The 60,948-nt window shown below is 42.6% G+C and overlaps 3 protein-coding genes and 9 non-coding genes across 12 annotated transcripts; 4 read left to right on the top strand and 8 right to left on the bottom strand.

Annotated features, from left to right (window-relative positions):
• Positions 1-3,251: 3,251 nt before the first annotated feature.
• On the top strand, positions 3,252-11,680 carry LOC118845372 (low affinity immunoglobulin gamma Fc region receptor III-like). The gene is made up of 5 exons (XM_036753274.1): positions 3,252-3,340; positions 4,314-4,334; positions 4,624-4,881; positions 9,276-9,530; positions 10,757-11,680. Exons 1-5 carry the CDS (start codon positions 3,304-3,306, stop codon positions 10,936-10,938), a joined length of 753 nt encoding a protein of 250 aa, XP_036609169.1. The 5' UTR covers positions 3,252-3,303; the 3' UTR covers positions 10,939-11,680.
• Positions 11,681-20,578: 8,898 nt separating this feature from the next.
• TRNAN-GUU lies at positions 20,579-20,652 on the bottom strand. Its single transcript has one exon. It is a non-coding gene; the product is annotated as a tRNA-Asn (tRNA).
• A 5,742-nt stretch (positions 20,653-26,394) lies between these two features.
• On the top strand, positions 26,395-26,468 carry TRNAI-AAU. The gene has a single exon. It is a non-coding gene; the product is annotated as a tRNA-Ile (tRNA).
• A 6,934-nt stretch (positions 26,469-33,402) lies between these two features.
• Positions 33,403-33,474, bottom strand: TRNAD-GUC. Its single transcript has one exon. It is a non-coding gene; the product is annotated as a tRNA-Asp (tRNA).
• Positions 33,475-34,079: 605 nt separating this feature from the next.
• TRNAG-UCC lies at positions 34,080-34,151 on the bottom strand. Its single transcript has one exon. It is a non-coding gene; the product is annotated as a tRNA-Gly (tRNA).
• Positions 34,152-36,553: 2,402 nt separating this feature from the next.
• On the top strand, positions 36,554-36,636 carry TRNAL-CAG. The gene has a single exon. It is a non-coding gene; the product is annotated as a tRNA-Leu (tRNA).
• A 5,897-nt stretch (positions 36,637-42,533) lies between these two features.
• Positions 42,534-44,990, bottom strand: LOC118846126 (heat shock 70 kDa protein 1B-like). The gene has a single exon (XM_036754358.1). The coding sequence runs from the start codon at positions 44,797-44,799 to the stop codon at positions 42,868-42,870; it is 1,932 nt and encodes a 643-aa protein (XP_036610253.1). The 5' UTR covers positions 44,800-44,990; the 3' UTR covers positions 42,534-42,867.
• Positions 44,991-48,996: 4,006 nt separating this feature from the next.
• Positions 48,997-51,566, bottom strand: LOC118846127 (heat shock 70 kDa protein 1B-like). Its single transcript, XM_036754360.1, has one exon. It carries the CDS (start codon positions 51,261-51,263, stop codon positions 49,332-49,334), a length of 1,932 nt encoding a protein of 643 aa, XP_036610255.1. The 5' UTR covers positions 51,264-51,566; the 3' UTR covers positions 48,997-49,331.
• Positions 51,567-56,855: 5,289 nt separating this feature from the next.
• TRNAG-GCC lies at positions 56,856-56,926 on the top strand. Its single transcript has one exon. It is a non-coding gene; the product is annotated as a tRNA-Gly (tRNA).
• A 795-nt stretch (positions 56,927-57,721) lies between these two features.
• Positions 57,722-57,793, bottom strand: TRNAD-GUC. The gene has a single exon. It is a non-coding gene; the product is annotated as a tRNA-Asp (tRNA).
• Positions 57,794-58,358: 565 nt separating this feature from the next.
• TRNAE-CUC lies at positions 58,359-58,430 on the bottom strand. Its single transcript has one exon. It is a non-coding gene; the product is annotated as a tRNA-Glu (tRNA).
• A 479-nt stretch (positions 58,431-58,909) lies between these two features.
• On the bottom strand, positions 58,910-58,981 carry TRNAG-UCC. Its single transcript has one exon. It is a non-coding gene; the product is annotated as a tRNA-Gly (tRNA).
• Positions 58,982-60,948: the final 1,967 nt, after the last annotated feature.

The following is a 60,948-nucleotide window of genomic DNA, read 5'->3' as shown; positions in this document are numbered from 1 at the left end:
ATATGGACTTCATAAAAACCTGGAAAAATCTACATGATATAATGCTGAATGAGCAGAGCAGAACCAGGAGAACACTGTACACAACCATGGATATATTGATTCTGTGATGACTAACCTTGACAGACTTGGCTTTTCTCAGCAATACAATGTTCAAAGACAACTTCAAAGGACTCATGATGAAGAGAGCTCTCTACATCCAGAGAAAGAACTATGGAGTCTGAATGCAGATTGAGGCAACCTATTTGCTCTCCTTTTTTTTCTCTTTTATTTCTTTTTTTGGTTGTGTTTCTTCTTTCTCATGATTCATTCCATTGGTCATAATTCTTCTTTACAACTTGACTATTGTGTAAATAAGTTTAATGTGAAGTTATATGTAGAAGATATACTGGATTCCATGCTGTCTTGGGAAGGAGGGGAGGAGGAAGAAGAAAATCTGGAACTCAAAATCATGTGGAACTGAGTATTGTAAACTAAAAATAAAAGATCTTAATTTAAAAAAAAATAAATGAGTATTATACTTCCTGAAATGATTTTTCTGCATTTATTGATATTATCATGTGATTTTTGTTACTTTTATTATTGATCATTATATTAATAGTTTTCCTTATGTTAAACCATCCTTGAATTGCTGGTATGAATACCACTTGGTCATAATGTGTAATGTTGGCAACATATTATTGTAATATTTTAGCTAGTATTTTATTTTAGGATTTTTGCATCCATATTCATTAATGAAATTGGTCTATTATTTTCTTTCTCTGTTTTTACTTTTCTTGATTTAAGTGTCAGTATCATATTTGTTTCATAAAGGGAGTTTGGTAAGATCCCTTCTTTGCCTTTTATTCTGAATAATTTCTTTAATATTGGAATTAGTTGGTCTTTGAAGGCTTGATAAAATTCACTTGCAAATCTGTCTGGTCCTGGTGCTTTTTTCTTAGGAAACTCATTTATGGTCTGCTCAATTTCTTTTTCTAAAATAGTTCTGTTAAGGTATTCTGTTTCCTCTTTGGCTAATCTGGGTAGTTTGTATTTTTGTAAATATTCTTCCATTTCTCTTAAGTTGTTCAATTTATTGGCCTATAATTGGTCAAAATAACTCTTTATAATTGCTTTAATTTCATCTTCTTTAGAGGTACTTTCAGCCTTTTCGTTTTTGCTATTACTAATTTGGTTTTCTCCTTTTAAAAATCGTATTAACCAATAGTTTACCTATTTTATTAATTTTTCGTAATACTGACTCCTAGTTTTATTTATTAATTCAATGATTTTACACTCAATTTTATTAATTTCACCTTTAATATTTAGGACTGCCTTTATTTGTGGCACAGAGGGAGTTGTTTTCATTGTTGTATTGAGGTCTCTCTTTAGGCTATAGAGGAAGGAAGGCTTGCTAGTGTCCTAGACTGAAGAGAGCAATCTGGAGAATACAGAGATGGAGTATACTATACCAAGAGTTATGAGGAAGGCAGAGAAAGAAGAGGGAATTCAAAACCAAGCTAACATAGGGGCAGCTAAATGGCACAGTGGATAGAGCATGGGCTCTGGAATCAGGACAACCTAAGTTCTAATATGGTTTCAAATACTCACTAGCTGTGTGATCCTGGGCAAGTCACTTAACCCCAAGTGCTTTTTCAAAAGAAATAGCTAGTATAAAGGCCACCATTTAATAAGATGAAATTTGATAGAGTTAAAAAGTAAAGCACTTCATTTAGGGTTAAAAACCCAACTTCACATGTAGAGGATGAGAGAATCATGCCTAGAAGTGTGGTTTTTAGTGGACAGCAAGTCTGGCATGATTAAATCCTGTAGTATGGGTCCTGGGTCTAGACTTGAAAGGGAACTTAGAGGGCCTCTAGTCCAAATCCCTCATTTTACAGATAAGGAAATATTAGGCTGTGATTCCAGAAACGATGTCTTACAATCTTAGGTCTCATTTAAAAAATGAAAATGTCTATAATGAAAAAGGTAATCATTCCACTGCCCTGGGTAGGCTACATTTGAAGTATTAAGTTCTGCTCTGCATACCACATTGAAAAGCTGAGCAACAAGTGAATTAGACATTTTCTCTGCTCCCCATGACCTCTCAAACATCTCCAAAATATGAATTATGCACCAATATTACTTGTTCAGAGTGAATAGTTTCTTGGACAAATCACTGTAGTCTGTCTGACAAGATTTTGTTAAAATATTTTTGAGCCCAAGTTCATTAATTATATTGGTATATGGTTTCCTTTCTGTGGTTTATCTTTCCTTCATTAAGATACTAGGACTATATTTGTCTTAAAAAAGAATTCTGGTAGAGCGTTTTCTTTCTCTATTTTTGAGAATAATTTGTGGAGTTTGAGCCCTGATTATTCTCTAAAAGTTCAATAGAATTCTCCTGTGAATCCACGGGGACTAGGAAATTTTTTTCTTCTGTGGCCCCTTTACGGCTAGATTAATTTCCTTTTCTGAGATCGTGTTACTTAAGATCTCTATTTGGCCTTCTGATAGTTTGGACGTCTTATAGTTTCGAAGGTATTCCTCTTTTTTATGTTCTCAGTTTTGTTAGCATGTAACTTTGTAGTATGTTCTGATTGTTCTTTTTTTGTTTCTTCTGATTTAGTTGTGATTTTGCCTTGCTCACATATTTTGTCCATTTAATCTTCTGCTCTCTTTTTTTAAAAATCAGATTAGTTAATTGTCAGTCTTATTGGTCTTTTCAAGAACTGGCTTCGAGCCATACAACACAAGATGGCCCTTGTGACACGTGAGGCCTCACCACATATAAAATCTTCTATTTGTTTTACAAAGCCCTTCATAATTTGGCAACCTCCCCTCTTTCCTGTCTTCTCTCTGTTGTTCCTTGCACAGGACACTCCATTTTCTGACTGGGGATTTTCATTGTTTGTCCCCTGTGCCTGAAATTCTCTCCCTCCTCAATTCTACCTTCTGACCTCCCTGGCTTCCTTCAAGTCCCAGCCAAAATCCCACCCAACTCCTTTTTACATGTAGGATAAATCCAGTATTCCCCAAAGTACTCCTCAGGCTGGAGACCAGACTCTGAGGAGCAGGACAGCAGCTTTCCTATTGAAGTCTTACTTCCCAGAGGTCAGGTTTAGAGGGCTCAGCCTACTAGGCTTTCTTTTATAAAAACCAGGGTTGGTTCCGGGAAAAGCAACCTGATGATAGGAGTGGGGGGAGGAGGAAATGTTGGTTTCCTTCCTGTTTTCTAATTCATTCTAAAAGCCTCAGTTAGGTCACATCCGGTCTTAGGGCAGCAGTGGATAATTCAGTTCGTCTGGTCTGTTTCATCCCAGCAGAATGCAGCTGTCAGTACTGCCATTTTTGCTGCTTCTGGGTGAGTTATGGTTCCCCTGAGTAGGAGAGGTGAAAGGCATCCTTGGTCCCTGGAACTAGCAGAGACCTTTCCAAGTCCAGATAAGAACACTGGTCTCTTTGGGGTGGGGGGTTGGGAGGATGGGAAGAAGGACATCATCTTTGGCTGGACATAGCTAGGGAAGGGAGGGTACACTGTATGTCCTTGGGTCATAATGGCTCCCATTTAAATGAGACTAAGGTTTGCCAAGTATTATACATACATTATCTCATATGATGCTCACAATAACCCTGTGAGTTTGGTGCTTTTATCATCCCCTTTTTTAAAATGAAGAAAATGAACCTCAGAGAGGTTAAATGATATGCCTAGAGTCACACAGCTTTTCTTGGCAGAATTTGAATCTGACTTCCTAAATCCAAGTCCAGGACTCTATCTATTATGTCTCTGTAAAATAAGGCAGTTGGAGTAAAAAAATAACTAATATCTCATAGAATTCTAAAATTGTATGATTTCTTCCTATAAATTTCTAACCTTCTGGATTGGAATTCAATGGTGGTGTTGTTTTCTGTGCTTCCAGGATCATAGCAGATAGGCATCATCAAGGCAGATAGGTGGTGCTGTGGAAATAGGGCTGGTCCTGGCATCAGGAAGGCCTGAGTTCAAATCCAGCCTCAGACATTTACTAGCTGTGTGACTCACTTGACCTCTATTTGCCTCAGTTTCCTCATCTGTATAATGGGGATAATGACTTGCACAATTGTTGTGAGGAGCTAATGAGCTTATAATTTTCTAGCACTCGGCACAGTGCCTGGCACATAGTAAGCACTACATCAATGTTGTTATCAGCAAGGTGGACAGAGGAGTTGAGGACAATGGGACAAGATACTAAAGGGAGGCAGGTCCTCTCATTTCTCTATAAAACAGAATTCTTAAAACACGGTGCTCTGTGCCTCCCCTTGCCCTTTGCTGATTTCTCCTCTCTTTTCTCTTGTAGTTCTGGCTGGCAGGAAAGCAGGTGAGTTTGCTCCTCTGTTTCTCAAAATAACAGAATTCTCAGAGCCTAGCAACTATAGGATGTTGGGAATTTCCTATTAAATAAAGAACAGGATGAGCAATTTCTGCTTTCAATAGGGTTTCACTTTCTGTTTTTCTGACCAGACTCCCATGGGAGTCAACCCAGAAGAACGGTGCCCAAAGCCCCTTTTCCCACATTTGTCCAAGTCTGGGTGTAAGTTATAAGTGGGAGCTCACTTATATTCCAGAGCTGACCGAGGACCCTTTCCTTCTCTTCTCTCCACCACCAGCAAGTCTCTCCAAGTCAGTAGTGACCCTGTACCCACCATGGTTCAGCGTGCTCAAGAATGACCCTGTAACTCTGAGGTGTGAAGGGTCTGGCATCCCTGAAAACAGCTCCACCCTTTGGCTCCACAATGACACAATTATTCCAGTCCAGATCCAAGACTACAACATCATAGCCAACAATGTCACGTACAGCGGGAAGTACCAGTGCCAGAGAGGCCAGTCTGCTCTCAGTGATCCTGTGAAGCTAGAAGTCTTCCCAGGTGAGTGCAGGGGCCCTGCAGTTAACCGGCCCATTCACCACCAAGCTTCAAGCCTGAATTACACTCACCATACAGGGACTCCACTCCTACTTAAATGCTGATGAACAGAGTTGAAAAAAAAATTTACACAAATGAACTTCCCTGATTTCCCCATCCTCATCCCAGCTACTAGTGTTCTCATCTGTTTAAAAAAAAGTAATTTTATTTATATATAAGAATGTATAATATAAAATATGATAAATAAAATAATGATTTTATTTATATATAATATGGGTATAAGCACCCCTTCCCCAACCCTAGTCACAAAAAAATTAAGTTGTGCAGGTTTCCTACTTAACCTCAAAGTAGTCATAGGTAAACAAGGTGTTGGAAAACAAGACACTGTAGCCATTTTTGTCTTCAATAAAGTACATTTCTCTGATCTCTCTTAGGTCTTCTCAAAACTGTCCATCTTCCTCCTTTTCACAAATAAAATTGTCCAAATCCGAAAGGGGGAGCATACCTTGCCTATATCTATTTGTATGTGCAAAATTTCTCCTCTATAGACAGTAAGCCCTTTAAAGGCGAGTCTTTCATTTTTATCTCTGTTTACTCCAGTGCCTAATACAGTGTCTGACCCATAGCAGGCATTCAATAGATGCCTGCTGAGTGATCAAGCAAATGACCCTGCCTTGCCAACTTCACAGAAAAAGCAGATGCAGGCCATCAGATGGGGGACACCTGAGCTTCCCTCCTACCTCCCTCATCACTCAAACCATCCTTTTTACCTGACTCAGAGAAAACGATCCAGCACCTCCTTTCCAAAGTTAACTCCATCACCTGTTCTCTTAATCACTTCCCCTTGAGATATTACTCCTCATTTCTCTTGTATCTTTAATGTCTCTTTCTATCAGATCTTTCTCCTCAGTCTACAAACAAGCTAGTCCTGCCTGCCTTAAAATATCGTTCCCTAGAGTCTGCTACTCACTCACCACAATCCTATCACTTTCCTTCCCCCCCCAAACTTCTCAGAAAAGTGATCTATACTCCCTGTATTTTTTTTCCTTGCAGCACATAGTACATCGTACCTCAACTCTCTCCCATCTGACGTCTGCCCATAACAATCCAGTGAAATTGCTTTTTTTAAAAAAAATGCTTCCTTAAAGTTCTCCAGTGACTCTCATGAGTTAAATCCAGTCCCCTTTGCAGTTGGAAATGTTGACCATCCCTCCTCTTGCTTGAAACTTTCCTTACTTTTAACTTCCATGAGATGCCATGATTATGGTTCTGCTCCTGCTTCTGATCCTTTTGTCTCTGCCTCTTTCCTTTGGCCTGCTTCCTCTTTCCAGTCCCTAAATGTAGATAATCCCCCTAGGATTTTTTTTCTTTCTTCTCTTCTTTCATTCTCAATGAATGGGAACTTATCCATTCTCAAGATTTCAATTAAAATCTCTATGTAGGTGACAATGCAGTTCAATGGAGAGAACACTGGAAAGGGTCCAACCACTCTGTGTCCTTGATCCCATCACCTCCTGTCTCTTATGGGAGCTTATCCTTTGACCATCCCTTCTATGTCTCTCCCTACTTTTTTTAACACTTCCTTAGCCATCAGCTCCCTCTCTGCTGATGTCTCTTCAACCTTAACAATTCCCTTAACTCTACCATCCCTAACAAGCTATTCCACATCTCTCTGCTCTTTCACAGCCAAAATCTTAGAAAAAAAATGTTCACCATCTCCCTCCACTTCTTTGCAGAGGTGGGAAGATCCACAGGTATGGAACATTGCATATGGTGTGAGATGTTTTTGATGTATTGGTTGCTTTTACTGAATTTTTTTCTCTTCTTTTTTTTAAATGAAAATTCTTTGTTATGAAAGATGCTTTGCAGATGTGGTGGAAGGTATACAGGCAGAAAACAAGGCAAAGTTAAAAACAAAAGAGACCAATAAAATCTTTTTTTGTTTTTTAAAGACAAAGTTGCCTACCTTTGTGCACGCTTTCTCATGTCACATTTACCTCTCAAACATTCTCAGTTTCACTTCTGCCCCATCATTTGACTGAAACTGCTCTTTCCAAAGTAACCAATGATCTAACATAATACCATGCAATGAACTAGCATGGTACCATGTGATGAACTCTGGCTTCAGAGTCATAAAAGCTGAGGTCATCCTTCCATGGAAGCCGACAATCTCTATTGCCTTGGGCAAGTGATTTAACCCCATCTGGGCCAGATTTAACTCTGGAGGTGCTGGATCAAATTTAATCCCCATTTTTTCATTTGCAAAATAGGATTGAATTAGATGGCTTCTCAGGTTCTTTTATACCTATGATCTCTCTTTTTCTAAGTCCTCATCCTTCTTGACCTCCCTATAGTACTGCACACTATTGTCCACCCCATCCTTCTGGCTACTTTCTCCCCTCTGGGTTTTTGTAACACTCTTCCTTCTTGGTGACCTTCCTCCTTGCTAACTACTCTTTTTCAGTATCCCTGTTGAGCCCCTGTTGTTTGAGTGCATCCAAGGACTCTATTTTGCACCTTCTTCTCTTCTTTCTCAGCACTCTCTGTCTCTATGATCTCATCAGCTCCCATGGTTTATTCTATGCACACATCTCTCCTAAATCTACACATTGTACCCTCAACTCTCTCCTGAGGTCTAGGTTCCACATCTCCAGCTCCCTGTTAGACATGTCTACCTGGATGTGGCATAAGCATCTCAAACTCTACTGAACTCATTGATTTTGTCCCCTAAACTCATCCCTCTTTCTAATTTCCCTACTTCCGTCAAAGGCCTTGTTTGGATTTGCAAAGTAGAAGTCATCCTAGACTCTTCACTCTTCTCTCTCACCTCCTAAATCCAACCAGTTCTCTAGTCTTACCGGTTCTAAGTCCACACTCGTTCCTTTTCCGTTCACATCACTGTGCCATCTTAGTTCAGAGGCTCCTAACTCCTCACCTAGTATACTATTGTAACAGCCTCCTAATTGGTATCCATGCCTCCAGTCTCCCTCTCTCTCCAATTCACCTTCCACGTAGAGGTCAAACTGATGTTCCTAAAACCATAGGCCTGACCATGTCAGTCCACAGCTCAAGAAGCTTCAGTGGTTCCCTGTTAACCTATAAAAATAAGGATAAAATAGAAACTTTCTTGCTTAGCATTTAAAGACCTTCATGTCTGACTTCAAACTATCTTTCTAGACTGATTTAATGTTACTTCTCTTATGGACTCTGTATTCTAGCTAAAGTGTTCTACTTGCCATTCCCTATACAGGACAGCCAGCTCTCACCTCCACGATTTTGAACCGGTTGTCCCCCATGCCTGAAATAGTCTTCCTCTTACCTTTGCCCCTTGGAATCCTCCCTCTCTTCAAGATTGGCCTCAAATGCCACCTCCTATAGGAGGACTTTTCTTATTTCCCTAATTGTTGCTGCTGCCCTCACCCCAATTACTTTGTATATAGTTTGTATTTTCTTATCTATATACATGTTGTTTTCCCCCAGTAGAATGTAAGCTCCTCGAGGGCAGGCAGGGTAGTTCCGTTTATGCTTTTGTACCCTCAGTGCCTTGCACACAGTAAGTGCTTAACTAATGTCTGTTACCTTGAATTTTAAAATTTAATTTGACATCAAAGATCCTGGGTTTTGTTCCCTAGAATGTACAGATGGATTTTATGTTTTGTTTGCATGAATGCATTTCTGTCTTTTATTTTTTAAAATTCTGAACTTAATGAACACCTACAAAATAAACATTTTCATATACAAACTAGAATAGAAAAAAGATTAAATGTGAAAACACATATCTGTTTGCTTTTTTAAAAAAGGTATTAAGAAATTCAATGCATTATTTTAAAACTAGCCTATTTCTTTGTGTTTCTTTCTGAATTTCATTCTTTTCTCTTCTGTGCATTAAAAAAATGGTCCCATAACACTTTTTCTTTCTTTTCTTCTTTTTTTTTTGGCAACACAACTGATATGTCTCTTTTCTTCCCAAATCCCACCATGAAAAATAGAAAAAAGAAAAGCACAATCCTTGCAACAAAGATAATAAATGCACACATTTGCCATGTTTGAAAATGTGTGTTTCATTCTGTATCTTGAATCCATTTCCCCTCTGTTAGGAGATAGAAAGCATCATGCATTTATTTCTGTTTCTATATACGTTTTTATATCCTACGACCTTTTCATGTGGGTGTCTATACTATGACCCTATGAAATTGGGAGGTCTCTGGGGGCAACAACATTGTTTTTATAGTCTCCTACAGCACCCAGTCAATGCTATTGACTGAGTGTACCTCACCAACTGACATTCTCCTTTGTCCTGGGAGCTTACCGTCTCTCCCCATCCCAGTCTAGAATGACTTGAGACTCTACTTCCAGTTGAGACCTGCTAGATTCTTGGTCTTTGTTTATCTTTTCAGACTGGCTGGTACTCCAAACCTTGAAATTGGTTTATATGAAAGGGGAGCCCATGGTGCTGAGGTGCCACAGCTGGGAAAACAAACACATGTCTAAAGTCACATTCTATCAAAATGGCAAAGGAAGGATGTTTCTTCAACGTGATTCCAACTTTTCCATCAGCCGAGTGAACAATGATGACAGTGGAGATTACTCCTGTGCAGCCAAAATAGGAAATAGGCAGGAGATGTCAAGAGTGGTGAGAATCATTGTCCAAGGTAAGATACACCCAACCAGGGAAGAGTGAAGGGTTTTGGGCTTTGAGGGAAGGGGACCCTGGAGAATGGATCTGGAGAGGGTTAATGATAGTTTCAGGGTACTAAATCACCAAGAATTGCCTTTCTTGCTACCAGCACAAAGGCTGAAAGTATCTAGCTGTCTTGGGTGACTATTTTATTTGTACCTAAGTTCCACAAAGGACCTCTTGGGAGATGGGGTATCATCATTCATTCAGATGGGACTGCAAAGGAACAGAAGTTATACCTCTCCCATCATTCCCCAACTCTGGATTCCTCCATTGAAAGGAATAACTTCTCCTTCCCATACAAGCCACTCCATCGTTTGGAATCCTGAGGTCCCATGCTCCCTGATTCAACCACACTGCCAATCATTTGGACCAATACAACAACTTTAGTATGAATCCTTGCAACTCACCCCCTCATTCCCAGGGGTAAATGATCAGGTGTCTGGCCCTTCTGATAAAATCATGAATTCCTTAATCCCTAGAAGGACCGATCAGAGCTCATCTTTTGAGTCTGCAGGCCCAGGCAGGCACTCTTTCAATTACATAGGGTGAAGAAGAAAATATTACATGGAGGTGGAACATCAAGGAACGTGATTCAGAAATTTTAGTAATAATAATAGTATTATTATCAATAATGGCAACAAAAATAATAAAAATGATATCAACTATTACAAAACTCAACTGTACCATGGGGTAGGTGTAGCACCTCACTCTTACTGTTTTCTCTCTCTCTCTCTCTCTGTCTCTCTGTCTCTCTCTGTCTTTCTGTCTCTGTCTCTCTCTGTCTCTCTCTGTCTCTGTCTCTCTCTCTGTCTCTCTGTCTCTCTCTGTCTTTCTGTCTCTGTCTCTCTCTGTCTCTTTCTGTCTCTGTCTCTCTCTCTGTCTCTCTGTCTCTCTCTCTGTCTCTCTGTCTCTCTCTCTGTCTCTCTCTCTCTCTCTCTCTCTGTCTTTCCCTCTCTTTCTCTCTCTCTCCCCTCTCTGGGCTAGGAGAGACCCTTATAGTACCTCTTGGCTGAGACCCTTAGCATCAGGTCACCTTAGGGATCCATCCCAAAATCCAGACCCAAGAACAAATGACTTCCTTTTCTTTCTTTCTCCTTTTGGAAGCAAGTGCTTCATAGGTATTTGTTGACTTCATTTGTTGATTCATCAGAATTCTAATGGTTCTTCCTCCTACCTCTTACTTTTGTACAAATGTAGATCCAAGTCTGCCTTCTTCACCTTCTAAAATCTGGTACTACATCCTTTTCTACCTTGTGATGGGAATTTTGTTTGCAGTGGACACTGGTCTATACTTCACAGTTAAGAGAGAGGTCAATGGCTCAAAGAAGGACACAAGATACCTTCTAACCAGATGGCATAAGGAACCTGAGGATGACTGAGTCTTCAGCCTGTGGAATGACCGGGGTCTTGGCATAGCAGTGACCCATTCATCTCTGTCTACTTCCTCCTCTCTGTCGAGCTTGGGATGAGGACTCTTCCTTACCCCTGACCTCTAGTATCACTTTGTCTTTAGTGGATAGAGGAGTCTGTGAGCTCCAGCAAAGTAGTCAGCGTCAGCTAGCACCCTTCTCATGGCTGAGTTCCTAGGAGCTCAGGGCTCCACCATTACTGACTCTCCCCTACACACAGAAGGACACTATAAATGTATGAAATAATTTTATTCACATTTTATTAAATATTATTATTTTAGCAAATAAGCAAATAAATTTCTAATATAGTAATAATTGAACACTTTGGTGGCATACGTCTGTTACATGGGTGATTTGAAGGTAGTTCTACATATCTGTCTTGGAGGTTTGTGGATACTGGGGGTTTGAAAAGAGATGAAAGATAATAAAAGAATTGTGAAAGGAAAGGCAGAACAGTTGAATAAGAGACTGGGCCAAGGGGTCCTGCAGGTTTTCTAAGAACCAGAGAAGAGGCCACCTCATTCATCTGAAAAAAGAGTATGCAGATATCCCCTCCCCCACTGTGGAGAGGAGGGGGACTACAAGGACAGAATGTTGTATACGTGGCAGATAAGATTTCCTTAGAAAATGTTTTTATTTGATTGCTTTTCTTCCTCACAAGGGAGGAAAATGACTACCGTGTTAAGACAAAATACATCAATAATAGAAAATAAAGTTTTAAAAAGCATGTAACTAAGCTGATTTCTGACTTAGTTGGACTGCCTGGCCCTACTAGAGACTGCCATGTTCCTGGCTTGACTTCAACCCCAACACCATCTCATTTCAAAGGAGACTCCCAGCATCCCCTTTCAATCCATTCATTCAACAAATATTTATTAACAATTCCTTGTGTGTAAGGTACTATAGTAATCACTGTTGGAGATACAAAAATGAGACCTCATCTCTAACCCTACAAGTTGATGATGTCACAATTTCCATAAGATACTGAGGATCACAACCAGATTTTAGGATGTTAAGGAATATGGGTGGTGGAGGAAGTAGAGTCAGTAGATTTACCCTACTCCTTAGAGAAGTTCGCCAGTGAATAGGAAAAAAATAAAAGGAGAGAATAAGCATTTATTAAGTGCCTACTATGTATCAATCCCCATCCTAAGTGTTTTACAAACATCTCATTTGATTCTCACAATAGTCTTGAAGAGGCAGGAATTATTATTATACCTCTTTTACAAATGAAGAAAGTGAGACAGACAAAAGTTCATTGATTTTTTAAGGTCAAATATGCAATCTGAAGTCAAATTTGAACTCAGTTCCCCTTCAGTCCAAGCCTATTGCTCTATCCACTGTACTACATAATTGCCTTTAGGTGAAAAGCTAGAGGTTCAAGTAGAGTTGAGCATAACATTTTTGTTTTACTTTTAATTTTAAGATGAATAAAAGCCATATGTGCTTGAAAGCAAAAGAGAAGGAGTCAGTAAAAGGGAAGGGATTAAACATGTTTGGAGTGGAGGGAATAACTGAAAGGAGCAAGATGTTGGAAAAGACAACTGAACAGGAAACTCCAGGGCAAATGTTTCAAAGAGCTTAAAAACAGAAAGAAAGGTCTTATCTATACCAAAATATTCATAGCAAGACTTTCTGTGAGAGCAAAGGCCTATTAACAAAGTAGAGGCCCATAATAAGGGAATGCTAAACTAAATGCATTTTATTTTGCCACAAAAATAATGAATATGATGAATTCAGAGAAGCATTAAGAAGACATTTCAACATATGAACTGATGCAGGATGAAATAAACAGAACGAAATATGTATGTCTAGGCGTATCTGTATGTATAGACACATCCACATGGATATACACGTATATATGTATGTGTGTATGTATATGTGTGTGTATATATATATATATACATATATATGTATATATATATATATATGAGCATGGATGGAGATGCTTTAACCGGTTCCAATTTGCCTGCCATATATTTGGGAAAAGTGAATAAACAGCCACAACCATCGGCCTTATCAAAAGGCCTGGGGCAGCTCTCATTGGCTCTGCTACATTTGTATCTGGGGGGAGCAAGGTACCTCCTTCCCTTATGGCAAAAAGAGAGATCAAGGGAAAAGAGGGAAGGCTTTTCATCCCTCTGAGAAATGGAATGTCCTTGGCCTGTTTGTTTATTCTTTTCCATTCTAGGTTCAGAGGCAAAAGTTTTCATTCTGGGTTAAGAATTTGAGTTCCACCAATCCAGGCATCAGAATCCAGTCCAAGTGTTGCAGCCAGCACACTGTCAATGAAATGAGGAACAAGGAACTTCTTTGGGAGAGACTTTCAGGGCCCTGGCCAATAGGGAGGACTCACCTGGCAGTGATTTTGGCCTTCAAATAAACTGTATGGGACTGTGAGCTCATTCAGAGTTATCAGCTACTGCCTCAGTGTGGAAAGCACGGCCTTAAATCTCTTGTCTTTTCGCATCATCTCTTTAATGCTTCCTTGTAGTGCAGAATAAAAATCCAACACATTGTGCTTTGTAAACAAGTTTGTCAGAGACAATTTTCTAATTAAACTGTTCTAAGTCTAAGCCCTGCTCAGAGGCAACTAGGTGGTGCCATAGTGCACAGAGCGCAGGCCTGGAGTCAGGAAAACCTGAGTTTGTATTGAACCTGAGAAGCTTAATAGCTGTATGTCCCTGGGCAAGTCACTTAGTCTCTGCTTCAGTTTCTTTAATGCTAAAAATGGGAATCAAATGGCACCTACCACACAGAGTTGTTGTGAACATCAAATCTTGTAATATTTGTAAAATGCTTAACACAGTGCCTGGCACATAGTAGGTACTTATTAAATGTGTGCTCCTTTCCCTTCCTTGCTGAGAGAAAGAGAAAATCAAAAGAGACAAAAAATCTTTTCTTCTGAACATCTTTCCCTGACACAGACCATTTTCACTCACAATTTAAAATATTTTCCCCCAAAGACTAAATCCCACAATAAGACAAAACATAGATGCATAAATTTCAGTGCAGGACTTAGTTTCAGAAATGAGAAAGAAACACTGATAAGGATTCCTCATTCTAGTGGAAGCAAGGACTTCAGAGTAAAGTACTATCCAAATATGATTTTGTAATATGTAGCCTAAAGAGGCAACACGTTATAGGGAAAGGGAGGAAGGGAGTCTTAGTATGTTTCCCCACAAGTTAAGTCATATGGCCTTCTGTTTTGTGACAGTCCTCTGGCATAAGGAAGTCCCTCATGAGAGGACATATGGCTCCTCTTAACCTTTGCTTTCTAAGACTAGGTTCATAGTCGTACTCCTCCAATGTAGGTTCTGTTGTCAATAGGTTAAGTTCTTGTCTGGGTACCCAGTTTATGCCTAAAGAGACGCCCGTGGGCTAGCCAGAGATATCAGGGAAAACAACCTTTTAAAGAGTTTGGACCCTGAGAATAACATGCAAAACGATGGGATTCAGTCCAATGCAAAAGGGAGAGAGAGAAAAGGACCCGATTTACAATTCGCACATGCTAACATGGGGTATAACTCACATAAGAGTGGCATTGCATCAGGGAGCGCAGAGACACGAGTCCATTCAGCAGAAAGGGAATGCTCCAGTAGAAAGGTGTTTTTCCAGTAGAGGAGAGGTTGTGCTCCAATGTACCCTGCTGAGAGTAGAATTCTTATACTCTAATTTTGGGTGGCACCCCTGGAGCTGACCTATTTGTATATCGGAGCCAGGGCAAAATATTATTTGGAGGAGGGGAGTTTACATATCAAGGAGAAAAATGAACTGGTGGTGGACAAAATATTCTTTTCAGGCACACAACTACGCTAGCCTTAGAAAAATAGTATTGTCAGTACTTTTACACAAGTATGTTATATAAGCTTACACCTTCCATTAAGGGGAGACTGTCTCAATGATCTCAAGACTATCAGGCTTAATTTTATGACAATGCTTTCCATGCATAGATTCTATAAACTATAGCATCCCTTGAGGGGGTACTGTTATGTGGTAGTCTCAAGACTACCAAGCCTTATAACACCTTCCTACACACACACATGCACACACACAGAGCCTATATCTTTCAGCATTACCTGGCTCCCCTAATTCTTCTGTGAAGTTCCTTTAGTCCCAGCAATAGACCATACAACAAGCCCCAAAATCTCTCACTTCTCATTTTCCTAATCTGTTAGATGAAGGGGCTAGATTAGATTACCTCTAAATGCTCTTTTATCTCTCAATCTATGATCTCTGGGTGATTCTATCCTCTTCAAAGGCTCCCTAATGCCCTAAAACTGTTCAGTTCATTCATGGGACTAACCCCTCAAGGTCCAGTGATGAGCAGAAAAAAAATTGAAACAGGAAAAAAAAGAGGGAGAGAAAGAAAACCAAGAAGGCAGAGAAAGAGAAGGAATGAAGAAGAGTGAGATAAGGGACAGAGATAGAGAGAGATGGAAGAGAATCAAGAACCCAGGCCCTGAGAGAGACAAACCCTGGAACTTAACTCAGCTTAACTCTTTCTATCAGAGGAGTTCCAGAATAGAAACCTTAGCCCAACACATCTGGAGAGGAAAAACACACTAGGAAGTAATTTTCTGTCATTTTCAGTTAGGAATAGATTGACTAGAGGGGTGGTGACTTGAGTCAATGTAACTCAAAGGAATGGATCAAGTGAATTAGAACACTCTAGAATAATGATAATGGCTAACATTTATGTGGCACTTGCTATGGGCCAGAACTGAGATAAGTGCTTTACAATTATTATCTCATTTGGTCCTCGCAACAAATTATCCCCATTTTACAGGTGAGGAAACAGGAGCAAACAGAGGTTAAATGACTTGTCCATGGTCATACATCTAGTAAGTGTGCAAGGCTGAATTTGAACTTCGGTCTTTTTGACTCCAGGCCCAATTTTACAAATCTTCCCTGGGCCAAGAAAAAGCCAGTTCATCCTTTAGCTGCCTAGGAGAAAAACTTTAGATTTAAATTTAAAAGAGACTTCAGTTCTCTTTTATCCAATCTGCTCACTTTACAGATGTGAAAATTGAAACCCAGAAAAGAGAAACCATTTGTCCAAGGTTACACAGGTAGCAAGCATCAGAGATAGAATCAAATAATAGCCTTCTAGCTCCAAATTTTTTTAAGAACTTGGATGGGGAAAAAAAAAATTACATTGTTTATTTTCACTAATCTCTCACTAAAATTTAGCACTTCTTTAAATTATTAATGAAAAAAAATTATTTGGAGAAGGAGTCTATAGGATTCATCACCACATTACCAAAGGGTGCCCATGACACAGAAAGGTTGAGAACTCCTATTCTGGTTTTTGGAATTGTAAGGAGACAGTTGTCCCATTTAAGTGAATTAAAACTTCCAAATCCAGGCTTGTTAACACTAAGGGTGTTATAATAAGAGCTGTCAGGTACAACAGGGGAGTGACTGTTAATAATCTCCGGAGTATTATTGCCTTGGGAATGCCACTTCTGTCAACGAGTATAGGAAATGTTTGCCTGCAGGTTTAAGGCAGAGGATTCCCAACGCTCTCTCTTTCATGATCTTAGAGAGTTCGTCCTGACCCTGTGACTTAGCAGATCAGACTTTGACTGTCAAGCTAATCTCTCCCATTCTAAGAGAGTATGGATGGTAGAAACTGCACAAGAGAGAATTCCAACCTGAGAAGTCCATGAGAAAGTGGGAGAAGGGCAGCAGCTGCCACAAGAAGCAGGGAAACTGGAGGAAGGTGAGTCCACAGAAGCAGCTCTGAGCACACTGTAGGCAGCACCAGGAGATCAGCAGGGCTTGCCTCCAGGACTGGGGCTCTGGGTCCAGATGGTACATGAAGTATGTCTAGACAGCTGCTGCATCACTGAAGTGCCCCTGGACCACAGACCCAATGTGATGATTTGTCCTTTTCCCTTCTTTCCTTTCTTTCCCTTTCTCCCAAAGGGAATGTGCCTGTTCCCAAAATTTATGGATTTCTTAAAAGTTTCTCTTTCTGCTGACTTTTCCTCTCAGTGTGGCTATTATGATAAATGTAGCTAGGCACTGCATTACATATGTGTTTGTATGTATGTGTGTGTGTGTATACATACACACATATACATATATATGTATAGACAGACAGACAGACGGACGGACGGATAGATAGATACATAGATAGATAGATAGATAGATAGATAGATAGATAGATAGATAGATAGACAGACAGATATCCTTTCTCAAATGCAGCATAAGGCCATATGGGAGCACCTGAGGGGGAGAGAAAGAGATTTACATTTTTGGTATTTTGCCAGAACAGTTCTTTTGCTGGGGGCTCAGAGTTGATTTGATGTGTCATTGTAGCTCTGACGTATTGAGTGGGGTGGGAGTGTGGAGAGGGTCATGTGTTCCCAAATCTATGTATGAGTGTTCTGAGGCTATTTAGAGGGTTAGCTGACTGGATCAGACACTTGAGTCAACAGTACCTTAGAAAGGGAGTGAGAAGTTAGCTGATGTTCCTTCTCTTTTTCCCAGACTTGGTTTGAAATGAAAACTCCTGTCAGAGGGAGCATGTGAAGAGACAGTTATGCCCCAGAGAAGAGTAGCCCTGGCCACACAGGGTGGAGGTACATAGAGTGTTCTCACCCACATGTCATAGCACCACATCCTTGCTAGAGATGTAAGCACTAGAAGACTGAAAATGAATAAATGCTATCCAGATTTTCAAAAAAGAAGAGGGAAGGTGGTCTAGTAACTCTGATATCCATTCCAAGAAAAAAAATATTCTAGAATGGATTTCCAAACACATAATTTTTGAGAACTTGGAAGAGATTAGGATGATCACAAGGAGCAAGCATAGGTTCACTAAGAATAAGCAATGCCAAATTGACTGACAGAAGGAGGCCTCTGTTTCAGGTACTACTTTCAGAGAGGAACATTTAGATGAGGATTGCTGAAGACATGTAATACACAGCTGAGTCCAAGGGCAACCTGTTTTTTTAGTGTTGCCTTCTCCAGTGCTAACATTTCCACCTTAGTGCCCCCATAACCCTGGACAAATGTGGCTAATGGTGTCTTAGAGTCTTTCTAATGTACTGTTGACCCAAATGTCTGATCAAGTCAGCTAAACCTCTAGACAGCCCCAGAACACTCATAGATGGGTTTCGGAACACACAACTTCTTACTCCCAATATGTCATGGCTATTTTGACTCACCAAATCAAAAGACTTGTCCTCAAGTCTCTCTTGTCCACAAACATCAGCATCCTCCCTGATACTGGGCCCATACTGAAATCTGGTACCTAGTTACCAACATCCTGATGTCCCACAGGCATCTCAAGTTCTCAGCATATCCAAAAATAGAGATCCCTATATTTCTCCCTCATTTGAGCTTCTCTAAGATTTTCTATTTCTATTAAAGTTATCGCCATGCTTCTAGCTATCCAAGTCTACAACCTAAGAGTCATTCTTTACTCTTCTTTTTTTCCCTCTCCTTATATTCAATATCTAACTGATTTTAATTCCATTTTTCTCCTTCTCTTCAGTTGCATGACTACTACCTTGGTTTGAGCCTTTATCACATCTCAACTGGGCTATTTTAGAATTCTTCCAATTGGTCTTTCTGTCAATCCCTCCCTCCTAATTCGCTTCTCTCCTCTCTCCTATCCATCCTCCAAATAACTGCTAAATTGATAATTCTAAAATATAAATCTGACCATCTACTTAAATCCCTCTTCAGTGATTATTAAATGCAGCTGACTATGAACTTTCTTTGCCTGATTTCAGATCTTCGAATTGCCTGAGGGCAATAGAAACCAGTTGAAAGCAGAACTCTCAAAAACAGCTAAAAAAAGAAAGGAGCCCCAATTCTGACCAGATCTTACCACTTCCCCCTTCTTCAGCCTTCTCAAGACTTTCAGTTGTTATGGAAAAAAACTTACAGAAGAGCTTCTCCATGCAGTGTTTTCTGTGGGACTCCTTCTGTGTAGTGTATTTAACCCTCTTGGGCACTGCAGTACTTTGGTGCTGAGTAGTGGCCCTGAATTGCAACTCCCTTGCCTCTATTAAAGATCCTAGTTTTTGCCAGGTTGGCATGACTCACTATTGCCTTTAGGATAAATTTTTGAAATAGATACATTTTATATGTATATATGCTTGGAAATTCTAGTTCTCAACAACCTGGCATAAGAAAGATCTACTAAGGATACCATTCACTTAGTGGAACTGGGGTACAAAATAGGGAGTTGGTCAGGAGGAAAGGGACAAGAATTTAGTTCCCAAGATGACGTCAGAATTGCACCAGAAGCAAAACAAGCATAAGAAACCACTTTTCTATGAGTCTAGAAGACCATATGTTTCTCTGCTACAATATTGTATGAGGATGTGGCTTCCACTTGTATTATGACATTGCACAGACATTGCACAAACTGATCTTATCAGTTTTCTTTACACAAATGTCCTTTCCTGCCCCCTTCAGCAGCCTCAAATATCCAAATACAAAGAGATAGTAACTTATAGGTAATAGTTAAGTTGTGAGCAGGGGTGAGTACTCAAGGTTGGACTGCTGATAGATTTGTCCAAGTTGTCTTCCAAACTATATGTTTCAGGCCTCAGAAGCAACACCTTACAAACCACCCCTGCAAGTATATTACTCCTTGTACAGCTTTGCAGCTGACCACCTACCTAGAATGCGAATAACGGGTTTGGTTTTTCTTTTTTCTTAGGGAGGAGGGCAAGATGCAGGAGAAAGAAAGTCGATTTTAGTTCATTTAAAAAATAGATTTGAAGCGTTGCATCTGTTTTACTTTGTTCCAAGAATGTAGGTAATGTAAATACATCAATAAAATTGAAAGTGACCCCCCAGAAAAGAATGTAAGTTTCTTGAGGGCAGGGGCTATCTTCCTTTTTGTTTCTATTTGTATCTCGAAGACAGTCACAATAAGCCCCTAGTAAATGCATGTTGCCTTGTCTTTGATGTATCTGGTTTCAATTTTCAGCCTACAATAAGGGATGTTTTTATTTTTTTATTATAAAAATATTGTTATATTAGCAAGGGTTTATTTTCTCTTTCTCCCAACTTGCCCTCCTTCCTAGGAAAACAAAAACAGAACTCTTGAAACGAATATGCAAATATACATAATGAAACACCGTCGAGTATCATATTGGACATGTTCAAAACTGTATGTCTCGTTTTGCAAGGAATGCTTTCATTGGGCGACAAATAAAGTGTTCGAAAAAGCAGGTGCAACCACAGAACACAGAGGATAGACTGGTTTGGGACTTTTCCGCAGAAAAAAAGCTAGTTCCACCCAGATGCTTGGAAGGCATGGAGATGCTATGGTCTGGGGAGCTACGATAGATATTACTGTGCGATTCCAAAACTGACCAGACTTCTGTGCTGAACTTGAACCCGAGGTGGGAAAAAGCAAGAAGTAATGCCACTGCAACCGGTAGAGACACCAGCCACAAAGGTACGTGGCAAGATTGGAGAATGCTTTAGCAAAGGTAAAGAGAGATTGGAGCTGCAGAACCAGTTCTCAATCTCAGTCCCTAAAATTTGCGAAAAGTACTCGTCCCTGGGTGGGCTCGAACATTGGAGCTGCAGAACCAGTTCTCAATCTCAGTCCCTAAAATTTGCGAAAAGTATTCGTCCCTGGGTGGGCTCGAACCACCAACCTTTCGGTTAACAGCCGAACGCGCTAACCGATTGCGCCACAGAGACGACTGCTAAGCACTTTTTTTTCCTGCTCCTTCAGCTCACTGTGGAGAGACGCCGGTTCAGGATTCTATCTTTAAAGGTGGAGTTTCTTCTGCTTAGTGTGTTAATATAAGTGTTCTACTGGCGCCTCTGGCGCCCCCTGGTGCCTGCTCGTATAGAGCGTTGTTTTTTGATCGTGCTCAGACTATGGAAGGCCAGTTTTTCTTTGCCCCAGAAAGCTCATTCATTAACTGTGCCAAGATTTGAATCCTTACAGTCTTCGGTTGGAAAGCTGAACACTTTAGCACGGTGCCTGGTGCATAGTAGGCGTTTAGTAAATGCTTGTTGACTTGACTTCGCTCTAGTCTTAGCAAATCTAAGACTTAAATAAGTATCCATTAACAGAGAAGGCCTTTAACAGGCCGCTTACTCTGCCCCCCCCAACTAAATTCACACCCTCCCCCATTTCCTTCCCCCATCTCTGTTTGTGTTATGATATAGGCCTGTATAATTTAGAGGGAGTCTACAAAGTGTATATTTTGTGTAGCTGTTTATATCCAGCCTCAGACACTTAGCGGTGTGACTCTGCCTCAGTTTCCCCATCTCTTATATGGGGATAATAATAGCAACTACCACTTAGGGTAGTTGTGAGATGGTATTTGTACAGTGCTTTGCAAACCTTACAACCCTATATAAATGCTAGCTAGCATTATTATTGCAATGGTATGTGTTTGGCTCATAGGCTCTTCGGTTTATATCTGGAAATGAGATTTAAGAGGCAGAAAGTTCAACCCCATTCATTTTACAGGTGAGAAAACTGAAGGCACTGTAACTTGGCCTAATTGGCAAAAGCCAGGACTTGGGATATTATTGACTCCATTATAGTGATGACTGAAGCAGGAACTTGAGTATGCATGGGTCATCAATCAAACATAATTATCATCGTCATTAAGCAAAAAAAAAAAAAAAAGTGGTTGAGCACAGGTCCTGAGGATAATTCAGTGAGCCAGTTCAAAAATCCTTTAATTAAATGGCTAAACTGTCATACTGTGCTGGATATTGGAGATGCGCAGCCACATGCAACCAGCTCTCTGAATTGAGGGAGGTACAACGGGTCAGCTAAAAGAAGGCAGGGATACACACAACTATAATACAATTACAGAATCACAAAAATCTCAGGGTTGATTTCTCTGTCTTGTCAATGACCTGCCTAGCTCGGAACATAATATGACTACTTGGATTTCACCGGGTCCAAGTGCAGCAGACTATCTTTGTCTTCACCATGTGTCTTTTAATACATGCAGCCTAAGATTAGATTGGCTGGTTTGTTTTTATTTCAGTATGAAACTGCCGAGTGAATCGGAGAGTTTACAAGATGCTAGGCCAGGTCCAAGGAAGATGAAATTACTTTTAACTGAAGAAGATGTATTCATTTAGTAAGGCCAAACTAAGACCTAGGGGAGAAGCAAAGATAATTAAGGCATGGTCCTTCTCCTAATTGGTCTGTTAAAAAGGTGATTGTGGTGGGGCATTTGAACTAAGGCCAAGTAGGAATGAAAAAAAGAAGACATCCCCGAAAGGTATTGCAGTGGTAGAATTCGCAGAAATAGGATGTGGACGGTGAGGGAGAGAAAGCACTTTAAAATTGCCTTGAGGTTTTGAGGCTGATTTTGAGTGATGAAATAAGATCCTATGTCTAGATACGGTCCTAAATAGAATCCTACATAGGATTCTACATAGGATCCTAGTTCGAGAGGTCATCTAAGTCAGCCTCTTCCCAGGTAGGGAAACTGAGGCACGGAGACTTGTCCAAGGTTACAGCCCTGAGGTGTAAGATTAGAAGCGAGGTCCCCAGACTCCAGGGCTGGTCTTCTTTCCACTTTAAATAGTGCCTTAGAGTTTAGAAAATACTTTCCTCACCTAGAAGGTGTGCCCCGTTCCTTGACAGTTTCACTCCTTACTGAGAACTTTGTTCTACCACTGATAACATCTCCTTATACAAGATATGAACACTGCTCTTTGTTCAGCTCCAGCCGGGGTGTTGTCTAATGGAGCCACTTACATTCCTTTGGCAAAGTTAACTCTTTGATAGAGTGTTACTTTCTTGCTTGCTTCTCTCCCCTAATTAGACTACATGAATTAGGTTTGATTGATGGTTCACAGTCAGTTCAAACACCTAAGAGACACTTCAGATGATATTCTGCTAGAGGCATACCACATGTAAAGAGATGTATAAATAAAAGGTAAGTTTAGGAAGGCATTAGCACAAGGATTATTTATAGCTAACATTCATATAGTGCCTTGAGATCTGCAAAGCACTTTACATAGGTTATCTGTTTGATCAGTATTATGTCCCGGATTTACAGATAAGAAAACTGAGACCCAAATGGTCAAGTGACTTGCCCAAGGTCACACAAGGTAGACTGAGAAATGTTAAGTCATTCCTTTTTTACAGGAACTCAGTTCAGATTCAACACTCCCAAATGATGAGTCCTTAATAGACTCAGCTGTCAATTAAAATATTTTTATCATCACAGAAAACCAGTCCCTCTGTCACTTTGCCTGGAAACATGTCTGCTGAATTAGAATAAGGCAGGAGATATCTTCCTGTGCTCTGTGTAACCTACCAAGAAGTACAAATATGAGCATCCTCCAAGGATTGGGACCTTGCTAGTCAGTCTCTCCATTATACATACATATGGTGATGTTAATCAAGGACATGCACACCTCCATACACTGACCCAAATATCTACACTCTCTCTCCCCACCCTGACTTCTTTTCTGATGCTTACCTATTGTAAGACTTTTCTCACACTAACAACATTTATTTCTTTCTTCCTTTAGGACATTCATATAACTTTATAGGTTCCTTATCCTACGGTGGAGAGAGTTCCAGATTTGAAGAGAGACCTGAGCTTGAATCCCATCTCTGAAACTTGGTATTAATGTGACCATGAGCAAGTTATTTACCCTAGATGAGACTCAGTTTCTGCATCTGTAAAATGGACCTTGTGAAATAATACTTCATATGGCTGTGTGGAAGAAATGAGATAATGTACTTAAAGTACTTTCAAACTCTAAAGGCTTATATTAATGTGAGTCAGCAGGGGCTTGGATTGGAGCACACCTGTGGAATTCTTATGGAACTGAGCCAAGTTCCCCCAATAATGAACATCACCATTTATTAACTTCATATGTATGTACAATGGAGAAAGTGGGCAACAGTAGTCCCAATTCTTAGAAGATGCTTTTATATGCCCTTCCTTCCTGGTGGGTTTTAAAGAGCGTGGGTAGATAGTTCCTGGCTGATTCCTGACCTTTTCTGGAGAGATGTATGCTTTGTCTCACTCAGCATTGAAGGACTTTTACTTTGGGGTGGTGTACAAATCCCCTTACTGGCCCTTGGTTCCCATGATGGGAGGGTGGGGAGCAGAGAAAAGGCCTACCTCAGAGCACTGGTCACTAAGCAGGCTTAGGAGAGGCCTTAGGCTTAGGCTAAGGAGAGATATCTTCACCTATCACATACTCTCTCCCTCTCCCATCTTTTTGAACATGGAGAGACTTTTTGAGCTTCTCTTTGGACTTCAATAAAGGGGCATTGGGGATTTCTCTTGAGTCTGGGTGATGACTACCCATCAGCAGAAGACCACCGAAAAAACTTTCTAAGTAGAAGGTGAATGCCTCCAAGACAATGGGCCCAAGATGTCGTTTGTTCTGCCAAAAGATCTGACCTAGAGTGAATGGCTCAGAGAGTCCAGAGCGGAGGTGAAGATGAGATAAATAAATGCCTGTCCAATGGTCCCACCAAGTGTTCCATGTTTAATATAATATGTCTAGGACTTGTTCATATACTTGTGGCATATGAATGTGATGTAATACTGTGCTGTAAGAAATGATGAGTTCAATGAACTTAGAAAAGCATGGAAAGACACAAAATAATGAGTGAAATGAGCAGAACCAAGAGAATATTGTATACGTTACCAGCAATATTGTTTTAAGAACAACTTTGAGGGAATAAGTCATTTTGACTACTATAAATACCCAAATTAACCACAAAGGACATATGAAGAAGATGCTATCCACATCCAGAGAAAGAACTGATAAATAGAAATATGTATAGAATAATTTTACATATATATGTGTGTGTATTATATATAACTATTTGTGTCTAACAATAGCCATCTCTAGGGTGGACTAGGGAGGAGGGAAGAAAAAAAAAGGGGCGAAAGAAGAAATTTACATGATAATTTTGTTATATATTTAAAAGTAATAGCAAGTTTTACATAATAGATTTGCAGTTTCGTGTCCAATTATCTTTTTTTTATTATACTATGCTATGTAAATGCTTGTTTTATTCCATAAACTAAAATTTTAATATAAAAAAGTAAAAATAATCATAACCATAATCTTTCTCTCTGAGTTTCATTACAAAAACATAGACTTCCTGACTGAGGTTCTGGAGGTAGAGTCCCAAGGCTAGACTCCTGCTAGATGTAGGTACCAGAGACCGCACACTCAAGAAAGGTCTCAACTTCCTCTCTGCTCACTACTCCTCTCCCATAATTTCCCAGGACCTTTCTGGAACCTCCCAAAACCCATCACCCAGTGCCTTCCCCCTACTTAACTTCTGTTTTAGATATCCTGCATAGTGAGGTGGGGAAAAAAACCCACTGTATCTGTCAAAAGGCCTGGCTGTCTAAGTCTAGCTATACCATTAATTAGGTGTGTGACTTGAGAAGGGAAGGAGATAGGTCTGGAGCCCCAGGGACTTGTAAAATAATCTCCAAGGTCCCTTCCTCTCTAAAATTATGAGGAGCCAGGAAAGTGTTGCTACTTCATCGGTCCAGAATAATGCCAGTCCCTGGTTTCAGAAATAGACAGGGTTCCTCCAACCTTGGAGGACAAATTTGCAAACACTATTCTTGCTTGCCTGTTGTTTTTAGTCCTTCAACTCCGGACTTCGATTAGGGACGCTGATTGCCCCTTGAAAGGCTTTTTAGGGTCCCTGCTCCACCCACCCTCTCCCCCATGGCAGATTTGAATCCCTTTACACCGTGGAGCCAAATCCTGACTGTTTGCAGGGAGACAGCGCCACCTGCTGGTCACTCTCCACCCAGCAGTCACGGCTTAGACCTAGCAGAGGGCAGCAGCTGCTTTGCTCCACCTGGAGCCAACAACTTCGGCATTTTCTGAGTCTGGGAAAGTCTCCTCCCCTGATCCACAATCCAAGCTCAAACAATTAAAAGCTATGTGAGCATGGCCAAACACTTCATTTCTCTAAGATTTCTCATCGGCAAAATGAGGGGGTTAGACTAGAGGGGTCCCTCAGTAAGGTTTTCTATCCAGTTTTGATGGTCTGTGATTCTATTTCTTGAGCAGCTGCGGTGCTGAAGGAGGACCCCTAAGGTGCTTTCCGGCTGTTGAGACCTGCACGTCAGTGATTGACAATGCATTGGGAAAGAGAGGGAGAAACCTGGCCTCTTCTAGCTTGACTCCTTCACTCTGGACATGGTCCCTGCCTTCCAAAACCTAGCAATCTAATGTGGGACTCTGAAATTGATCCATTTGAAACTGTGAAGTTGTTTGCCCAAAGAAAGGAACTTAGTGCTAGGGTATGGACTAGGAGACACTGAACTCCAGAAAGGATGATATTTGTTCTATGGAGGAATGACCATTGTCTTTCCTTGGTGGGGATGGAAAAGTTGTACTTTTGCAATGTTTATTTGAACTACTTTTATTTTTTTAAAAAAGAAACTTAAAAAGGGTGGCCGGTTAGCTCAGTTGGTTAGAGCGTGGTGCTAATAACGCCAAGGTCGCGGGTTCGATCCCCGTACGGGCCAGGTTTTTGTTTTTCTCTCTCCCCCACTCACCTAATTCCTTTCATTGATACCAAAGAGAGAATAAGAACGAAACTGAAGATAAAAGACTTGACTGAGAATCCTGACCCCACCGCTTGCTACTACATTGTGTGATTAATCATTTAACCTTCTCTGGATCTGTGTTGGAATTTGAAAAATGAAGGTTAAAATATTTCAAATCAAATATTTTCAAATGAAAATTAAATATTTCAAAAGAACAAAAAGGAGAAATGCAAAGGACTTAGCAATACAAGATCTTAGACTATGCTCTAAAGCATTGATTATTACTGTTTGGATTTGATTTAAAAGTAGGAAAAAAACTACTGAACATGGTAGCTAAGTGTTCTGTACACACAGATACGCCAGCCACCAGGGTAATGACTCGCTATTCAGCAAAAAATACTGGGAAAACAAATCATAGTTTGGAAAAATTAGGTTTAGACAAACACCTTACGTTATATAATACAACAATCTTCTAAACGGTTATATGATCTAAATAGAAAAGACTTTTCTCTGTAACGTTGTGGACATGTAAATTTTTCTCCTTGGTCCACTCATTTCATTCTGCATCAGATGATAGACATCTTCTCAGCTTCCTCTGTACAATTGGTCTTAAGGCTTTACAATAATTCATATTCTCCGATAGGTTGGTAACCCCTTTAGTTTCTATATTTGGGCTACCATGAAAAGAGCTGCTATAAATATATTTGTACATATAACTCCTCTTTCTTTTATCTTTTTGGGGGTAGAGGTCTAGCAGTGGTGTAAGTGTAGCAAAGAGGCTGCCAACTTAGGTAACTTTGGGGGTATGATTCCAAATTGCTTTTCAGGATGTCTGGACCAAATCACCACCCCACCAAAGATGCATCAGTGTGTCTGTTTTCCCTGAAATTACTCCAACATTTGTCATTTCCCTACTTTGCCATGTGTGCCATTCTGAAGGGTGTGAGATGGAACCTGAGAGTTGCTTTAATTCATATATATCTAATAGTGATTCAGGATGCTGATAGTTTGAATTTTTTATATGGATGCTGATAGTTTGAATTTCTTCTTTTGAAAATTGCTTATTCATGTCCTTTGATCATTGGGAAATGGCTCTTAGTCTTATAAATTTGAACCAATTCCTTATATATCTTGAATAGGATAACTTTATCAGAGAAATTTACTGCAAAAAAGTTTCCCACTTACCTATTTCACTTCTAACTTTTACTGCATTAAATTTGATTGTACAAAAACCTTTCAATTTTATATAATCAAAATTATTCATTTTCTTTTCTGTGATTCTCTCTATCACTTGTTTATAGTTATGAACCCTCCCCCTATCCACAGATCTGAAAAGTATTTTTCCTCGCTCTTCTGATTTGCTTATCTTTTACATCTAAATTATGTATCCATTGGGAGATTTTCTTGGTATGTGATACATATCTCTACATATTTTGTCTGACAGCCAAGATATATAGGGAATTGATGCAAACTTATAAGAATAAGAGCAATTTCCCAATAAATAAGTGGTCAAAAGACGTGAACAATTTTCAAAATAAGAAAAGGAAGCCATCAACAACATTTGAAATGATGTTCCAACTGAATATTAATAAGAGAAATGCAAATAGAGGTACAAATACTCATCAAATTGCCAAAGACAACAGGTGATAAATGTAATAGATTTTGTAGAATCTAAGGGAAGACAAGCACAGATAAGCTGTGAATTGATCCATCCATTCTAGAAAATAATTTAGAATTATTTCTAAAAACAATTTGAAAATTACATATATCGTTTGACCCAATGATGTTTCCACTAGGCATGTACTCAAAGGAGGTCAAAGAAAAAAAGGAAGGTCATTTTACACAAAAATACATATAGCTGCACTTCCTGGAACTGGAAGAAAAATGGGTATACAGTGATTAGAACTGGCTGAACAAAGTGTAGCTCTCAAAGAAATTAGGAATATGAAGAATTCAGAGAAATTTTTAAAGACTTGTGTGAACTAATTCAGATCAAAGTAAGTTGATCCAGGGGAATAATTTACACAATAACCACTAATTATGAAGAAAAACAACATTAAAAGACTTCAGATTTCTGATCAATGACATTATATTGTGGCATCAGAAGAGTGAAATATGCCTCCTATATGTCATCAAAGAGATTGGAACTATAGGTGTAGAATAAGATACACATTTTCCAGACATGGTCAAGTGTTTATTTTATTTAACCATACTTATTTGTGAAAAGGAAAAGTTTTAATGCAGGAAGCAAAAAGGAACTGAGAGTTTTGGTGGTCAATAGTGTGACATAGCAGTCAAAAAAAAGTTAAAAAGATCTTAGGTTGCATTAAAAGTTGCCTAGTGTACAGGACTAGGGAGGACTTCTGTATTCTGTTCTGCTCAGACCGTATTACCATATGTGTAGTTTTTAGGAGCTATACTTTAGAAAGAAAATGAAAAGTCCAGAGGAGGGTCACAGGATGATGAAGGAACATGCCTAGATAACATGCCATCTGAGTATAGCCTAAGCATAGCATTGTGCAGTGTCAGCACTCTGCACACACACTACTCTCTTAGAGATGCCTTCATAACCAGAACTCGCACTCAAACTGGCAATTCTGGGCTTATTTGTTTGTTTGTTTCCAGAGTGGGAGACCAGGTACAACTGTGACCATGATACTACTCAAGTCTCAAAATGCTAGGGGTAATCCTGGTGGGAGGCATACATGCCTATATCTCGTAACTACAGCTCCTAAGACCCCACTAATGTGCTTTTCACTTATACAAAACAGAATGCCACTTTTGACTATTCTTAAACATGAAACATTTACTTAACAATAAACTAAAAGTGAGGATAATCATAACATTTACTCACTGGAGACAAAACAAGAAAAATCAAAATATAATAGTCCGTTCACAAACCTGGATTATGCTCACTAACCATGAGAACTATGGGAAGTAGAAGAGAAAGTAGACACATACATATGAACCTAGTACAGAATCACAAGTGTAAGGAAACCCATGAGCCAGAGGTGATTCATGACTCTGTACTTTTAATGTCCTTAATTTCTTCGGGGAACTGTCTGTACCACTAGTCTTCTGCTGAGCAAAATCATTCCTCTAGTCTGGTCTAGTGTCATGTTCTTTTAGCACACAGTCACTTTTGGCAGGGTACTGAGAAATTGTTAACTCTTTTAGCAAAAATATATTCGCATAGGTCCCAGAAAAATAAGAACAGCTTTAAAGCATACTTTCGGTCTTCTACTTTACCTTCTCTTAAGCTGTAGGAGACATTAAAAAGCAATACAGACACCTAAAGTGGTTTTCTCTCTCATGGGCTGTAGATGGAACTAAAGGACAATAAGTTCAGACAGTTCTTTACATTGCAAAAGATTCTGCTTTCTTCTAATGAGCTTCCTAAAGCCACACTGGTCTCTTCCAATCAAACAGCTCCCTGAATCAGCTGCAAAGCCTGCCTGTCAGCTGTCCCCAGTTCTTGTGATTTGTATTCACTAAGTAACTTCTCACTGTCTTGTCTTCAGCTTCTTCTAACTCCTAGGCTCAGCTTTTTCTCATCTTCTCTCTGTCAGAGCTATCAATGCTTCAAATCAGGGCCTCCTGTTTCGTGACTCAATTCTACCTTATAATGGAAACTCAAAAAATGTATCTTTCTTTCAGCATGATCTCAATAGTCCTTAAAAAGGTAACTGATTTGTGATTTCTCATTTAGTGGTTTCAAAACTCTGCAAAGTCATATGTAGGTGAGCTAATGGGCAGTCACAGCTTTAGCCTCTGAATGACACTGTTTTCTTTCCACTTCTTTCAGAATAGTCTGTGTCTCTTCCTAAGCATGTTTAAAAATCTTGATGGCTGTGTTTCTTCTCAGGCTAGTTTTATGAGTGTTTCACTCATAAAATTCTTTTTCTACCCCTTTCAGCAGCTGAAATGTCCACATTATGAATACCTTAGATGAGAAACCCTGGATGAAATCATCCTACCAGGAGAGGCCTAGAATCATCAATGGGAAAAGAAGGTAGGGGTCGGAGAAAGAGATCTTCCTGGTCTCCCAAATCACTGAGCACGGCCTCATTATCATTTATGGCTCCAATTCACCTGGACTCATAGGACCCACCTAGAAGTGACAGTGAAGAGTGAGGATGTGAAACACACATTTCATAAAGATTTTCAAGAAAAATAATGTTTTATTGGAAGGACTTTGACAGGCAAACTAAGTGACATAAACTACCCTGGGCTATATCAGAGTGAGCCTAGAGGTCAATAAGAAGTTTGTTGGCATCAACAGGAAAGTTAACAGACATGCCCAGACCCAGATAATATCTTCTGTGCGTCAGCACTGATTGGAACCAATTATAGTCGGTTCAAAATACACCCGGGGCACTGCAAACGGCACACCGGACCCAGCCCTTTATAAAGGAACACATTAAGTAGTCGGTATTTAGCTGGCCTTTTGGCACTAGGGAGATACTGGGGTCCCCTTTACTGGAAAGGGACAAGCAGAGGCTGGGAAACTGTTGGGGTTTAGGCTCTGCCTAGCCAGGGATGCAATTTCAAGATGTGTTGTGGTGGAACCACCTCAAAGAATTCAGAGGCAGACTACCTCTAATCCAAGTTTAGGCATTTACTGAAATTGATGCCTCTCAAGGAGCAGGCTAAGTTCCAAGAGGAACCAGCAACTTCAGAGAAAGCAAGATGGATTTTTATAGGGTAAAGATGTATAACAGAAATTATGAATATGGAAAAGGCAGGAGGGGTTTGTTAAGGGATTAGGTAATAGTGGAGGGGTCCCAGTCACAGTAGAACTGAGAATGCAATTACCCATAATGCATACAAAAAAAAACCCATTTGAGGTAGGTGTGTATATATATATATATATACATATATATATACACATATATATATGTATATGTATATGTATATGATAATAATATTGAGGGGCAGCTAGGTGGCAGGGTGAGTAGAGCACTGGCCCTGGAGTCAGGAGGACCTGAGTTCACATCCAGTCTCAGACACTTGACACAGTAGCTGTGTGACCTTGGGCAAGTCATTTAACCCCAATTGCCCTGCCTTCCTCCTCCCCCTGGCAAAAAAACCAAAATATCATATTGTAATAAACCTGTCTAGGTCATAAATTTACTCAAGGTCAGTTCTTTACTCTTACTGAACAGGTGCCTGCTTAGGGAAAGTCTCTTCTGTGGTTTTGGGGTCCACATCCTGCTTGGGCACACTGCTGGTGCTGCCTTCCGATTGGCTAGCTATTGTGGTCCTGTCTGATCAAGATGGATGATGTGGTTGATGTTGAGTGCACGGACACACCTGTTTCTGTGGGAAATACGAGGAATGGGTCTGGGGGTAGTGGCTAGCTAGAGGCAGTGGCTGGGCTCCCATCACATTGGCATTCCTGCTGTTCTGTGAGAAATATGAGTTCATGGACACACCTGTTGTTCTAGTGAGCAGTGAGGCATATATGAAGAAGTTAGGATATTGAGTGTGTGTGTTGGGGCAGGGAAGTGGCTAGGTAGGTTCAGTGGGCCTGCTGTTCACCAGGTCCTATATGGAAGTTAGAATATTGGGGCTGGGGGCAGCTTTGTTAGGATTCCATCAAAACCACTTGTCAGGGATCATAGGGTTAGAGTTGGAATGTTCCTTCGAAATTATTTAGCCTAACTACCTCATTTTACAAATTAGGCAACTGAGTCTCAGAGAAGTCAATTAGCTTGCTCAAGGTCACACTTGGTAGTAGGCATTAGAGGTATAGGAGACAAACACAAAAACTGTTCGGGTCTGCTGACAAGGGGCTTACAGTCTACAGGATACAACATGCAAAACAACTATATACAAACAAAATAGGTACAGTACAGAAGGACGACACCAGCATCAAGGAAGACCAGGATGGACTTCTGGCAGAAGGTGAGATTTGGCTGGATTTTAGCAAGGGAAGCCAGGGTGGACATGAGGAAGGAAAGAATTCCAGGCATGGGGGACAGTCAGTAAAAATGTATTTTAAAAAACCATATTAAATAAATAGATAAGTAGATGAATAATGGAGATAGATAGATAGATAGATAGATAGATAGATAGATAGATAGATAGATAGATAGATAATGGAGATAGACAGGTAGATGGATAGACAGAGACAGACAGACAGATAATGCAGACAGACAGACGGATAGATAGATAGATAGATAGAAAGAAAGAAAGAAAGAAAGAAAGAATGAGGTGAGTGTCTTGTGACAGGGACAGCAGGGTTATTAGAGTCACTAAGTGTGCCCTGAGGGATGTAAGGTGTAAGAAGACCATAAGGTGTTTGAAGGTTATGAAGAGCTTTGAATGCCAATGGATTTTCTATTTAATCCTGTAGGCAATCAGGGGCCACTGTAAAATTTTAAAGCGTGAACAAATGGTTGCTTTGTATTGTTTTAAGAAAAGAAGTTTATGACATTGGGGAAGAAAGTGGGGGAGAATAAAGAGATTTCTTCTCCTTTTTTCTCGCATCCAGAGAAGAAAATGGTCCTGGGTCCGTGTGGTGATGCCCGTGGTAGTTACACACCTAGCCACATTTCCCCAGAGGAATGCGGGAAGGGGCATCGTTCCCAGATGTAGAAGCCCCCCAGCTACCAAAGGGCCTCTAGTATTCCCCGCGGTTAAAGTGGATTAATTGTTCTGGGGACTGACAGCTACCACCCACCTTGTGTCTCCTTAAGGCTTTTGGAAGTTTAACCACCTGGAATGCGAAAGAGTTCCCTGGTCCTTCTCATCTCATGACCTGTTAAGGATATTTCCAGGTTGGCTGTGATGACAAATACAATAGGTCTATAACTAAGAACCTTTTTAACTGGTTGGGAGGCAAGCCAAGCCTAGGAAGAGAAGAAAAATTGAGTGCAAGCCAAGGAAGAGAAGAAAAACCGAACACAGCCTCCCCGTCGGGGAATCGAACCCCGGTCTCCCGCGTGACAGGCGGGGATACTCACCACTATACTAACGAGGAAGACACGGGAAGAATTTCTACCTGCAGAAAGTTGTAGGATTAGCAAGGGCTTTGTAGTCTCATGTCTATTTCCAAGTTTTGTTTAGGATTGATATTTATTCTCTTCATTTTAACAGAAATTCTAGGACAACGTTTCTAGCCCGGAAGACCAGGCGTGGATCCCTAAACAGAGTCTCTGCCTATTATCTGGGGAGCCGCACAAGCTCCTCGGAAGAAGGAGGAATGAAGGCGGGGGGGGGAGGGGGGGAGGGGGGCCAAAAAAGACTATTTATTAAACAACAACAATTTTTAGAGCTGTTGAAAGGGGGACACAGAAGTGAACCAAGGGTGGATGAGGAGTCTCCCTCTCCCTCTTCCTCCTCTCCCCTCTCCCCTTTCCCCCATCTCTCCTCTTCCTTCTCCTTTTCCATTCTTCTCCATCCTTCTTCTCTCTCCCTCTCCCCATCTTTTTTTCATCTCCCTCTTTCTCCTTCTCCCACCCTCTTTCTCTTCCTTCTCTCTCTCTCTTCTTCCCCTAAAACAAGATTAAAAAATTTAAGTTCTAATTTAGATATAAAAATTAAAACTTGTATTTTTATTTGATAGGGGAAAAAAAAGCCAACTGCTGCGTTGGCCGGGAATCGAACCCGGGTCAACTGCTTGGAAGGTAGCTATGCTCACCACTATACCACCAACGCCGCGGTGACATTTCTTACGAAGAAGCTTAGATGAGATCAGCACAGAACCTGCCCGGCCCTCTGGAAAGCTTTTTTTTTCCAAAATTAAGAACCCGCCGGATCTCATACGTTCCCCAGGCTCGGTATACTGCTCCTCGCCCGTCTGCCCCCACCCTCTTTTCACAAGCCACCTTCCTGGTGCCCCGGCTGGGAAGAGGGCGGCAAGCGCAGATGCTTAAGCGCATACTATGTGCCCCACCGGCTCTGTTCTCGGCGCTGGGATTGAGAAAACAAAACCGGAACGGGCCCTGCCCTCGGGGAGCTTACTCTCTACCGGGGGGCGGCGGGGCTCTCTCGAACAAGCTCTAGGGTGAGTCAAAAGGCAGGATCATCCGGGGGAGGAGAGCACGAGTCGGGGAAGATTGCGGGCGTCCCCTTAGAAGACCCAAGGCCAAGGGCTGTGCTTTTTGGAAAGTGAAGGGAGAGTTGGGTGAACAGCTAGCAAGCCAAGTCGGCTGGACGAGAGCCGGGAAAGCCGGGCCGCAGCCTTGGGCCAAAGCGCCGAGCCGCAGGGTTTGCGCTTTATCCGGGGGCAAGAGGGAGGCGCAGAAGATTCTTGAGCTGGGCAGTGGCACACGTGGCCGAACCCCTACTAGAGAGGATGTTTGGGGGAGCTGCAGGCAGAGCAGATTGGAAAAAAGAGGGATGGGAACCGGGGACGGCGGGAGGCGGAGAGCACCAGGCTTGGCAAGGAAAGGAGGAGTGAGAAGAGTGAACATTCGAGCACGACCGAGATTGCTAAGAAAGGGGGTGGGGGACACCCTTCCAACTGATAAGAGATACACCTGGGGGGGCTAAAGGGGGGATGGGGGGACATCCTTCCAACTGATAAGAGATACAATTGGGGGGGCCTAGACCCCCTCATCTCTTCTCTATGGTTACCCAAAAGAGGGAGAGATCGCTTTCTCCTGGAGGAATCCTAGAAGGCATCAATTTGAGCTGAGCCCTGATTGACGGGACAGGTTATCCTGGGGATAAAGAGAAATCTGTGCAAAAGCCCGTCACTGAGTCACAGAATGCCAGAACTGGGAGGAACCTGAGGGGTCACCTGGGAGCTAGAACCTAGTGCGACCCTCTCTCTGCAAATGAGAAAAACAGAGGCCTTTGGAGAGTGGGGCATTTTCGGGGAACAATTGCGTAGTCCAGATGAACTAACGCCCCCGCGGTTCTCAGTGCCCTGCCCCCTCCCAAATCACACTAGGTATTATGATAGATGGATGGTGGAGGGAGGGGGAGAGAGAGACAGACAGACAGACAGACAGACAAGAGAGGGAGAGAGAGAGACGGGTGGATGGATAGAGGGAGAGAGAGAGATGATGATGATGGAGGGAGGGAAGGAGAGAAACACAGACAGAGGGGTGATAGAGGGGGAGAGAGACGGGGGAATGGAATGGGAGGGGGGACGGACAGACAGACGGGTGGATGAATAGAGGGAGGGAGGGAGAGAGAGAGAGAGAGATGATAGAGGGAGGGAGGAAGAAAAGAGAGGAGAGAGACAAACAGAATGGAGGGAGAGAGAGACGGGTCGTTGGAGGGGAGAGGGAGAGAGAGAAGAAGAGGGAGAGGGAGAGGGAAGGAGGGAAGGAGGGAGAGAATGGATCCGTAGATAGGAGGGCGAGGACATAAGCTCCCTGGGGGCAGGGATTATTTTACTTTTGTTTTTGTATCTCCCCTGCAGGCACTGCTGCCTGGCCACGCGGCCGGAGTTCAATAACTGCCCCTTCATGGCCTGAGTGGGTTTGTGAAAGGTGGGAAATAAGCCTGGACTGGTGGGTAAGACCAGCGTGGAGGACCTGGAGGCTCCCGTCATAGCCTGCCCTTAATTCTGTAAGTACTGGGGAGCCACGGCGGAGCTCGGAGCTGCAGAGGCGCTCTTCTGCTGCCATCCCCTACTTCCCTCATTCCCAGACTCAGAGAAGGGCGGCTCTGAGATGCAGGAACCCGGCCCAGCTAGGTCGTCGCATTCTCGGAGCCTCTATCACTCTTGGCCCCCAGCCCGGACCGCCGGGGCACACCCCTTCTAATCGTTCTGGAAGGGGGAATGTTGGTGAGAAAGGGCCACGAGAGTGAGGAGAGAGGAGGACTAAAGCCAGAGGGAAGTAGCAGAGCGGCGGAGCCTGCCCGGGCTCTAGGGGTCGCTGGGCTCTCGAGCTCAGATCTGTTTTAGCCATAGTGGATCCTTTACCATAATGACGGAAAGAGCCCAGAAGCCGCGTAGACAAAGGGGCTCCGTCCTTCGTATTGAATGCGGGCAGATATTTTTTAAAGTGTCACACCAGGTATTTACGGTAGCGAGAATTCTGACCGACAGTTCCAGTTTGCAATAGTATCCTGTAGAGGAAGAAAGACGCGCTTTTCTCGTAGTCAGGATGGCCGAGCGGTCTAAGGCGCTGCGTTCAGGTCGCAGTCTCCCCTGGAGGCGTGGGTTCGAATCCCACTTCTGACAACTTCTTTTATTTTTACTTCTGTATTAACAACTCTCCTGGGAAACTTACTGGGCGGCCGCGGCAGCGCCAGGTTCTTTGGGCAAGCGCGAGCAGGGTGCCTCCTCCCCTTTCTATAGCGACGTTTGCCTTAGGAAGCGCTTTCCTCAGCGATCTCCCATAGCGAAGTGGTGCAAACATGGAGGAGCACCAAGAGACAACTTTCCCTATCCAGAGTGCTCTCCCTCCCGCTGGCTTGATTACTGCGCAGCCCCAGAGGTCGGTCAGTCACTCAGTCAGGCAATGAGCATTTATTAAGCACCTACTGTGTGCCTGGCTGTGCGCTGAGCTCTGGGGATACAAAAAATGACAAAAGACAGGCCCGGCCCTCAGGGAGCTCACCGTCTAAGGAGGAAGATAGCACATAAACACCTCGGTACCAACCAGATACAGAAAGGTTACCCTGGGAGGGGGAAGGGGGCGAGCCATTCATTCAGACCTTCTGTCAAAAAGGATTCTTTGGCATTTGCTCTGGAGCTGATATTTATGCCTTTAATTCCTTTGCAAGGGAACAAACATTTGCAACATCCCAATGAGGTGTTGGTGAGAGGCTGGCTGGAGGATGCTTGGGCAGGGTCTTGGACCAGAGGTGTTTCCTTGAGTGGGTTCGAGGGTTCGTCCAGGGTCCTAGTATTGCAACGTGGCAACGTGGCAGGTCCAGAAGGTGCGTCTGCCCGGGTCACCCACGGGGTGATCCCTACCTAACACAGAAGTTAAACGGATCAGTAAAACTAATACGGTGACCTCATCTGAAAGAGCGAACAGCATTTTATATTTGTAGCAGGGACTCCCCCCACCCATATTTTAAATTAACAGAAATGTTTTCGTCCTATAGCCACCCCTTCCACTCCATAGGGGGAGGGAGAGGAAGAAAAGATGAGAGAGAGAGAGAAATAGATGATAGATAGATAGATAGATAGATAGATAGATAGATAGATAGATAACAGAGAAAGAGGGAGAGGGAGAATAGATGAGAGAGAGAAAGGCAGATAGCTAGATAAATAGGAAGGTAGGTAGATAATGAAGGATAGGGACAGATAGATAAATAGATACATGGGAAAGAAAAGGGAAAAGAAAAAAACAAATTCCTTGTAACAAATATGCATAGTCAAGGGAAACAAATTCCCTCAGTGCTGTATACAAAAATATTTATGTCTTATTCTGTACCCTAAATCTGTCACCTCTCTGTAATGGGTTGCAAGTTTTGTCATACTGGTTTTTTACAGCGTTGTTATTGTATAAATCGTTCTCTTGGTTCTGCTCATTTCATTTTAATCAGTTTATAAAAGTCCTCAAAATTGTTCATTTTTATAATATTGATCTTACAGTATAAACTGTTCATCTGGTTCTGCTCATTTTACTATGTATCAGTTCATATAAGCTCTTCCATGTCTTTTTGAAATCTACTTCCTGTTTCTTACAACACAATAGTACTCCCTCACATTCATATACCATATACCATTCAGCCATTCCTCAATTGATGGGCATCCCCTTAATTTCCTCCCTTTTTTATTGTTACCACAAAAAGAGCCGCTATAAATATTTTCGCAGGAAAAGGGCCTTTTCCTCTTTCTTTGATCTCTTTTGAGGATAGGCCTAGCAGTGGAATAGCTGGGTTAAAGGGCAAGCCATGTTTAGTAAGGTTTTATGTATAATTCCAAATTCCTTTCCAGAATACTGATAGGAGTCCACCAAGAGTGCATCAGTGTACTTGTTTTCCCACAGCCCCTTTAACCTTTCGTAATTTTCCTTTTTTGGTCACCTTCACCACTCACTCTGATGGGTTTGAGGTGGAATCTCCACAGACTTGGCTTTAGTAATAACTTGGAACATTTTTTATATGGTTGTTGTTAGCTTGGGTTTCTTCCCTTGAGTTAGCTTGGGTTTCTTCCCTTATATCCTTAGACCATTTCTCAATTGAAGAATAATTCTTTTTTCTTATGAATTTGAATTAATTCCTTTACATTTCTTGGAAATGAGACCTTTTTTAGAGAAACACGTTGCAAAGATTTTTTCTCCCCAAATTAATTGTTTCCCTTTAATTCTTCTGTTACACTGTGTCCCAAATCTGTACCACTTACAAGGCCAGGCCCCTTGATTAGAAATAATTTCATTCTAAAATTTCTTATCATTATTTCTCTTGCGATTCTGGACATTTTTTCCCCTTAACATGAATTTTATGATTATTTTTTTTAGTTCTATTAAAGTAGTCTTTGTAGTTCAGTCACATAGAATAAATAAATTGCTTTAGGTAGGATTATCATTTTTAACATCTATAATCTACCCCTGAACAATTAATATTTTTCCAATTTCTCCAATTATTTAGATCTATTTTTATTTCTAAACACAGTTTATAGTTGTAATTATACAGTTCTTGTGTGTATCATGGAAGGTAAACTTCCAGGTATTTTATATGTTCTGTAGTCTTTTTAAATGGAATTTGTCTTTTTAAAAATTTCTTCCCATTGGTTTTATTGGTGTCTTGTAGAAATATTGATGATTCATTTAGGAGCTTAACGAATGTTCATTGACTTGAGTGGAACTGAATTGGATGGTTAAGCTACACTCTTTAAGCGGCCCTGTCAATCCTCAGGAGGCTCTATGGTTTTCTCTGAGGCACGCATTAAATGCCAAATTAACATAACTGTTTCTGCTATCAGCAGCAGACTATGATGTAAAGCCAAATTTTATGCCAATCAAGTTGAAGAGAACTTAATATTTAAATTTTTTAAATATTTGAATAGCACTGAATAAACTCTTGAATTGTACTTCTGTTCTGGATAATGGGTTTTGTTTTGGTTCGGTTTTTCCAGTTGACAGGCATTTATTAAGTGCACTTTAATGCACCCTGCTGGACACTGAAGCTGTAAGTAGAAAGAATGAAACAATCCCCACTGACAACGAGCTTATATTGTAATAGGGCTAATGAGTACATATGAAAAATATAAAAGCTGAGGGTCAAGTTTGTAAATGAAAATATGGACCAGGGACTTAAATACAAGGTATTCTGGGAGAGAGGATATCAGCATGGCTATCAGGGAAGGTTTACTGCAGAAGATGGGGCTTCAGCCTCATCTTAAAAGAAGAGAGGGATTTGTGAGTTGGAAGTAAGGAACAATTTCAGAGAAGATGCAGAAGATCACTAGGGGCTGATACATAGTGAAATGAGCAGGCCTAGAAAAAACAGGAATATAAAGAAATCCAAGTTTGGGGAGTGACCCCTGTGAAGGTGATGCAGACTATCAACTGCTTACTCAGCAGCTTCAGCCACATCTATTAAAGACTCAGAAAGAAAAGATCTTGCCACCAAAGGAAAAGTCTTGGCCCTGTCAAATGGTTCAGGATCAGAAATGATATGATATTATTAGTAGAAATGACATTAAATAAGAGGCATTAACATTGCTTTTCTGCTGTTCTCTAAAGACCATGAGGCCTTTCCATCTGACTTGACTTCGAAGTTTGGATTCAGTCAAAGGGCCTCACTTGAGGACCTAGAGGGCCCCCTGTGGCCTCGAGGCCAAAGGTTCCCCAGCCCTAGTATAGTGTTTGGCACATAGTAAGTTCTTCATTCATTCATTCATCACATTCCTGGCAATTCATAGAGTTGCAAGAACGCTGGGATGTTAAATGACTTGTGTAGTGTCACATAGCTACTATGTGTTGAAAAGAGATCATGACCCCAGTTCTTCCTGGCTCTCTATCAACTACACCAAACTCAGATAGAAACAGGGGACACATAACAGTTCGTGAAGATTCCTGAAGGCCGCATATGTACTTAGTTTTTAAATGTAATGTCATCTTTATTGTATCTTATTTTGTTAACTATTTGCCAATTATATTTTAATCTAGTTTGGGCCGAACTGAGCAATCATATGCTAAATGTGACATCTCTGCATTATACTGTGTCACATCTCATATTAGTAGTATTATAGAGACAAAAAAAGGTGGCTACAAATATTTCTAGGAATTCTGATTCAAAGCCTGTTTTATATTAAAACTAGGTGATTCTAAATTGTGGACATTTCTCTTAATTCTAACAAGTAGAATGGGCATGAGTAAAACATATTCCAGTTTTGTGAAAATATAGTTTACAAATTGTATGCCCCACAATCTGCAAATTCTTTGAAACATGTTCAATTCGAGGCCTATACCTGAATGACATCAAAGAAAGGACACATAAGGAGGTCTCCTTAGGGTAGCAAAAAACCTGGAGTGTAATGGACTGCTTATCTATTGACCAATGGCTAAAAAAAAATATGGCATAAAAATGCAATGGAATATTATTGTATCAGAAAAAATAAGGAAACAGACAGCTTCTGAGTGAACTGGGGAGACCACTAGGAACTGATGATGACTGAAATGAGCACAACTAGAGAAAACTTTTTTACAAAAACATTATAAAGAAAACTACCTTTGAAAGTTGACAGAGCCCTGATGGCTGTAATGATAAACCACAATTCCTGAGGCCTGAAGATGAAACTTGCTCTCCTCCTCCTCCTCCTCCTCCTCCTCCTCCTCCTCCTCTTCCTGCCACTAGAGAGGTGACAGACATAAATAAAAGTGAGAATGAGGCCTAGGACTGATTCCACAGAGAAGAGTTCTCTTTTGGGTAAGGTAGCTGGGCTAGCATGTGGACTGTATATACTTCAAGTGGGGTGGGCTGTTTCGATTGACTCTGTTCTCCTGCCCCTTACGTAAGCAAAATACAATTCTTGTATTTTGTATTCATGTACGCATACATGAAACATATGTTTCAACTACTTTTTTTTTTCTAGGGAGGATAAACTGATTTCTCAAGACTTCAAAAGCAAGTGCTAAGGATCCCCCCCACACACACCTCTTTTGCCTAGTATCAAAGCCGAGGGAGACATATCCATACGGCCCAAGGGATATTTAAAATGGAAACAAATTATTTCTGAGGCATGTGGCTGTAATTGACCTGTAGTACACATTCCCAGTTTTATGGCTTACTAACTATAGGCTCTCAGGCCTGTCATCCTCTTCTCCTTATCTTCAGTTTCTTCATCTGTAAATTGAGAGTTCAAAGTATATACTATATAAGATGCCTTCCAATTCTGAATCCTTTTTTGTTGGATTTTATACTTGTAGTTTTATAATTTCTTTTCAGTGGATTTGATCATCCACGTTTGTGGTTTTCTCGTGGTATGTTTTCCTGAGAATAGGAACTGAAAGATCGAAGGAAGCAATCCAGGTAACAGAGGGAAAGAAACAGATGTTATCTATAGAATGTGTGGTGAGATTTTCTCTGACTTGCAGACTACTTGTCCCATTCTGAACATAGATGCAAGCCCAGATGAAGAAAAAACAGGCCAGGACTGGGAACTGAGCAATTCATGATAAAGGAGGGGGGCAATTGCTTAGCATGCACTTTCTTCCACTTGCAAAGAAGGGGCCGTGCTTTGGTCTGCTTTGCTTTAATAACCTCCCAACCCTAGCACGGTTACCTACCCCCTCCAAGGGCTACATCATCTTCTCTTTGCCCCAGGGATGAAATCACATCTGATGTTTTTCACTCATAAAGGTATGGGTTATGACTTATTACTATGGCTGGTGAGCCCTGCCCTCATGTCAAAGGTTGGGGGAATGTACTTGTGAAAATAGTCTGTGAATGAGGCTTGATGTGCTCATTGGTTTTGCTAAACTGTTATCATTCCCTCCCCACCTTTTTTAAATCTTTTTTGTTTTTGAAGTGATGGCTCTGTAGTTAAGAGAATGACATATTTGGAAATGGAGATGATGTAAAACCAAAATTAATCAATAATAATTGATTTTTAAACTCTGGGGTGTTTCTGTCCTTGACCTAATGATACTTAAATGGCAGAAGAGACAAACTAGTAATTACTTATCATAATTTATTGAAATTTTCTAAAGAAATACAACCATTTTTCTAATAAATTATTCAAACAGATAAATAAGAAAATATACATATATTACAGCAGTTGAACAAAGACCCAAACAGACAATCTTTTGCTTGTCCTGACTAGAAGGGAAGAGTTGGAAGAAAAAGTCAAAAAGTCACTGACCCCCAGAGAGTGGGGCTGCTGAGAACAGAGCTTCTCAGTGATGGCATTTGGGGAAAGAGCAAAGTCCTGGGGCTTACTCCGGAGGTATGAGTACTATTTGCACCTGTTGTTCATTAGCTCACAATTTCCTTGCTAGCTAAAGTCATTTATTTAATCCACCTCTTCAATGGTGGGTCCAGGGGTGGGATTTGAATGCCGGGCCTGGGCCCCACAGCTGTTCCCTCCCTGTGAACCAGGTGCCTGGTAGAGCTGGGCAATGATGGGGTGGCACACCCTCTCCAGTTCCTTCTTCTGGTGTTCATACTCATCCTTCTCTGCCAGCTGGTTCACCTCCAACCAGGAGAGGACTTCCTGGCACTTTTCCAGCACCTTTCTCTTGTCTTCCTCCTTGATCTTGTCCTGAAGGCCATCCTCTTGCATAGCACCCTTCACATGGAAGGCGTAAGACTCCAGAGAATTCTTAGCGGCCACCCTCTCACGCTGAGCCTCATCCTCAGCCTTGTACTTCTCAGCATCCTGGACCATTCTCTCCACCTCCTCCTTGCTCAGCCGCCCCTTGTCATTGGTGATGGTAATCTTGTTGGCTTTGCCTGTGCTCTTGTCTGTGGCCGAGACGTTGAGAATGCCATTGGCATCGATGTCAAAGGTGACCTCAACCTGGGGGACCCCACGGGGTGCAGGGGGGATGCCCGACAGCTCAAAGCGACCCAGCAGGTTGTTGTCCCGAGTCATGGCCCGCTCCCCCTCGTACACCTGGATCAGGACACCCGGCTGGTTGTCTGAGTAAGTGGTGAAAGTCTGCGTCTGCTTGGTGGGGATGGTGGAGTTCCTCTTGATCAGAGTTGTCATCACCCCACCTGCTGTCTCGAGACCCAGGGACAGGGGGGTCACATCCAGGAGCAAGAGATCCTGTACTTTCTCTGACTTGTCTCCCATCAACACAGCTGCCTGAACTGCTGCCCCATAGGCCACAGCTTCATCAGGGTTAATGCTCTTGTTCAGCTCTTTGCCATTGAAGAAGTCCTGAAGCAGCTTCTGTACTTTAGGGATGCGGGTGGAGCCCCCGACCAGAACGATGTCATGGATCTGGGTCTTGTCCATCCTGGCATCCCGAAGGGCCTTCTCCACCGGCTCCAGGGTTCCCCGGAAGAGGTCTGAGCACAGCTCCTCAAAGCGAGCCCGAGTAATAGTGGTATAAAAGTCCGTACCCTCATACAAGGAATCAATCTCCAGGTTAGCCTGGGTGCTGGACGAGAGGGTCCGCTTTGCCCGCTCACAAGCTGTCCGCAGCCTCCTCACCGCCCGCTTGTTCTGGCTTATGTCCTTTTTGTATTTCCGCTTAAACTCTTCCACGAAGTGGTTCACCAGGCGGTTGTCAAAGTCCTCCCCACCCAGGTGGGTGTCCCCTGCTGTGGCTTTCACCTCAAAAATGCCATTATCGATGGTGAGGATGGACACATCAAAGGTCCCACCCCCCAGGTCAAAGATGAGCACGTTTCGTTCCCCCCTGCCTGACCTGTCCAGGCCGTAGGCAATGGCAGCTGCCGTGGGCTCATTGATGATCCTCAGGACATTGAGACCCGCTATGGCCCCAGCATCCTTGGTGGCCTGACGCTGGGAATCGTTGAAGTAAGCCGGCACGGTGATGACTGCATTGCTCACCGGGTGGCCCAGGTAGGCTTCAGCAGTCTCCTTCATCTTGCTCAGCACCATGGAGGAGATCTCCTCTGGGTAGAAGGACTTGCTTTCCCCTTTGTAGGACACCCGCACCTTGGGCTTCCCAGCCTCGCTCACCACCTGGAAAGGCCAATGCTTCATATCTGACTGGACCACCTGGTCCGAGAACTTGCGGCCGATCAGCCGCTTGGCATCAAAGACGGTGTTCTGGGGGTTCATGGCCACCTGGTTTTTGGCCGCATCCCCAATGAGCCTCTCAGTGTCCGTAAAGGCCACGTAGCTGGGGGTGGTACGATTGCCCTGGTCGTTGGCGATGATCTCCACCTTGCCATGCTGGAAGACACCCACACAGGAGTAGGTGGTGCCCAGGTCAATGCCGATGGCCGTTCCCTTGGGGGCAGACATGATCCCTGGAGGACTTCTTCCCTTCGTCTTCTCTGGGACTGGAGACGTGAAGCAGCGTCCGAAGGTCTAGGAGAAAAGGAGCTGGTTGAGGCGCTTGGCCCTGATGCCCTTGGTCTCTCTTGGCGGAGGACGCAGACGGGTTCGTAGTTCTGCAGCTGCTGCTCTCGCTCTAGGCGAATGCTCAGCCAGGCTATGCCAAGCTCAGCTCAGGGCTGGCCTTTTTATGCAGCTGCTCCAGACCCGCCTCCTCCCTCCTCCCCCCGGCCAGGAACCTTCTGGCGCCTTCTGGGAGAGCCGAGAGCCTGAACTGCTATTTGGGTAACTCCGCCCCCTCCGCCTGCTCTGACCAATCAGAACCGAGGACTCCACCCCTCTAGCAAATTCTCCTTGGTTCTGGCTCTGGCTGGTATTGTCTAGGCAGGGACAGAGGGGGCGGAGGCGCAGCTTGGAGGGGCCGGTATGTGATGTCACAGCAGCGAGACCTGTTTTTAGGACTTCAGGAAAGTTCTCAGTTGTTCCCAGGGCTGGGAGGGACATCTGTGGGGCGGAGAAATTTCCACGGAGGAGAGGCTCAAATTAGTGTCATAATTACCGGTCGGGAGAAAGCCCCCTCTTTTGCTGACTTTAACTGTGCCCCAAGCTAGGCATCGGGTCCTGGAATGAAGGGCCTGGGCATCTCTAACGGTGTGGGCATCACCCTTTAGGATGGGACTGGGGGAAGACCGGAGAGGAGGGAGTTGTGGAGAGGAGGAGCAAAAGAGGACGTGAGGATGGGGGTGCAGAAGAGGGAGGAAGTGGGGGTGGGGCAAAGAAGAGGGGTGAGAGGGTAAGGACTGGGGTGCAGAAGAGGGAGGATGTGGGGGAGCAAAAAAAGGAGGTTGGGAAATGAGAAAGGGAGTACAGAAGAGGGAGATGAGGGGAGGGGAGCAAAAAAAGAGGGTGTGAAGTGAGGACAGGTGTGCAGAAGAGGGAGGAAGTGGGGGGGAAGCAAGAAAAGGGAATGAGAAGTAATGACTGGGGTGCAGAAGAGGGAGGACGTGGGGGAGTAAGAAAGGAGGGTGGGAAATGGGAGAGAGGGTACAGAAGAGGGAGGAGGGGAGGGGAGGAAAAAAAGGAGGGTGAGAAGTGAGGAAGGGAGTGCAGAAGTGGGGGTGCGGAGCAAAAAAGGAGTGTGGAAAGTGAGGACGGGGATCCAGACGAGAGAGGAGGTGAAGGGAGCAAAAAAGGAGAGTGGGCTGGAGAAGAGAAAAAATGGGGAGGGATGGGGTATTAGTCCAGCGATCTGTCACCAAGGAAACACAAGCGGGATGCTACTCAAATGTTAGGAGAAATGAAGCTGTGTTTCTTCCCGAAACTTGTCTTCGAAATTTTTTTTTTTTTATAATGTAAACGTAAGCTAGTGATGCTCAAAACCCTGTTACGTAGATGGCAGGTTCACGCTACTAACGCACAGAGGGAGGTGTGGTGAAATAGAGACTCGGGGAACAAGAGTTATGATTTTATTAGTAGAAATGACATTAAATAAGAGGCATTAACATTGCTTTTCTGCTGTTCTCTAAAGACCATGAGGCTTTTCCATCTGACTTGCAACTGAAATTTTCCATATGTGTTGTCTCAGGGATTAGAACGGTGAACTCTACCAGAAGAAGGGATGTCTTACTTTTCTTTCTGTATCACCAGCAGTTAATATAGTGCATGGGTGGGGAATCTTCAGTCTCAAGGCCTCAGGGGGCCCTCTAGGTCCTCAAATGCAGCCCTTCAACTGAATTCAAACATCGAATTTGTTCTGTGAAGTTTGGCTCAGTCAAAGGGCCTCACTTGAGGACCTAGAGGGCCCCCTGTGGCCTGGAGGCCAAAGGTTCCCCATCCCTAGTATAGTGTTTTGCACATAGTTAAGTTCTTCATTCATTCATTCATCACATTCTTGGCAATTCATAGAGTTGCAAGAACCCTGGGATGTTAAATGACTTGTGTAGTGTCACATAGCTAGTGTGTGTTGGAGGGAGAGCATGACCCCAGTTCTTCCTGGCTCTCTATCAACTACACCAAACTCAGATAGAAACAGGGGACACATAACAGTTCGTGAAGATTCCTGAAGGCCGCATATGTACTTAGTTTTTAAATGTAATGTCATCTTTATTGTATCTTATTTTGTTAACTATTTGCCAATTATATTTTAATCTAGTTTGGGCCGAACTGAGCAATCATATGCTAAATGTGACATCTCTGCATTATACTGTGTCACATCTCATATTAGTAGTATTACAGAGACAAAAAAAGGTGGCTACAAATATTTCTAGGAATTCTGATTCAAAGCCTGTTTTATATTAAAACTAGGTGATTCTAAATTGTGGACATTTCTCTTAATTCTAACAAGTAGAATGGGCATGAGTAAAACATATTCCAGTTTTGTGAAAATATAGTTTACAAATTGTATGCCCCACAATCTGCAAATTCTTTGAATCATGTCCAATTTGAGGCCTATACCTGAATGACATCAAAGAAAGGACACATAAGGAGGTCTCCTTAGGGTAGCAAAAAACTGGAGTGTAATGGACTGCTTATCTATTGACCAATGGCTAAAAAAAAATATGGTATAAAAATGCAATGGAATATTATTGTATCAGAAATAATAAGGAAACGGACAGCTTCTGAGTGAACTGGGGAGACCACTAGGAACTGATGATGACTGAAATGAGCACAACTAGAGAAAACTTTTTTACAAAAACATTATAAAGAAAACTACCTTTGAAAGTTGACAGAGCCCTGATGGCTGTAATGATAAACCACAATTCCTGAGGCCTGAAGATGAAATTTGCTCTCCTCCTCCTCCTCCTCCTCCTCCTCCTCCTCCTCCTCCTCCTCTTCCTGCCACTAGAGAGGTGACAGACATAAATAAAAGTGAGAATGAGGCCTAGGACTGATTCCACAGAGAAGAGTTCTCTTTTGGGTAAGGTGGCTGGGCTAGCATGTGGACTGTATATACTTCAAGTGGGGTGGGCTGTTTCGATTGACTCTGTTCTCCTGCCCCTTACGTAAGCAAAATACAATTCTTGTATTTTGTATTCATGTACTCATACATGAAACATATGTTTCAACTACTTTTTTTTTTCCTAGGGAGGATAAACTGATTTCTCAAGACTTCAAAAGCAAGTGCTAAGGATCCCCCCCACACACACCTCTTTTGCCTAGTATCAAAGCCGAGGGAGACATATCCATACGGCCCAAGGGATATTTAAAATGGAAACAAATTATTTCTGAGGCATGTGGCTGTAATTGACCTGTAGTACACATGCCCAGTTTTATGGCTTACTAACTATAGGCCCTCAGGCCTGTCATCCTCTTCTTCTTTCAGTTTCTTCATCTGTAAATTGAGAGTTCAAAGTATATACTATATAAGATGCCTTCCAATTCTGAATCCTTTTTTGTTGGATTTTATACTTGTAATTTTATAATTTCTTTTCAGTGGATTTGATCATCCACGTTTGTGGTTTTCTCGTGGTATGTTTTCCTGAGAATAGGAACTGAAAGATCGAAGGAAGCAATCCAGGTAACAGAGGGGAAGAAACAGATGTTATCTCTAGAATGTGTGGTGAGATTTTCTCTGACTTGCAGACTACTTGTCCCGTTCTGAACATAGATGTAAGCCCAGATGAAGAAAAATCAGGCCAGGACTGGGAACTGAGCAATTCATGATGAAGGAGGGGGGCAATTGCTTAGCATGCACCATCTTCCACTTGCAAAGAAGGGGCCGTGCTTTGGTCTGCTTTGGTTTAATAACATCCCAACCCTAGCACGGTTACCTACCCCCTCCAGGGGCTACATCATCTTCTCTTTGCCCCAGGGATGAAATCACATCTGATGTTTTTCACTCATAAAGGTATGGGTTATGACTTATTAATAAGGCTGGTGAGCCCTGCCCTCATGTCAAAGGTTGGGGGAATGTACTTGTGAAAATAGTCTGTGAATGAGGCTTGATGTGCTCATTGGTTTTGCTAAACTGTTATCATTCCCTCCCCACCTTTTTTAAATCTTTTTTGTTTTTGAAGTGATGGCTCTGTAGTTAAGAGAATGACATATTTGGAAATGGAGATGATGTAAAACCAAAATTAATCAATAATAATTGATTTTTAAACTCTAGGGTGTTTCTGTCCTTGATCTAATGATACTTAAATGCCAGCAGAGACAAACTACTAATTACTTTTCATAATTTATTGAAATTTTCTAAAGAAATACAACCATTTTTCTAATAAATTATTCAAACAGATAAATAAGAAAATATGCATATATTACAGCAGTTGAACAAAGACCCAAACAGACAATCTTTTGCTTGTCCTGACTAGAAGGGAAGAGTTGGAAGAAAAAGTCAAAAAGTCACTGACCCCCAGAGAGTGGGGCTGCTGAGAACAGAGCTTCTCAGTGATGGCATTTGGGGAAAGAGCAAAGTCCTGGGGCTTACTCCGGAGGTATGAGTACTATTTGCACCTGTTGTTCATTAGCTCACAATTTCCTTGCTAGCTAAAGTCATTTACTTAATCCACCTCTTCAATGGTGGGTCCAGGGGTGGGATTTGAATGCCGGGCCTGGGCCCCACAGCTGTTCCCTCCCTGTGAACCAGGTGCCTGGTAGAGCTGGGCAATGATGGGGTGGCACACCCTCTCCAGTTCCTTCTTCTGGTGTTCATACTCATCCTTCTCTGCCAGCTGGTTCACCTCCAACCAGGAGAGGACTTCCTGGCACTTTTCCAGCACCTTTCTCTTGTCTTCCTCCTTGATCTTGTCCTGAAGGCCATCCTCTTGCATAGCACCCTTCACATGGAAGGCGTAAGACTCCAGAGAATTCTTAGCGGCCACCCTCTCACGCTGAGCCTCATCCTCAGCCTTGTACTTCTCAGCATCCTGGACCATTCTCTCCACCTCCTCCTTGCTCAGCCGCCCCTTGTCATTGGTGATGGTAATCTTGTTGGCTTTGCCTGTGCTCTTGTCTGTGGCCGAGACGTTGAGAATGCCATTGGCATCGATGTCAAAGGTGACCTCAACCTGGGGGACCCCACGGGGTGCAGGGGGGATGCCCGACAGCTCAAAGCGACCCAGCAGGTTGTTGTCCCGAGTCATGGCCCGCTCCCCCTCGTACACCTGGATCAGGACACCCGGCTGGTTGTCTGAGTAAGTGGTGAAAGTCTGCGTCTGCTTGGTGGGGATGGTGGAGTTCCTCTTGATCAGAGTTGTCATCACCCCACCTGCTGTCTCGAGACCCAGGGACAGGGGGGTCACATCCAGGAGCAAGAGATCCTGTACTTTCTCTGACTTGTCTCCCATCAACACAGCTGCCTGAACTGCTGCTCCATAGGCCACAGCTTCATCAGGGTTAATGCTCTTGTTCAGCTCTTTGCCATTGAAGAAGTCCTGAAGCAGCTTCTGTACTTTAGGGATGCGGGTGGAGCCCCCGACCAGAACGATGTCATGGATCTGGGTCTTGTCCATCCTGGCATCCCGAAGGGCCTTCTCCACCGGCTCCAGGGTTCCCCGGAAGAGGTCTGAGCACAGCTCCTCAAAGCGAGCCCGAGTAATAGTGGTATAAAAGTCCGTACCCTCATACAAGGAATCAATCTCCAGGTTAGCCTGGGTGCTGGACGAGAGGGTCCGCTTTGCCCGCTCACAAGCTGTCCGCAGCCTCCTCACCGCCCGCTTGTTCTGGCTTATGTCCTTTTTGTATTTCCGCTTAAACTCTTCCACGAAGTGGTTCACCAGGCGGTTGTCAAAGTCCTCCCCACCCAGGTGGGTGTCCCCTGCTGTGGCTTTCACCTCAAAAATGCCATTATCGATGGTGAGGATGGACACATCAAAGGTCCCACCCCCCAGGTCAAAGATGAGCACGTTTCGTTCCCCCCTGCCTGACCTGTCCAGGCCGTAGGCAATGGCAGCTGCCGTGGGCTCATTGATGATCCTCAGGACATTGAGACCCGCTATGGCCCCAGCATCCTTGGTGGCCTGACGCTGGGAATCGTTGAAGTAAGCCGGCACGGTGATGACTGCATTGCTCACCGGGTGGCCCAGGTAGGCTTCAGCAGTCTCCTTCATCTTGCTCAGCACCATGGAGGAGATCTCCTCTGGGTAGAAGGACTTGCTTTCCCCTTTGTAGGACACCCGCACCTTGGGCTTCCCAGCCTCGCTCACCACCTGGAAAGGCCAATGCTTCATATCTGACTGGACCACCTGGTCCGAGAACTTGCGGCCGATCAGCCGCTTGGCATCAAAGACGGTGTTCTGGGGGTTCATGGCCACCTGGTTTTTGGCCGCATCCCCAATGAGCCTCTCAGTGTCCGTAAAGGCCACGTAGCTGGGGGTGGTACGATTGCCCTGGTCGTTGGCGATGATCTCCACCTTGCCATGCTGGAAGACACCCACACAGGAGTAGGTGGTGCCCAGGTCAATGCCGATGGCCGTTCCCTTGGGGGCAGACATGATCCCTGGAGGACTTCTTCCCTTCGTCTTCTCTGGGACTGGAGACGTGAAGCAGCGTCCGAAGGTCTAGGAGAAAAGGAGCTGGTTGAGGCGCTTGGCCCTGATGCCCTTGGTCTCTCTTGGCGGAGGACGCAGACGGGTTCGTAGTTCTGCAGCTGCTGCTCTCGCTCTAGGCGAATGCTCAGCCAGGCTATGCCAAGCTCAGCTCAGGTCTGGCCTTTTTATGCAGCTGCTCCAGACCCGCCTCCTCCCTCCTCCCCCCGGCCAGGAACCTTCTGGCGCCTTCTGGGAGAGCCGAGAGCCTGAACTGCTATTTGGGTAACTCCGCCCCCTCCGCCTGCTCTGACCAATCAGAACCGAGGACTCCACCCCTCTAGCAAATTCTCCTTGGTTCTGGCTCTGGCTGGTATTGTCTAGGCAGGGACAGAGGGGGCGGAGGCGCAGCTTGGAGGGGCCGGTATGTGATGTCACAGCAGCGAGACCTGTTTTTAGGACTTCAGGAAAGTTCTCAGTTGTTCCCAGGGGTGGGAGGGACATCTGTGGGGCGGAGAAATTTCCACGGAGGAGAGGCCCAAATTAGTGTCATAATTACCCGTCGGGAGAAATCCCCCTCTTTTGCTGACTTTAACTGTGCCCCAAGCTAGGCATCGGGTCCTGGAATGAAGGGCCTGGGCATCTCTAACGGTGTGGGCATCACCCTTTAGGATGGGACTGGGGGAAGACCGGAGAGGAGGGAGTTGTGGAGAGGAGGAGCAAAAGAGGACGTGAGGATGGGGGTGCAGAAGAGGGAGGAAGTGGGGGTGGGGCAAAGAAGAGGGGTGAGAGGTAAGGACTGGGGTGCGGAAGAGGGAGGATGTGGGGGAGCAAAAAAAGGAGGTTGGGAAATGAGAAAGGGAGTAGAGAAGAGGGAGATGAGGGGAGGGGAGCAAAAAAAGAGGGTGTGAAGTGAGGACAGGTGTGCAGAAGAGGGAGGAAGTGGGGGGGAAGCAAGAAAAGGGAATGAGAAGTAATGACTGGGGTGCAGAAGAGGGAGGACGTGGGGGAGTAAGAAAGGAGGGTGGGAAATGGGAGAGAGGGTACAGAAGAGGGAGGAGGGGAGGGGAGGAAAAAAAGGAGGGTGAGAAGTGAGGAAGGGAGTGCAGAAGTGGGGGTGCGGAGCAAAAAAGGAGTGTGGAAAGTGAGGACGGGGATCCAGACGAGAGAGGAGGTGAAGGGAGCAAAAAAGGAGAGTGGGCTGGAGAAGAGAAAAAATGGGGAGGGATGGGGTATTAGTCCAGCGATCTGTCACCAAGGAAACACAAGCGGGATGCTACTCAAATGTTAGGAGAAATGAAGCTGTGTTTCTTCCCGAAACTTGTCTTCGAAATTTTTTTTTTTTTATAATGTAAACGTAAGCTAGTGATGCTCAAAACCCTGTTACGTAGATGGCAGGTTCACGCTACTAACGCACAGAGGGAGGTGTGGTGAAATAGAGACTCGGGGAACAAGAGTTATGATTTTATTAGTAGAAATGACATTAAATAAGAGGCATTAACATTGCTTTTCTGCTGTTCTCTAAAGACCATGAGGCTTTTCCATCTGACTTGCAACTGAAATTTTCCATATGTGTTGTCTCAGGGATTAGAACGGTGAACTCTACCAGAAGAAGGGATGTCTTACTTTTCTTTCTGTATCACCAGCAGTTAATATAGTGCATGGGTGGGGAATCTTCAGTCTCAAGGCCTCAGGGGGCCCTCTAGGTCCTCAAATGCAGCCCTTCAACTGAATTCAAACATCGAATTTGTTCTGTGAAGTTTGGCTCAGTCAAAGGGCCTCACTTGAGGACCTAGAGGGCCCCCTGTGGCCTGGAGGCCAAAGGTTCCCCATCCCTAGTATAGTGTTTTGCACATAGTTAAGTTCTTCATTCATTCATTCATCACATTCTTGGCAATTCATAGAGTTGCAAGAACCCTGGGATGTTAAATGACTTGTGTAGTGTCACATAGCTAGTGTGTGTTGGAGGGAGAGCATGACCCCAGTTCTTCCTGGCTCTCTATCAACTACACCAAACTCAGATAGAAACAGGGGACACATAACAGTTCGTGAAGATTCCTGAAGGCCGCATATGTACTTAGTTTTTAAATGTAATGTCATCTTTATTGTATCTTATTTTGTTAACTATTTGCCAATTATATTTTAATCTAGTTTGGGCCGAACTGAGCAATCATATGCTAAATGTGACATCTCTGCATTATACTGTGTCACATCTCATATTAGTAGTATTACAGAGACAAAAAAAGGTGGCTACAAATATTTCTAGGAATTCTGATTCAAAGCCTGTTTTATATTAAAACTAGGTGATTCTAAATTGTGGACATTTCTCTTAATTCTAACAAGTAGAATGGGCATGAGTAAAACATATTCCAGTTTTGTGAAAATATAGTTTACAAATTGTATGCCCCACAATCTGCAAATTCTTTGAATCATGTCCAATTCGAGGCCTATACCTGAATGACATCAAAGAAAGGACACATAAGGAGGTCTCCTTAGGGTAGCAAAAAACTGGAGTGTAATGGACTGCTTATCTATTGACCAATGGCTAAAAAAAAATATGGTATAAAAATGCAATGGAATATTATTGTATCAGAAATAATAAGGAAACGGACAGCTTCTGAGTGAACTGGGGAGACCACTAGGAACTGATGATGAGTGAAATGAGCACAACTAGAGAAAACTTTTTTACAAAAACATTATAAAGAAAACTACCTTTGAAAGTTGACAGAGCCCTGATGGCTGTAATGATAAACCACAATTCCTGAGGCCTGAAGATGAAATTTGCTCTCCTCCTCCTCCTCCTCCTCCTCTTCCTGCCACTAGAGAGGTGACAGACATAAATAAAAGTGAGAATGAGGCCTAGGACTGATTCCACAGAGAAGAGTTCTGTTTTGGGTAAGGTAGCTGGGCTAGCATATGGACTGTATATACTTCAAGTGGGGTGGGCTGTTTCGATTGACTCTGTTCTCCTGCCCCTTACGTAAGCAAAATACAATTCTTGTATTTTGTATTCATGAACTCATACATGAAACATATGTTTCAACTACTTTTTTTTTTTCAAGGGAGGATAAACTGATTTCTCAAGACTTCAAAAGCAAGTGCTAAGGATCCCCCCCACACACACACCTCTTTTGCCTAGTATCAAAGCCGAGGGAGACATATCCATACGGCCCAAGGGATATTTAAAATGGAAACAAATTACTTCTGAGGCATGTGGCTGTAAGTGACCTGTAGTACACATTCCCAGTTTTATGGCTTACTAACTATAGGCTCTCAAGCCTGTCATCGTCTTCTCCTTATCTTCAGTTTCTTCATCTGTAAATTGAGAGTTCAAAGTATATACTATATAAGGTACCTTCCAATTCTGAATCCTTTTTTGTTGGATTTTTTTTTTTCTTTTTGCTGAGGAAGGCATTTTATTGCACTCCCCAAGAGAGAAAGAGAGTGTAATGCTTAGGGGAACACTCACACTGATGTAGCTGCAAGGGTAACCATTCCCTCCACTCCTGCTGGAGTCATGGTTAGTTTACAATCTTTGTTTTTTACATACTTTTCCTAGGTTATACAGTTTATATAAATATGATAATAAGGATACAGAAGCAAAAGTGAAGTTAATTAGATTTTCCTTGTCTTAGTTTAGGATTAAACTATATTCTTTTACTTCCCCTACTTTACCTCTTTAACATATGCAAATGATGCAAATCATTAGGCCTGGATTCTTGACCAAGACCAGAGCCTAGATAAGCTTGAACAGGTTCAAGTGGGTTTGGCCTCTCTAATTCCCCTGACTGCCTTCTCACAAAAAGTATGCACATGCATACAAGCCTCTGACCTCTCACCTGACCGACCTTGAGGCCTGGTCTCTGCTAAAGCTGGGGTGGGGGAGGGCAGGGAAGCACACCTTTAGTTCTGTGGAAACAAAACTCCTCCTCCCATTTCTTACAATTTCCCCCTCTTCTTTTATTCAAATTTTTGTTTCCACATTTTTAATATTCCCTTACTCTCTTTCTCATCTGAATTTTTCTCCTTAATCATCACCCCCTTAAATATCGGAAGGATTGATGGACGCATTGAAAAATCAAGGGGGGCAGTCCCCTTTGTAAATACAGATACAGAGACCCAAAAGAAAATGATAATGCAATTGTCCCTTTAAGATTTAAAAGTCTCTTCCCATAAGCTGTCTGGCAGGGAACATCAGTGAAGTCTTCTGGTCCTTGGTATTTGTTCCAGCCATCTCCAGCATCTTCTTCTTGCCTTCTTGTAGGAACCAGCTTTCTTTCCATTCTCCTACAAAAGTCACCTTGGCACAATTTTCTAATCCTTATACCCTGATCATTTTTACAAATTCAAAATTGGAACTTTGGCCAATTGCCATGTTTAAGAAATTTTACATCAGAACCCAGTTCCTCATACTTTACATTAACTCCCTACATACTTTACTTAACATACTTTACGTTAACATTTCCTCACCAGGAGGATAATATTTCACTAAGGAATTAACAGCAGACTCCAGCACCTACCTAAATACATTAGATAACCAATTCTTAACACAGTACATATATAAAACTTAGTCATGCCATGTTTCTTTGATGGCATGTACGAAATAAACCACAAGCCATTCTACTTTTAACATTACTAATTGTAACAAAGCTTTAGACAAGCATGATATTAACTAAATAACAAAATATCCTCACAAGCCCTTGACCTAATTGTCTCCATACCATTTCCAAGAAAAAAAACCTAACTTAACAGTCCTAGAGTAATCTAAGATGTTCCATAATCAATTATTTTAATAGATTTACAAAACCTTCTGATTATAGAAATTTGCCACCAAGAGAGTAGGGACTTAGAGTAAGGGGACCATATTTTCCCCAGCTTCCTGTCAACTCCAGGACGGGATTGCAGAAGAGCGAGGAAGTGGTGGGGCAAAAAAGCGGGGTGAGAAGGAAGGACTGTGGTGCAGAAGAGGGAGGACGTGGGGGAGCAAAAAAGGAGGGTGGGAAGTGAGGACGGGTGTGCAGAAGAGGGAGGAAGTGGCGAGGAGCAAGAAAGGGGAATGAGAAGTAACAACTGGGGTACAAAAGAGGGAGGACTTGGGGGAGCAAAAAAGGAGGGTGGGAAATGAGAAAGTAGGTACAGAAGAGGGACGAGATGGGAGCAAAAAAGGAGGATGAAAAGTGAGGAAGGTAGTGCAGAAATGGGGGTGCGGAGCAAAAAAGGACGGTGGGAAGTGAGGATGGGGGTTCAGAAGAGGGAGGAGATGAGGGGAGCAAAAAAGGAGGGTGGGCTGGAGAAGTGAAAAAATGGTGAGGCATTGGGCATTAGTCCAGAGATCTGTCACCAAGGAAACACCAGTAGGATGCTAGTCAAATGTTTGGGGAAATGAAGCGGAGTGTTTCTTCGCGAAACTTGTCTTCCAAATTTTTTTTTTATGAAACGTAACGTAATGATGCTCAAAACTCTGTTTCATAAAGAAATTTATCGTCGCGTGTTAACGCTATTAATGCACTGAGGCATGTATGGTGAAATAGAGTGTCGGGACAGACAAACTTGTCGCCGGCATTGGTGGTTCAGTGGTAGAATTCTCGCCTGCCACGCGGGAGGCCCGGGTTCGATTCCCGGCCAATGCAAAATGGTATTTTTTTTTTTCTAATTATAAGTAAGCCTTCATTATTCATTGAAAATTCCTTTTTGGTGTTTTGCGAACCTCGGGTCTGTAGTTAAGCCAGAGCTCCGGCTCAGTTTGAACGAATTTTTCCACCTCTCACCTGCCAAGGCACTCAGCCAAAGAGCCACGAGACAAACCCCGGGGCTCTTCAGGCCTTGCAGCCGGAAAGGCCCAACCAGCTCTGCTTCTGCTCTTGGGGTTCATCCGTGGCTTATCTTCTTGGATCCCAAGAGAAGAGAGCCCAGGGGACCCCGATTCCTTGATGGAATCCATGGGTGGAAAGCAAGCCTGCGTTTATAAAGAAGGGCATCCAGCCATCTGTGAATGATTGGGGCCTACGTTTTGGACATGGTCATACACGCTTAATAACCGTTGATTTATTGATTAACTATGCATATAGGGGTCTATTACTTGTTCTGTTTTCCGTTTGGAGGATAGGTGAATGCTTCTGAATGGAAAAGGAAATTGATTTTTTTACAAAATAAAATGCATAAATTAGTAAGTATAACCAATAATAAACATTAATAAAGTGCAGACCCCCTTTCCCAGCTCTACCCCAGCTCAAGCCCTGCAAGGACTTGGTTTGTTCTTACTAGAAAATGACATTGACCTATGGGCACCGTGGCCTATAACACTCGGTCCTAGAACACTGTGGCTTACTGACCACAGAATGGGACAATTAGATGCTTGGAAAACACCACGGAGATCCGTGAAGGGCTGAAGGCTTTTTATGGGGAAATGAAAAAGCAACTTGCGACTCCCCGTCGGGGAATCGAACCCCGGTCTCCCGCGTGACAGGCGGGGATACTCACCACTATACTAACGAGGAGCACGTTACCGACTGTTTTACTACTTTCCCCAAGTAAACTTTAAGGCTTTTTGGCATTAGTTTTACGTTTCTAATAAATATCTACTGGATTTATGTTAATGTTTTATTGGTCTGCCTTGCTCCTACATTAAAAATATTTACCTATTACTCTCACTTTTATGCGAGATCTTGCAAAGAAATGTAATACATTTGTATCGTATTGATGATACATTGTGTACAATGTAATGTTGACGTTTGACTTCATCTTAAAGTTGCATGCGGCACTTCGCACATGTCGAGCCCCACCTCTCTAGTGAAATAAAATGAACAAACCTGTTTTCCCTTCCACCCCTAAAATAAAGTACTAACCCCAAGTTACCTTCAAAGAAGTAAAACTCATAGTTCTGCGGGGAAATAGTATAGTGAGTATCCTTTTCGACCGCTAAGTATTCTAGAACGAAGACAATCAGGACGGGACGCTCCGTTGAGTAATGAGCCTTGCCCAAGGGATAATGAGAGACTAGTTAGGGAAACATTTTTTTTTTTCATAAACCCAGTCCTGTAGATTAAAAACTTTAAAAATTCTTTCCCTGACCGGGAATCGAACCCGGGCCGCGGCGGTGAGAGCGCCGAATCCTAACCACTAGACCACCAGGGAGGAGGCGAATTTCTATTCCTCCTGTTCCTCCATAATTGTTGTTAAAAAGACGTAATCTTTCGGTGTATCCAAATTACGGGAGGTTCTTTGCTTCCTGCTCCCAGAGAAGTTGTTGCCTGGAATCTTCATTGCGCCTGCGCCATACGCTACCCTACCCCTTGCCGACGCGGCTGGCCAAGTGAATATCTCTACAAGTTCCAAACCCACTTTCCCACCTCTTAGAGCTGGGAATGAGCTACGAGGGAACTTAGACCCCCTCAGAGGGAGGAGACTATGATGCTAGATGAGGGTGCAAGCAAAGACTCTACAGGTGGACCTAGAGAGAGGGAGGAGTAACGGGCATCAGTCCAGATTGGTTCGTCCTTCGATTGAAAACAAAAGGGAGGTTCCAGCGGCCTCCAGATACCCTGTGGTGGTCGCCGTTTAAAAGATAAATAAAAATTATTTTAATGATTTATTCCCCCCACCAAAAGCTGAATTGCGTTGGCCGGGAATCGAACCCGGGTCAACTGCTTGGAAGGCAGCTATGCTAACCACTATACCACCAACGCAGCTGGGCTTAAGGCCTTTCATCATTCTATATCAAACTCATCCTGAAAAACGTCACTTCCTGTTTTTAGTCCCGGTTTTTCTGAGATTTACAGATTTCAACAGTTCCCGGAAAATAAGAGATTGTGTCCTAGCTGCTCTAAGAAGCTGAGAGGCCTCCTGTCTTTGTCTCTACCCAACTTCTGAAGAATGAGACAGTTGGACCTGGTACCTGTCCAGCCACCGCAGTCTACATTTGCAAAATTTTCGTTGATTCGAATTAGTTCCTTTTAATTTGAGCTTTATGAAATATTCGCATTTTTTTTTAAATGAACGGAAGAAGGAACTGCCTTATCCTTAAAGATAATGACAGAAAGGACAAGCAGTTAAGGTGAAAGTGATGAAGATGTCGGTTTCACGTTGGTAAGTTTCAGTGTATGCCTTTATTTGGAAGTTGAATGAATAAAGCCAAATAGCAAACTGTATTTGTCTCCTAATTAGTGAGCCACTAATAATAATAAAACTATCGACTCACATCAAAGCAAGATTGAGTAGAAATACAAAATACCAACGCACATCCAAAAGCTTTAAAACATAGTCAACTAGCATTTATTAAGGGCTTACTATGCGTCAGGCACTGCTTTAAGCACTGGGTACACAGAGAAAGTCCCTTCTCTCAAGAAACTCAGTCTAATGGGAGAGAAAACATGTCAACATAAACCACACTCTTTGCTTGAGATAAGATACAAACTTTTATCTTCTCACGAAAAATCCGTGGGATATCCCATGACAATTATATGTGTGTATATGTGTACGTATATATAATTACATATGTATGAGTTATTTAGGAGATCTATTTAAGGACCAATGAAGCAATGATAACCCACCTATATAAAAGTGGGTTATCATTGCTTCATTGGTCCTTAAATAGATCCCTTAAGTAACTCATATATATACACATCTGGACAGATTAATATGGTGCTAGTTGGGCCAAGCAGGTCACTTGGCTGCTCAGTTAGCTCTCCTCTGCAGACTACCTGATCCAACCTGGAAACATATTGACTTGTCCAGTGGAGATGCTGTGCCCTACAAAAAAGAAGCCCAGCCAATCGGAGGGCTCTGCCAGCCACAGTTTTCTGGAAGAAGAGTATTTCAGCCTAGCAGCAGAGCAAAGCCAGGGAACATTAGCTTTGCCACACTCTGAGAGGAGCAATTCTTGTTTTGGGGGACTTCACCCATTAGTCAGAATGAGAGCTGGGAAGGTGAGCCCAGTGCCCATATGTATCCATTCAAAAAATCTAAAGGCTGATAGCCCCAGATTTTTGCAGATTACCTGAAGACCCCAATAGCAGTTTGACACGATAACTCTAATAGTAGTTTGGGGATATTTGGGGGTGAGGATTGGTTGTGGTAGAATGTGTTTGGGCTATAGATTTAAACTTCAGCTCCACATTGCAAACAAAATAATTTGTGTAACAGAACTTTTCAGAGGCACAGAGAGTAACTCTGACTTTCTCTCTCCTACGTAGAAAAGTTTAAAATTAGTTTAATCTAAATTAATAAAATTGTTTCTGGCAGGCAGGTGCCTAAAACACAGTGTTTTATTTCTTTTTCTTTCGTAGAAAGTTTGAAGTTAAATTCTTCATAGACTTTAATAATGAGGCTATGATAATTCACAAGGTAAGCTCTTGGCCAAAAATGCATGGCCTAAGTTCATATTTAAATTTTAAACAATATGTAGGTAGTCCTGAATGTAAGAAACATTTCTGTTAGCTGGCCTAAGAGATTCCCACTGAGAAACATGACATATAACTCTAATTTTTATGTGTTTTCATCATATATGACCTAGGCCCCATTGAGCATATGACCAGTTTCTCAGTTTGCACAGCAGATGGCGACCAGCTTGTTTTACTGTCAGTTTAGAAACCATTCAACTATGGACCTCCCCAGTCTGGTAGTTTTATGATCTTTGCCAACTTCAGAATTAAAG

The sequence above is a fragment of the Trichosurus vulpecula genome, chromosome 4, assembly GCF_011100635.1.
Source record: "Trichosurus vulpecula isolate mTriVul1 chromosome 4, mTriVul1.pri, whole genome shotgun sequence".
Classification (NCBI taxonomy): domain Eukaryota; kingdom Metazoa; phylum Chordata; class Mammalia; order Diprotodontia; family Phalangeridae; genus Trichosurus; species Trichosurus vulpecula.
This window is presented reverse-complemented; position numbering and strand designations above follow the sequence as displayed.

Bases quoted from the DNA above. Each gene is read 5' to 3' on its own strand.
- LOC118846126 (XM_036754358.1), bottom strand. From the start codon at position 44,799: ATGTCTGCCCCCAAGGGAACGGCCATCGGCATTGACCTGGGCACCACC.
- LOC118845372 (XM_036753274.1), top strand. From the start codon at position 3,304: ATGCAGCTGTCAGTACTGCCATTTTTGCTGCTTCTGG. The intron at 4,335-4,623 runs GTGAGTTTGCTC...CTCCACCACCAG, and splicing joins TCTGGCTGGCAGGAAAGCAG to CAAGTCTCTCCAAGTCAGTA. The intron at 9,531-10,756 runs GTAAGATACACC...GTACAAATGTAG, and splicing joins GGTGAGAATCATTGTCCAAG to ATCCAAGTCTGCCTTCTTCA.
- LOC118846127 (XM_036754360.1), bottom strand. From the start codon at position 51,263: ATGTCTGCCCCCAAGGGAACGGCCATCGGCATTGACCTGGGCACCACC.